General features: G+C 37.9%; 1 protein-coding gene across 1 annotated transcript; it reads left to right on the forward strand.

The window, feature by feature from the left end:
* Positions 1 to 22,982: 22,982 nt before the first annotated feature.
* Positions 22,983 to 45,735, forward strand: PTGES3 (prostaglandin E synthase 3). Its single transcript, XM_036760179.1, has 8 exons — positions 22,983 to 23,960; positions 40,159 to 40,272; positions 40,412 to 40,481; positions 41,057 to 41,155; positions 41,357 to 41,446; positions 42,709 to 42,771; positions 43,959 to 43,983; positions 44,507 to 45,735. Coding segments are annotated over exons 1-8 (483 nt in total). The 5' UTR covers positions 22,983 to 23,958; the 3' UTR covers positions 44,527 to 45,735.
* The last annotated feature ends 14,414 nt before the right edge of the window (positions 45,736 to 60,149 follow it).

Genomic DNA, 60,149 nt, shown 5'->3' on the forward strand with positions numbered 1-60,149 from the left:
CCACCCATTTATGGGCCATGTGACCTGCTTATATCACAGGAAGCCAATGTGGTGAGAGGAGCTTCCTGACAGGAAAAGGAAGTTATGTCATAGGAAATGGAGAGAGAGAGAGAGAGAGAGAAGGGGGGGGGGGGTGAGTTATGGCTGCTAATGGCTGTGTCATGATTGTTAGAACTGAACAGGCTGTGACTTAGCTGTACTGTGAGTTCGTTTTGGAGAAGACTGCAGCAGGGGGTCGGAGAGGTTTTGGGATGGAGAGGCTCCATATTGTGATATTGTGTGTGGAATGTTTTACTGCTCTGATAGACTGGATAAATGGCTTGTGGGATATGGTTCTCTGGTATTGACTCCTTCTACCTCCTATGTGGAGAGTCTTGTATAATTTGCGATACAGAACCACATGGGTTTTTTGACAATTATCATCTACGTTGTTATTGCCTTACTGATACACCTGTATATACCTTGTTTGTATGTATTTGTTTGCAGGTCGTCTCCTCTATTCAGTTTTGAGCTCCTTGAGGGCAGGGAAGGTCTTTTGCCTCTTTTTGTAACCCCAGAACTTAGCACAGCTTGGCAAATAATAATAATTCTCTTTGACCGATTGATTCGTTGACAGCTAGATCCCCTTAGTGTAAGAGGTTGCCCCATTCCTGCTTGGACAACAGGTCTGTGGTTACACTCTTATTTAAAAATACAATGGATTCTCATCCTCTGGAATGGAAATCTACATTTAGGATAAAAGAAAATAGAAAAGAGCCCAGGACTTTGAACCTGGGCTTTGTTCCCTCTCACTGAATCCCTCTCTGAAGGTTAGTTTCCTTATTTGTCCAATCACATGGAGGAGCTCAAGGTTAGAATCCCTTTATCAGCCCTCTACTGCCTGATTAATTATGGTTACTGTGCATAGTTGGGGTCCTCCAGATCTGACTAATGGTACTGTTGTACCAGAAGCAAGCGAGACACACCACAGAGTATAAGTTTTAAGTGGAGAATTTATTAGCCGGCGGCCATTGGGGTACTGCACCACAAATCAATGGCCATGTGTTGGGGTGACAGCTTGGCTTATATAGGATATGTGGGGGTACAGGGTGGGGGCAACAGGAACAAAGGTCCTGGCTGATCAAAAGATTCAGTCAGGTTATCCTACTAGTGGGATAATCTCATTTACATTCCTTGGTGGAGTCACGGAGCCCCAGGGATATCTGCTAGAAAGGGTCTGCCAGGTTATCCTTCAGTGGGATGGTCCTATCTATTGACATTCCTTGGTGGAGTCATGGAGTCCCAGGGGGTTTTTGCTAAATGCCAAAGATATCTGAGTCCATTCTTTCTGGGGGTGCTTGTCAGTAGCTAGGGGTTTCTCAGGGGTTCCTAATTTTCCCTGTATTACATTCCTCACTTTCTTCCATGGGGATTTCAAATCCTTGAAAAACGGAACGACCTGATGGGGCATAGCAATAAAAATTAGAAGGCCAACCAAAACGCTAAACAGGGGTGACAATAAAAGGAACGCTAGGTCGTTGGCCCCAGGGGAAGGCCAGACCTAGTTGGAAGACTCAAGGAGAGTCCAAGGAGCCTCCCCAGGTACTGCATTCCAGAAATTTTTAAAAATGGTATAAAACATTCCACATTTCCCCCTTTTTGGTCAAAGGCAAACTGAAAGTTTCACCTAAAGACCAATTAAAGGTATGGAAAAAACTATCTTCCACAGGGTGAAGTTCTAAAATCCCTATCTAGGTGGAGTCAGGTTTTCCCTTTTCTGTATTTGGACATCCCCAGGGATGGGCAGAAATTGTAAACTAATTGTAAGTAAATAGAGGGAACATAATAAAAAATTCAGGAAAAACAGTCTTGGGAACACAAGGATGCAGAAGGGAAAAAAGCAGGTCTTTGCTCAGGTTCTGGTTCCGGATCCCATGAGAAAGCCATCCGTGTCCGGTGCTGTCCCTCTCAGGCTCTTGGAACCACAGGGCAAGGTCTCCTATAGGCCCAGATGTCCACTCCTCACACGGGGTTCCCAGAACACATGTAATTTGATGATTAAGAAAAGAAACACAACATAGGTCCCAGCCACACAGGGCTAAGTTCAAACAGATACAAGAAGTAGTTCAGTATCCCAGCCACACAGGGCTGAGTCCAAACAATTACAATAAAGTTGTTTTTGTTTTTTTCCATAATTCACAAACTGCACAATTACATTGGGTCAGGTACAGACCAATTATTTAGATGACTTACAATAGGGGGGAGATTTGCATGTCACATGTTTTACATTCATAAATTGGATAACAAGAAAACTTAAACCTGAACCATACAAAGTAATGCAATCATTATTAATAATCATATGTGACATCATAAACTTTTAGCCATGCCATGTCTGTTTGATGGCATTCACAAATAGTCCACAAACCGTTCTTAACAAAGCTAAAAATGTTTCTGATTCAATTCCAGCACATTTTGTATACAGAGTAACTTTAAATTATAGTCACAATGTTCATTTAAAGCAGTATTTTAAAATCCCAGATGCCTGATTGTAGTTATCTGGTCCCTTGATGGTAAAAGAGAGTTCTGCTTCTCTGGTTCAGATCTAGAAATTCTCAGACAATTTTAACTTACTATAACTTACAGATACTTTACAAAGGGGATATATTTTCACTTGTACCACTATCTTATACAATTTTCTTGTGCTAACATCCAAATTTAAGATCTTATTACCAAAACACACTTATCAGCTCGAATTTCCAGAATTGATAAATTTTTAGAGCCAATCATACACATCTGTACATAATTCTTAGGGGAATCAATCTGATCCTATTGCCTTTTTCAAAATTCGCTATCCCTTCCTTTTATTAGACATTGATCACATTACATCTTTGCCTTATTTGCTTTGCCTAATCATTTTCCCCTTTTGGAGGATGTTATCCCTATATTATTTCAATGTTTTATTTGGTCATGAACATAAGTTAAAATTGTAAGCTATTCATACCTGTATCCTATTATAATAACTCAGAGATATTTCAATATTCATCTATCTATTACCTAACAGATTTAACATAGTGCTTACAAAACTTCTTGATAATTTAAATTTGCTATGAAAGAAACGAGGGACTATGTCATATATCTTAACAGAAGGAAAGAACTTCCTTAGCTCTGTTTGATTCCAGGCATGAGTCATATCTGATAGCCAATCTTATAGTCACCAGGTGCTGAAAGCAGGACTTAGGTGTAACCAGGTGGGGACTTTCCTTTTCAGAAAGGAAATAGCAGAATTGGGAAATAAAGTCAGGAAGATCCTACCTAGGTTGTGTCCAAGGTCGTCTTCAAGACTTTTCCCAGGCACAGACCTTTCAAGTTCTCAGCTTGCAATGCCTGCCATGCCATTACTGGCTTCATGTGACCTAGTCCTGTAATCAGAGCTTAAGACAATATTAAATTGTAGTCCCATAAAATCTTAAATAGCAAATAAATATCCTTCAGATAAGACTGCCCAAATTTTATTGAGCTAATAATTATCAAATCAAGCTACATAACTTTTCCATCTTCTAAATACTTCCTCATACTCATCTCCAACTTACTTTGACCTTCTGAAACTATCATTCTTGGGACAGGAGAGGCTTAGCTAACTCCCATTTGTCCCCAAACTTTCTTATCTGCCTTTCCTATTTTCCCTCAACCTTAATTTACCTTTCCAAATCTTTCAAACCCATTACTCAGTCTTCTTTACATTTCAACCATAAGACAAAACAACTCATAAGTTAGTACTTTCATTGTCATAACTGTGTATACTGGAATCCCATTCCAGCTTCTTAAACACACAAAGACACACAAAAAAAGGGGATTTGTTTTTTCATGATAACTCATTCTAAAAGAAGGGAACACTTATTAAAAAGATCTGCCATCTCACCTCCCCCTGAGGGTGGGTTCTTCTCCATCAGATGGCAGACTTCACTAATTAAACTACCAGGCCAAACCCATCTCAATTCTTAGTCTAATCTTATCAGTTTTTTTTAAGAAGCCAGGTTAGAGGCTTCTTGACCCCTACCATCCTCTTATTGCTGCCCCTCCCCTTTCCTTCCCTTCTGACAGGTGGGCTAAGGTGAAATTCTTTTCTTCTTATCTAAACTAAGGGCAGAGAGGAGTAAGGAATTTAGATTGTTTCGGAACTCCTTACTCAAAGAAAACTTTGAATAAGACATTGAATGGGCCTTCAGCCTCCCTCTCAAGGCTTCTATAGATAAGCATTAATTCTAATAAGGTTCTCACCTAGAAACTCCAAAAACTCACAATAGGTTTGAACTGCAACCAATTAGTTTACAGGTGGAAATTCAGCAGGCCTTCTAAAATTATACAAAAAGATTTTACAGAACATTTTTCAAAAGTATTTTCCCTTCTTAAAGCAAAATAACCTTTAAACATTTGGATTCATTCACAAATTAGTCCATAAACCTCCAGATTAACATACATAAATATATCTTTAGATGATACAGGCTTGAAGATCATACCCCTATATTTTTCAAGGTAGTATAACAACTCAATTCTTTGTTATTACAGAATTTCTAGATATTACAAAATCCTTTAGTCACAAAGATGTTGTAATGGACCCAATTAAATTAGCTTTTATTACAATAACAAAGTTTAGGGGACAGCTAGGTGGTGCAGTGAGTAGAGCACTGGCCCTGGGGTCAGGAGGACCTGAGTTCAAATCCAGCCTCAGACACTTGAGACACGTACTAGCTGTGTGACCTTGGGCAAGTCACTTAACCCCAATTGCCCTGTCCAAAAAAAAAAAAAAAATAACAAAGTTTACCAGGACTTTTAAAAGCTTTGTCTATAGGAATCCCTCTACCCTGAAAACTTTCACAAGATTGAATATCTAAACGTCCTTGGTTCAGTTAACAACCTCAATTTCTTAATTAAGTACAATTCTTAATCTAACAACATCCAGATTATAAGAGAAATTATTCTCTAACAGCACAGGTAATGCGATGTTAACCAATTTGTGTATAATAACAAACTTAGAAATAAGTACAGCACAAGTAATTATCATGTATTTAAAACTTGAAAACAGATTCCAATTAATTACCAATCTAGTGATCATAACTGAGTTGGATAAGCAAATCAAATCTGATTCATAACCACTAGTGGTAACATTTTAATTTCTAAGGCCCAATACTCTCTGCATTGAAAAAGAAAAGGTTACTGTTTATAAAACCACATTTTAACAAAATAGTTGATTTATAACAAGAACAATTTCAACTGAACTTCCAGACAAAACTTGGAGGTAATAAATTCTTAGGTTACAGCAATTGTCCAACTTCTTAACCTAATGCAACTCTAACAAAATAATTTTATATTATAGAAATGTAACGATGCCCTAAACATTATTATGTATGTAAAATTTGAACCACTCATTTCAGGCTAGATAGATACATTTCTGAACCAAATATTATAGTTTAAAATTACCAACATTTCATCACATCCTTTAAAAGCATCCAATTCACATATATCAAACTCAAATTAAAATACAGTATAATTTTAGAAATACAGAAACAATAAATTTCAGATGACATCAATTGCATTTCCAGATACAATATAGAAATTGTTGGTCTTATTACTTCTGACATTATATATTAATACATTAACATCCCAAATACACTTTATTTGGCTGTATATTCTTCAGCACCACTACCTCTGGCCCAGGTATTAGAACTTTTGCCTGGCCATGAATGAACTTATGAAGGAAAGAGAAACTTAATTTGCACCCACTTTTTCCAAGCTTCATCTTATACAAAAATGTCTAAAGGATTTTTTTCGGACTCCCAAGGAAGATAAGGTCCTTAAGAGCAGGAAAAAAAATCCCTTTTAGTTTTCTAAGGGCTCCTCCCTAGGTGGGGCCTGGCAGCCCCTTGAGGGCAAGGAGCCTACCCTTCCAAGCACTAACTAACCAGCCCTATTTCTTTACAAGTTTCCTTTTAGCTTCTCTGATAACCTTTCAATGTGGAGGGTGGGGGAAGGGTGAGGCCAGGAGCACATGGCAGCCAAGGGGAGCACATGGACTCCTGACTAGACAGGTAGTCTCAAGTTGCTACTCTACAACACCCCTAAATTCCTTATACAGGTTTTCTATCTCTCTCTTTCACAAATTTTACCTTTAAACTTTACCACAAGGATGGGCTACAAAGGTACTCAGGGGCACAGGACTGACTGTCAGTCTGTGAATTTCTGTCCCTCTCCTCCTTTTGCCCGGTGGGGAGGGTGATTTAAGTTTTTTTTTTTTTTCCTACAGTACTCCTGCATTCTCTTCTAATCCGATCTGGGAGGAGAGGAGTTTGATTTAACTGCTCTAACCTTTACTGCAGCCCTACTGAAAAGATCTCAATGATTGTAATTCAAGTAAACTTCATCCCCTTGCTCACTCCCAAAAACCTCTTTTGTACTTGAATCTAAGGGAATCAGGGACTAAGACAAATGCAAGAGTCCCACTGAAGACTTTAAGGGAGGTTTTAGCCAGAAGGCATTCATTGGGAGGAAGTGTTTTCTGCAAGAGTGAGCTCCTGGAATGGATTTACAATTTCAGGAGTTCTTTCTTCCCAAATTCAACTAACCAGTTTCCAAACTTTTTAACAATTTAAAACCCAGATTCTGCCAAATTTTAACCCATTCCCCGTAGTTCCATGTTGGCCAAACGGGAGCCACAAGGAAGGGAGTCTGTTTCCCTAGTGGCAGCGTGATATCTCTGGCTGCCTATGTTTCAGATTTTTTTTTTTAAAACAAGGTTTCACAATTTTGACATAGACACACGAACAGAGACAAACTCAAAACGTAACAAAATTCACGGTGTGGATCGAATTGAAGGCTAAGCAGGTCCCCTCAGAGGAAAGATGTCCTCCTCAAATATATGACCCCCAACCTCTCTCACACCTCAACACAAAACAGAGAACCATTAGCATGAGTTAACTGGAGGTTAAACAGGTCCCCTCAGAGGAAAGAAGATAAACCAGGTTTCCTCTTCAAGGAAAACACCCCCAATCTTCCCACACCCCAAACAGACCCAGTAGCATGGGTTAACTGAGGCTAGGCAGGTCCCCTCAGAGGAAAGAAAATAAACCAGGTTTCCTCTTCAAGGAAAACACACCAATCTTCCCACACCCAACACAAAACAGATAACCAATGGCAGGAGTTAACTGGGGCTAAGCAGGTCCCCTCAGAGGAAAGAAAAACCAGGTTTCCTCTTCAAGGAAAACACCCCAATCTTCCCACACCCCAATAGGAAGGGTGGTGTCCCAGCCCCCCTAGCTCTGTACCACAGCCTCATCAGGGTTTATCATGATAACAGAGATCCAAATGGCTAGCCCCAAACCAGAAAACAAACCAGAAAAACCTTACCTCTAGAGGTCTGAAGACCAGAATTCTCCGTAGGCCGAAAAGGGACAGGTCAGCAAAGAGCCCATTCTCCGAGACCATCACTCCATATCAGAGTCCTAGGAAAAGAAATCCCCAGGAGCCGGCCCTCTGAAGTGAGAGAAGGTGGATCGGGGGCAGAGACTCCCTGTTGAGGTCCGAAATTCTGTGTGTGTCTCCAGGGCGGTAACATGTAATACCGCCTCATCTTGCTGGGGCCTCCAAAATGTTGTACCAGAAGCGAGCGAGACACACCACAGAGTATAAGTTTTAAGTGGAGAATTTATTAGCTGGTGGCCATTGGGGTACTGCACCACAAATCAATGGCTACATGTTGGGGTGACAGCTTGGCTTATATAGGATATGTGGGGGTACAGGGTGGGGGCAACAGGAACAAAGGTCCTGGCTGATCAAAAGATTCAGTCAGGTTATCCTACTAGTGGGATTGATGAGGGCACAGTCTCTGGGAACCCCTTGAACCCTTGAACTCTCCTTGAATCTTCCCACTCTACCTGGCCTTGGCCTGAGGCTATAACCATTAAGCCCAAATGCCTACCTTGCCCAGTCCTCTATTGTCCAGCTGTTTCCTACCCTTAATCTTGTCTTCCCAACGACCTCCCACCCTTAATCCTGTTTCCCATCCTTAAACCTGATCAAAATATCTATACCCTAGCTCGCTACCCCAGCCCTTTATGGGTTGTCATTTCCATATAGCCTTCAGCTATTTCCCCCACCCTGGAGTCTGACCTCATGCCAGTCCCTTCAGGCTCCTCCTTAGACTCCTCCTTAAGTCCTTCCCTAGACCCCTCCCCTGGCCACCCCAGACCACCCCTCAATCCCTCCCACAACCTTTGTGTATATAATCACCATCTTGCCTCCATGAAGGTGGTCAGATCCAATCTAGCTCAGATTGGTCTGGCCCGCTTTCCTTACAGGCGTCGCAAGGGATGGGATCTCTGGGGGCAGGCCTATGTGGCTAACTCTTAATAAACTTTCTTTTCCCTTGGCTGAGAAGGCTTGAGTCGAATTCTTTCGGCAGGACCCGGTGTTTCTGTACTTTGGGGTGTCGAGCACCTCTCACCCCAAACCCTCATCAGGATAATCTCATTTACATTCCTTGGTGGAGTCATGGAGCCCCAGGGATATCTGCTAGAAAGGGTCTGCCAGGTTATCCTTCAGTGGGATGGTCCTATCTATTGACATTCCTTGGTGGAGTCATAGAGTCCCAGGGGGTTTGCTAAATGCCAAAGATATCTGAGTCCATTCTTTCTGGGGGTGCTTGTCAGTAGCTAGGGGTTTCTCAGGGGTTCCTAATTTTCTCTGTATTACAGTACCAATGTGGAAGCTCTCCTTCCCCCTTGGACTAGGCTTTGCAGTACATGTGTGTACCAACCACCCACTTCTCAGACTCAAGCATCTGGTGTCTGCTCTGCTTGGAGCATGTAGCGATCTGTACTCCATGTATGAGGTTATCTCCATTCACCTTGGGAACCTCTGGGTTCATGTGTATCCTGAAAGGCCTATGGAAAAGCACAGAAACATGGTATCTCTCTTTGGCTTTGACGTCTCCCATCTTTGCCAGGGAAAATTCCCTCTCTTTTTTTCAAATTGTGCATAGAGTAACCACACAGGATGAGTATTAATGACCACTAAGATCCACGTAGGCATTTTAGATAACATGGGCATAAAATGCAAAACAGAAAAAGAAATTCTCAGCTGGCTAGCAGCCAGAGGAGAGCAAATAAAAAGGTAGGAAGAAAGAGCTTGGGGTTGACTAGGAGTGGGAGAATCTGCTTTTCTTTACTGGCAAAAAGGAATGGTTGGCCAGCATGAGGTCCCTTACTATCCAGGTGGCTGCAGATCACTGTCTCTGCCTCTTTCCTTTGCAACTGTCAGAAACATACTTAGTCTAGGAATAAACAATACTCGTTGGAAGGCCAGGAAGGTTTTAATTATGTCTTACATTTATTCCTCCTCAATAAATGGGTACGTCCCCTGAACAGAGTAAGGGGAGTACAAATGACTCAGACAAATGCCAGTCCTTTTATTGGTTCCTAATTCAAATCTCCTACCAGGCTCTTCATTGGCCAGATGTAACCCCCTGACTGCATGCCCTCCTCAAATGGCCCATTTAAATCATGCATACAAGCCTCTAACCTTTCACTGACTAGAAGCAGGTCTCTGCTAGATCACAGCTCTGATTAGAACTGGTTCTAATCAGTCACCGGACTTACATTCTGCTAAAGCTGGGGTGGGGGGAGGGGGGAGGATACTTTCAACTCTGTGGAAATAAAACTGCTTCCACAATTTCTCACATAGCTTTTGTAACTTTTCAGATCCAGTTCCATCCATAGCAGATAAGATGAATACCTTCATCTTCTTTTCATTTATTTATTTATTTATTAATACCTTCATTTTTTCCTGTTCCTGGCCTTTACTTCATTTATGCTGGCACAACCATCCTTCAGATTTTCACAGCCTTTCTTGATTTCACTTGTGCTAACTTCCCTTCCTTCTTTCAAGATATTCATCAGAGGTCAATCAGTGGAACTCGGAGAATGCAGAATAAATCGCCTAATTAGCAAGCAGATGCTTGGATTCCCCAAGGTCAGTCAGTCAATAAGCTTTTATTAAGTAGCTACTATGTGGCAGGCACTGTGTTAAGTCCTAGAGACATAAATATAGAAAGCAAGATGGTCCCTGCCCTCATTGGAGACAATATTGCAAAGAGAGTGGCCAGAAAGAGATGTTCTGGTTTGGGAATTCCCAGGGATGGTATGTAGAGTCACATGATCTTGATTTGATTATTGTTACCAGAGCTAGAGGTGTCAAGAGAAATATAGGGGCAGGGACACACGCACAGATGGTTAGAGAGCAGTGTGCAATCATCTGGGTTCAGCTAGATATGGAGAATTCTCATTCATCCAGATCCCAGAGCCCAAGGGCCAGAACTGGAGTGTCAAGTGTGAAGAGGAGGAGGCATGGCATGAAATGGCCAGAGAGCATCCTGGGAGTCTGGGCCCAGTTAGATGTGGATAACTCTCATGGAAGCACCTCTGTAGGCAGGATCATGTCAAGTTATATTTATATTGTTCAAACAGATTATGGAGGGTTTCCAGTGAAACTACTTGCAGAAACCGCAGCCTAGAAAATAAAGGCTGATGAAAATATAGATCACTCGGATAAGGTTTTTTTCAAGTTTTTTTTAAAGCCTTTTTCACTGATAGACTATGTAATCTTTGAGTTTAAAAGGAACCTTTGAGGTCATCTAGTCTGGTCCCTATCAAATCACGAATTCCATCTACAACATCTCTAAGGAACGATCATCCAACTTGTGATTCTAAAGGTCTCTAGTGACTGATAACTCACTACCTAGAGAGGCCGCTCCTGTCATTTGGATATTCCTAATTATTAGGAAGTTTTTCTTTCTATTGGGCTGACATCTATATTCTTGTAATTTTTTCCTTTGGATTCTAGTTCTATTCTTTGAGCTAAGCAAAACAAGTCTAATTCCTCTGTAATATGTAATATTACAGATACTCAGATTATACAGATATTACAGATAGTCCTCTGTAATATGGTGTTAATAGTAGAATCTTTCTCACAGGATATTAAGAACAAATGAGATACCATATGTAATTCAATACATAAATGTAAGCTAATAGTATCAAATTCCATGGGAGAATAATAATATGGTATACTGGACAGACCACTAGGTTTGACATAAAAGGGACTGGGTTCAAATCGCAGATCAGCTATTTACTACCTGTAGAATCTTGGGTAAGTTATTTCATTTATCTGGGCTTAAATTTCCTTCTTTTCCCTTCAAGATCTAAATCCTTTGATAACCTTTAGAATATTCAAAGATAATTTCTCTGTCCCCAAAAGAAAGCTAGATGCTCTAATAGGGGTAATCGGTTTTATCCCTACTAACTTTTTCTTTCCTTGCCAGTCACTCCAGAATTTCCTAGAACTATGGTAAAATCTGAAAATCATTTGAAATGAAGATTAACTCATTTGCTAATAAATACCTGCTATAAAGGTATGACTATAAGTAGGTAGATGGTATGGATATTTCCAGAGGAGTGGGTTCTCCAGGCACAATTTCATAGGTTCTATGATAACTTGGTGGTGGTATTTCAGGCTATGCTCACACAACCCTATGCCAGGAAGTCACCTTCCTCCCAAGGCAGACTCTCTTTCCTCCTTCCACAAAAACCAGTCTGCCTCTGAGTCATCAAATAAAATAAGGTTTTCCTAGTGCTTAGCACTCTTGTTCTGCAGAAAGGACTGGGAACACTATTGATTAATGATTTGGCTCACAAGCTCTGGTGTTTGAAGGTTGAATCCAGCCTACAACTAAAAATGAAACTAATTTGGGGTGTGTAAAGCAGATTATGCAAGAGTGAGAGTTCCGATAGATTTACAATCCAGAAGACTATAATCTAAAGAATCTGGGTTCTTATCATCTGGTGCATGACATTTCATTAAAAAAAGTTATTACAAACTTAATTTCTGGTATATTCTTATTTAGGATTTCAAAAATCTTCAAATTTATATTTTGAGGAAAAACTCCCCATTTTCCCTGAGAATTAGACATAGAGAATTATTTCCATATTGTAGGAACTGACAAATTTGGAAACAACACCTAGGAAACTTGAAGTCTCTTGAGTTGAAATATAAACTCCTTTATGTGTCTGGAACCTGATGCATTTTTAAATGATAAATTTTTTCTCAAAAGAGAAAGAAGGCACTAGGCCAAATATGATTAAATTTCAGACAGATAAAGAACAAAAGCATCGTATTTATTATTTGTTAGGGTTGCCATGGACAGGGGTTGTACAGGATGGGCAAGCATGAATGGATTATGATTGGTTAAAGCTACCGAGAGTGATAAGATCACAGATGCATTGGAATATTGCAGTGGCCTATTAGTATTCTTATTTTTTATGTTTAATTTTGTTGATGGTCATCAAATTTAGGTTAAACTAATTGTCTCAATGTCTCTCATATATGTATATGCATACATATATATGCATGTAGGTACATATGTGTGTATACTATATACCTTCAAACTTAAAAGTAACAGAAAGCTTACTCAATTCAATTTTTGATTGATTGGCTAATTTAACACTGAGACTTTTGCAGATTTTCACAACTATAAGTGTGCAAACTATTCTTTTACTTGTTATTTTAGTTGCTTTCATGTGGTATTGACTCCTGGACTGTGAAGCTTGAGGCATGGGTGTGACTCTTGCCCAGAAACCTCCAAAGATGTGAGTTTACAAAAACTGATTCTGAGAACCTGACTCCAAAAGGTTATTTTCTTTCTTTGCTTAGTTCCTCCGCTTAAGAGTTTTACTACAAGAGAAATCCCTAAAATTTAAAAAAAAAAACATTAACTATAATTTAGTTTATGTTTCTCCAAATGCAAGAATGTGATATCATCGGTGACGCAGTTCTCAACTCCCGCACAGATATTCAATGTAAATATAATTTGGGTATCAGGTATGGAGCAGCCTCTGGGAAAAACGCATAAGGAACAGGGAGGATTTTTAGGAATCCATGAACAAATAAAGAAACATGAAGTGACCAAATAGCCTATTAAAAGATTTCTTCCCCACACCCATACCTCTCCAAATTAAATAGAGTTTGGGGGCTTCTAAATAAGCATTTTCATTCACTTCAGACCCCTGTCCAAGCTACTTATGGGTTTTGCTATTTTCATCTCTCTCCAGAGCCCCTGCTTTATAGGAAAAAAAAACTTCTTCCCTCTCTTTTCTCCTTTTTCCTTTTCTCTTTTTCTTTCTTTCCTTTTCTCCCTATCTCTCTCTTTTTTAGGGCTTCTTAATCTTTTTTGTGAAATATCCTTTTGGCAATCTGGTGAAGTCTATGAACCTCTTCTCAGGATAAATTTTTTAATTCATACAATAAAATCCAAAGAATTACAAAAGAAACTAATTATGCCAAAATACAGTTATCAAGATCTTTTTTTAAAAGTTCATGTGGTAGCCATGGGGATAGGAACCACATGGTCAGGTATTCCAAAGATGACAGCCTCTCATTTTAAGAGATGGCAGGAGCTAGAGCCAGTGGTTGAATAGCAAGGATGCCTGCCCCAAAACCTGAAGAGACAGAGGCAGAGATATACATGCTCTGAACCATATGGCAGTTATGGAGGGGAGAATCATGTGCTCCAAGCTGTGAATTCTTGAATGCTTCTCCCCTCAAGTTCAATATTTCTAGAATCCAGCCTTCTATTAGAGAAGAGAGCATTCGTGAGACTTCCTGGGCAGTACCCAATCTCAAAATCAAGGCTCCTAGCAAATGAATGAATGAAAAGTATTAAGTATCAAGCACTCTGCTTAGTGCTGGGGATAGAAATACAAAAGTCCAACAGTCTCTTCCTTTAAGAAGCTTATTTTAATAGGGAGAGAAAACATTCACAAGACAGAAGTGGTGCTGTGCTTTGGTTTAGTAAATCATTGGGATGGTGAGTGAAACCACAAGGGAATTGACTGACATGCCCTTTCCAGTAATAATTGATTTGATTACAGTTTCAGGGTTGGAAGGGGCTGAGGCAGGGAGCGTACCTGTACAACAGAAAGGTAAAAGGTAAGACAGTCAATTGGGTGAAATGTAAAGCATGGATGGGTCCAGCTAGATTCAGTGATGCACTTACTCATCACGAAAGCTCAGGACAAAGGATGAGAAAAAGAGAGAGAGAGAGAGAGAGAGAGAGACGCTTATTCAATGAAGCAGTAATTTGAATGGCAAAATCCAGTGGTCTAGAGGGCATAGTGGAAGAGGCTGGATAGGCAGCAAGAAAATGGCTGGGGTTATTTCACGGGGATTAACTGCCTTGGTAATTGTCTCTCTAGTAACCCAAAGATCAAGAGTCCTAGAATCTGCTCTTCTATTGAGGAGAGAAGAATTCCTGGGCAGATCTTCTTGGAGAAAGAAGGGGATCACACAAGTGTCTCCCAAAAGTGTATCTGTGGAAGGAGGACTTGTAGAAGACTAAAGCTACCACATAAAGAAGCAAAGTACCCTCTGCTATGCATTATTTTGATTGTACAGTTCCAATGAAGAAGACGGTGCCTTATAACAGTCTTGGACAGAAAAATAACTGGGGTTGTTATATAGGCACAATCCATAGTGTAATGCTTTGACTCTAGGGGACTACATGTGTCCCTGTTGAAAACAACACTAAGTAGGGAGGAAAGAAAAATATGTTTATTGTTTATGGGCTACTGTCAAACTTCTATATGTTTTCTACATTTTTTGCAGGGGTAGAACGAACACTGTTCTGTACCCAATATATCCTTTGTTACATTAAATATGAAATATGATATTTGGGGAGCTCTTCACATCTGTGGAAACCTAGATATGAGTTATATTCAGAAATGTTTCCCAAAGTAAACTATGGATATGGGTATTACGTGTCAAAGAGAATGTTAATTTGGGAAACAGCTTATATGTGGTTCCTGTGAAAGGGGGTGGGCTTTGGACCCTGTAACAACCATGCTGCTAGCAGCTGCTGTGGGCCTGTAAGACCAATAACACCAGCACACAGGAGAGCTGCCAGCACAGATTCTTTGATCTGCTTTTTTAAGGAAAGCAACTTTAAGGGGTTAACAATCTTACTTTAATTAAACATACATATACCATTCACTTAGTTCAGGGGGAAAAGCCAGCACCCTGAACTTCAGAGCAAATACAAACAGAAATTACAAACAGAGGCAATATAAACAGATCAATATTTCTGTCTAACCAAATCACAATACATAGTTACCAGAGAAGCACCAACATCTGGGTTTTCAAAGGGGAGGGGAGCTCCTTCTACTACCCAGAGTCTCATCACCAACACTCTTCCAATGGGTGTGCCCCCAAAGGCAAAACACTTACCTCAGAGCTCTTATACCCTGTTCAGGGCCTTGAGAGCTCAGAGCCTACTTAGCAAAAAGGTATAGGGCCTGGGGCCTCATACCTAGTTAATGAACGGGTATGAGCCTGCCTCTAATCAGGCCTCCCTTTGTTGGCCCCATCTGAAGCCTATTATTGAGGCAGGAAAGATGTTTCACTTACTGATTGGCCTTACAGACCCCACCCCCTTTGAACTTTCCCATGAATTCCAGGAACCAAGCACCTGAACTCAGATACCTAGCCTTCACCTGAGGCATCACAGAATAATCCTTCTAACTGCCCTTTCATAGTGGCCCTCATTATCTGCACCTGGCCCCACCCTAGACTCCTTGATTCCACCCAGACCTCCCTTCACCACTGTATATAGGTGTCCCTCTTGCCCTCATTAGATCACTCAGATTCCTCAAGAGTCTGGCCAATGGCTCAGATCCCTTAAGAATCTAGCTCACTTGTCAATAGAATCATCACAAATAGTGTGAATTCTTAAAATCTAGCCCACCTCAACTGGTGTTTTAATAAATTCTGTCTCTGAATGAAAGCAGGCTTGAGTCAAATTCTTTCAAGGCAGGACCCACATCTTTTGCCCTTGAATTTCGGGGTTCCAATAATCCCTAGACTGCAATACCTGGAAGTCTAGAAGGTAGGGCACTAGATCACAGATTACAAACATAAGGATGTTTCAGTCTAGCATCATGGTGCTAGGCTTCTCTAATTTTTGCTGTTCAGTCATTTTAGACTCTTTGTGACCCCTTCTGGGGTTTTCTTGGCAGAGATACTAGAGAGGTTTTGCCATTTCCCTCTCTAGCTCATTTTACAAATGAGGAACCAGAGGCAAACAGGGTTAAGTGACTTGCTCAAGGTTACTGTGTGAGGCCAGATTTGTACTCAGGTAGATGAGTCTTTCTGACTTCAAATCTGGCACTCTATCCATTATGCTACCTGGCTGCCCTAATTAGTAAGGGCTTAATTCCCTATGTCTAGAATACATATCCTTCATTTGTTACATTGCATAATTTGTTAAATTGCATAATCGATAACTTTGATGTTTATTTAAGCCTAGGAAGTTACTGATTATGCAATTTGATAATGTAACAAATAATAAAACAAAGATGTAATTATTTACAATGTTGCAGCTATGAGAGATCACAAGCATTTTCCTCTAACACTGCTACTCTTGACTTCTCCTCCCTTCTGGAAAAGAGTCCCACCATTCGGCTCTCTAAGGACAGTAGCCAAGTCCTTCAAGAATTCTCTCTATACATACTATTTTCTCCCTCTTTTTTTTTTGTTTTATCTTTCTTGTGGTTTTTCCCTTTTGGTTCTGATTCCTCTTTCACAACATGATTAATGTGGAAATATGTTTAATATGATTGTACATGTATAGCCTATATCAAATTGCATGCTGTCTTGGGGAGGAGGGAGAGGAGAGAGGGGGGAAAATTTGGAACTCAAAATCTTATAAAAGTGAATTTTGAAAATTAAAAATAAATGTTTTTTTTAAAAAGCAAAAAAAAAAATTCTCTCTGTAATGTTTCTTTGCAAGATAAAAGTTAAAACCGCCCCCTGCCTTCGCCAGAAAGAAGCATCTTTCTCTCTGAATTTGACTCAGTTTCTCTTCATCCATGACTGATAGCAGTCTCTCCAAAATGACAGTTAAATTCTTGCTCTTTCAACCTTACATGCCTCTTAAATACATAGAAACTATATCTATGGTATCAGTGGGACAGACTATTGAAGCTGGTGTTTTAGAATGATAAAACTCCTGAAATTGAGCTGCTCCCCCTATTGTCTTTATGACTGGGATACAAAGAACCTGACATATGTTAATCTGTAAACTCCTCTTTTGCTTACTGATGAGTGAGTGAATAATTATGGTTGCCTTTCAAAAGCAAACCAGGAAAAATTTGTTGGCTTCTAGCACAATTGACTGAATGTTTCTGTGTGTCTTTTAGGAATCTTTCTCATACTTAACCTAGCAATTTCTTTTCTCTTGGGGGATTCTGTCAGAGTTAAATGTAGGAAGAAACATTTAATGTTTGCCAAGTATTTTCCAACTCCTGCCAGTCCAGGTTGGGCAGCTTTCTTTGCCAATTCTCTGTCACCATAGCTGCACACGATGTGTTTGGTCTTAGACTTTGTCCTCTACAAACAACAGAAATTGCTAGCAACAAGAAAGAAGTCTGGAACAATATAATCCACTTCCACATAGACTAACAGCTGATTTAAACATCTAATGGCACAGTTAGACCAGGGCACTTAGTGATATACTTGTGAAACTTTTATAAAGAGAGACAGAAGCCTTTTTCTAAAACTGCACTAAGGGGAAACCCTTAAGTTAAAAAACAGTAATGTAAAAACAGAGGAAAAGGAAATATACTAAGGATTGGGAAGGTGTAGATAGTTCTTATAAAAGTCTTTGTAGTATAAGGACAGCCTCTGCTGCCACTTCTTTTGTATAAAAGAAATCATTAGAAATTTGGGGTTATAGCCTTTTTAACTGGTTAGTCTGCCCCCAACACAATCTATCCTAAACAATACTGTCAAATTAACTTTCCTAAAACAAATCTCTGGTTCCAACCAGGAACTCTCTATTAAAAAACAAAACACCTCATCAGAAACAAAACCATCTGCAATAGCTCCTATCAAATCAACCCACACTAAATTAGGAGCCATTGTGGTGCACTGAAAAGAGGAAAGCATTTGGAGTTAGAAGACTTACACTTGAGTTCTGGTTCTGCTATTTACTACCTATATGACCTTTGGCAAGTCATTTTTATTTCTAGCCTTAGTTCCCTCTTCCATAAAATTAAAGTGTTGAACTAGATGATCTTTATGCTATATTCTAGTTCTAAATCCTAATCTTATGATTTCAATATAACTGCCTTATTTTTTCCAAAAAGTAAATAAAGGTTAGTAAAACTAGCCAACACATCAACCAAGCCCAATACTACAGGTAGTGCTCTGTGGACCCATAGTCGGAAAGAAGAGAAGTGCAAATAATTTTAGTAGAGATTTGGAACAATTTTTATAAGGCTACCGATAGCTCATAATTTTTCTTTTGAGGCCTATTTTTTTCATATCCTTTGACCACTTACCTATTTGAGAATGACATTTGGTATTATATGTGATAAACTAAGGATTGTATTTATGATTTCATTGGTACTGGAAAATCCTACATGAGAAAATTCCTTCAACCAATTATTATCTTCTCTGTAATGCATAGTTTTAGAGAGTTGCCTAAGGAACTGAGAAATTAAGTGATTTTCCCACGGTCAAATAGCCAGTATATGTCAATGACAGGACTTGAACCCAGGTTTTCCTAGTTCTGAATTCATATTATAATATATATGGTATATTACAGTGTTTTACATTTGTGTTAATTCCTCACTCAGCATGAATAGGATGCAAGTTTACCAACTCTGTTCCTTCTGGTGAGATGGAGGACTACCAAGAGGCCTTATCAACTGCTCTGACACCTCCTTTTAACATCTTCCATTTTCGACTGCCATGTCTCTCTATAACCTCTATATTCCCAGCACTGTTATCTGACCTACTGATATAACCTAAGGACCCTTGGACCTTGTTAGAGCTAAACTCGCTCCAGAAAGACAGCTAGGTCTTTCCATTAACAACTCTGAAACCGGACTTTCTTTAATGCATCATTTCCCCCAGTTAGTGTGTGATCTCCTGGAGAGTAGGGAATGTCTTTCTATGTGTATCCCCAGCATAGTGATTGGCATATTAAGTACTTTATAAATGCTTTTTCATTAATTCATTCATTGTGATTATCAAATGCTTTTCAAAGATATTTGATACAAATATTTTCCCAATTTACTATTTTCTTTTCCTAGTTGCATTCATTTTGTTCTTTTTTGGTGAAGTATAACTCTATAAATTGTTTTTCTGGCTCTTCTCATTTTATTCTGCATCCATTCACACATGTCATTTTACAAGACTTTTTTTTTCCTGAGTCCATCCCTTTCATCATTTCTTACAACACAACAATATCCCATTGCATTCACATACCATAATTTATCGAGCCATTTCCTAATTGATATATCCCTTGTTTGGTTAGGAATTCTCTACATAGTCATAAGTTATGAAAAGGCCCTCTACATGTAAGTTTCAATGTCTTACATGATCTAGCCTTAACATCAGTTTCTTCATCTGTAAAATGATGGGGTTGGAGTAGATGATCTCCAAAGCTAATCCTAACTTGAAATCCTCTTGGGCTAATTCCCTTCCAGCCCATTACTTGAATCCCACTATTTAAATCCCACTACTTGAATCAACTGAACAATTTACTGTTCCATAAATATATCCTGCCCTCCATGCATCTGCTCATGCTATTTATACCACGAGGAATTCCTTTCTCATCATGTATATTTATTGAAACTGTACCATAGATATTTGAGAATATATACTATATAGACCAGGGGTGAGGAACCTGCAGCTTTGAGGCCATGTGTGGCCTCTAGGTCCTCAAGTGAATCCAAACTTCACAGAACAAATCCTTTTATTAAGAGGATCTGTTCTGTAAAACTTGGACTCAGACAAAGGCTGCAGGTTCCCCAACCCTGAACTAGACTATTAGCTCCATGAGAGAAGAGACTCTGCCTTAGATGAATTTTGTATCTCATCCAGTAGCTGGCACAATGCTTTATATGTAGTAGTCACTTAATATTTACACCCTGTACATATACCATATTAAACTGTGTGACAGTTATTGGACAACAGGAATATAGATTTAGAGCTAGCAGGGAACATTATTAAGAGATTTTCTAATCCCACATCCTCATTTTACAGATGATGAAAAGTAGGCCCTGCAGGGGTAAAATGACTTGTCCAGTATCACACAGCTATTAAATAGCAAAACCTCTTGTACCAGTCATATCTCTCCTTCTACATTGTAAACTCCTTATTGGCAGGGAAATTGCTTATTATCTTTGTATCTCATCCAAACTAGATGCTACAGACTAAGAGTAGTACAGGTGACATTTGATTTGAGCTCAACAAGCAGGAAATGCAACAAGGAGTAATTTTTAACATTAAAAAGAAAATCATATACCTATTTTTAATGCCAGGAAATTCTGCTCTCCAAGACAAATAGTTATTTAATTTGTGATAAGAAAAATGCTAAAGTAAAGGCTCAATGCATCCAGAAGTCAATAATCCATGGGGGAAAGGGATGAAAGGACACGATTTTTTTTTCCCATGAATTTAATCATCAAAAAATGATTTTATAAAGAACAAACAGCATTGTTAAATTGTGAATTCCTTTACATAGCTGGTGACCGTGGACAAGTCATTTAACCTCTCAGTGCTATAAGCAACACTCTAATAAGAATATTAAGTTGCACAAGTGTCTACCTGCATTGGCAGAAGCAATTTCCTCGTCTGGGAGTTCCCTATCCCAATGAAATAACAGGTCTAATTCCTATCCTTATTCTATATAATGACAGTTAACAAAATTGCTTTGTTTGTATCCCCTGTACCCCCTTCTGTACTTTGTTTTTGTCTATGTGTAAATATATGTATATAATATAAAGATATGCTGGCCCATTTGACATAGAGAGTTCTCTGATATGAGATCTGGTCCACTCTATCTCTGACGGAGAGTGCAATTTCTTCCTTTTAAGGAGCAGGAGGAAGGCTTTGCCTTCACCACCAGTCTAGTAAAAAAAGAGCTGTAGGATACTCATGGCTGGATGATCTCTTTGCCAATCTCACATTTCCAGATATAGGTCTAGAATTAGATGTATACCATGCATCAAATACGAGTACTCCAGAGGTAAGAGGTGAAGGTGTTTGGTATAAAAGACACTTTACTTTCCCTGATTGCTCTCAAGGAAAAGTAACACCTTGACTAACACCAACTTAGCTCCCTTCCATCAAATACTAATTATATAAAAGACCATCATGTCTAACAAGTACTTTATCAAAGCGAAATAGAAACCAGAGAAGTTACACAGATTAGAGTCAGTAGACAAACAATACACCAAATGGGAGCTACTTGGGAGCAAGATAAAAACTTAGGCTCAAGAATCTACTCTGAGCATAAATCTCCAGGATTGCAAGCACTGGAAATCAGGGGCATGATGGGGGCCAGCTTCACCAAGTTTGTGGCTCTCAAGAAATCACCAGTCCACCACTTAAAAGTAGGCTATCCACAAGTCTTTGCCTCTCTCTTGAACTACTCCAACAAGTGGAAGCCATGTCTCCCTCACATATTACATTCAGTGTCTCCAGCTCAGAGGTGTCTCAGCCAATTAGGGGTAATATCTTGTTATGCATGTGCTGTGCAGCTCCAAGAGGGCTGTCCTCATGGAAATCACTCCAGGCTTGGGTGAAAATGGGGTTAAATTCACATTTAAGAACAAAACCAACTTACCTAAAAAAAGTTATTTGTGCTAGGTAGTGGATAGAGTGCCAGGTCTGGAGTCAGATAGACTCATCTTCCTGAGTTCAAACCTGGCCCCAGAGACTTACTTGCTACAACACAAAGTGCAAGTCACTTAACCCTATTTACCCTATCAGTTTCTTCATCTGTAAAATGAGCTGGAGAAGGAAATGGCAAACATCTCCAGTATCTCTGTCAAGAAAAACCCCTAATGGGGTCATGAAGAGCTGGACATAACAACAAAAATACTTTTTTTTTTGCATACCTATTATTACTCACTAATCTACACTGGCCATGTCTGTGATGTTTTACAGTTCCTTCTGCATCTCTAGTTCATTACCTCTCTGCCAAGGTATGATTGGAAGGTATGTTTCATCCTCAGTTTTTTGAAATCATCATTGGTTACTGCTTTTGTCAGAATTTTGTCTTTCAAGGATGTTTTCCTTCAAATTATCGTCATCCTAAATTGTTCTCCTCATTTCTCTCTGTATCAATTAATACATGTCTTCAGAGGCTCCCTGAATTGGTCATATTCCTCACTTCTCAAGGAGAAATCATATTCAGTTACATTCATACACCACAACTTGGTCACGTATTCACTTGTTTTGTTTCCATTTGTTTGCTACAACAAAGAGTGCTGCTAGATATTCTTGAGCACACGAGTTCTTTCCTTTTGTGTTCTGACTTCCTTCGGGTTTAATAATCTGATGGTATTTCTGGGTCAAAGGCCTATACAGTTTCGTAATTTCGGGAAAATAGCTCTAACTTGTTTTCCAGAAACAGTGAAAAAATTCAAAACTCTACTAAAAGCGCGTGAATGTACCTGTTCTCCCGTAACCCTTCCAACAATTGACATTTTCCTCTCTCATCTTCTTTGCCGTGTGATAGGTGCGAGGTGAAATCTCGATTGTTTTAATTTGCCTTTATTAGTGATTTGGACCTTTCCCCCCCCCAAACGATTACTAGTGTCTTCATTTGAGAACTGCCTCCTCGTAGGGGATGAAATTTCAACCACGATGCATAAACCCTTGGCCTGGCTTTAAAGAGGTTCTTAATAAATATTCCCGGAAAGGGTGAATGCATGGAGTGAAGGGAATGGTGGGATATTATAAAAGACTGCCCATCCCTTCCATCCTCAGAAGAATCCCGGGGGTCCATGGGCCTCTAAATTCAATTCAGTAAACATTTACTAAGCGACAGAGCGCTCAAGAGACATACCTGCCCTTAAGGGGCTTACATTCTACAGCGCTCCACGTTCTTGGGCAGGGGGTCGGCCGGGCCGGAAGGGGCAGACGGAAGTAGCCTCGCCTTTCCTCTCAGACAAGGCCCTTCACCTCCCCCTCCTCCCGGCCAGTGGCCTGACCTCCCTTCAGAGGAAGGATAGCGCTGGCTTGGGGGGAGGGGTACGACTCAAACATCTCTCCTCCGGCCTAGTTTTTTCTCTGCCTCTGACTGGGGCGAGAGGGTGTGGGGGAGGATCGGCGCCTAGGACTAGGAGCCAGAAGTCCGGCCTCCTCCCGCAGGCAAAGGACCAGCCACCTCCCAGCCAGGCTTTCCCAGAAGACATCACCCTCCCGTTTCTTGGAGGTTTCCCCGGGAGATCACGCAAAAGCGCGAGCCCAGGCGGTTGGGTCGCCAACGGTTTTCCAACGAGAGGCTGCAGTGGGGGCGGGAGGAGAGGCGGGAAGGGAGAACTACAGGGAGGAAAGGGGAAGGGGGGGAGTGGGCGGGGTCAAGGAGAGTGACGGGGAGACTCCGCCTTTCTCATAGAGATCTCTAGAAAGCCGGGCTCGCGCCCGAAAGCCCAGGAGCGCGCACGCGCGAAGGGGCCCGGGCATTTTGCTGCGTCACTAGCCACCGCCGCCGCCGCCTCTGCCTCTGTCGCCGCCGCTGCCGCCGCCGCTGCTGCCGCCACCTTGCCTCGCCCGGTCTTACCGCCCCTCGTACGCACACGTTCATTCTCCCTCCTCGCGCCTTCTTCTTACTCTTTCCTCCTCCTCTCCCCGAACAGAAGAGCCTCCCTCGTCGCGCGGTGCATTGTGGGATCCAGGCCGAGCCCGCCGCCGTCACCTCCGCCGCCGCCGCCTGAGGGGAGAGAGCGAGGGAGAGGAGAGGCCGCGACCGGAGGAGGAGGAGGCACCCGAGCCGGAGCCGCCCGCCTGAGGGGAGTCGGAGCCGTCATTGCCGCCTGAGAGACCTACCCCACTCGTTCGCCCGCCCCCCCTACCCCATACACAATGTGAGTGTGATACCCCGCCGAGGGGAGGCCAGCCTGAAAGGAGGACGGGAGGCAGAGGCCGCGGTTCGTGGACGGGGCGGGAAACCAGCCCTCCCCACAACCCCCCGGGCCTGCGGGCCCCGCGCCCCCGTGGCAGGGAGGGTCGTATGCTAGCCCCGTGGGTGGAAGGAATCTCCAGTGCCATCCCCAGTGTCCTCGTGGGAAGCTGGAGGGCCCCCTTCACGAAATTATCCGTTCCCTTCCCCCATCCCGCAAGCCACGGAGCGCCCCTCGGGCTTCCTGGCAACAAGGAATAACCGGGCTCTCTCTCCAGGAAGTTCTTGGGTTATCCCCGGTTCCCCGGGGTTCACCCATCTCCGGGGACCCAGTTACTATCCGAAGGTGCCTCGGAGGGTGTACCCTCCTGGGTCTGCATTTCCTCCGCTGGCTTTCCCGGGATGACCCGCCGTGGCACAACGCCATGTGCATTTGGCGTAGGTGGCACTCTCGGAGTGGCGGTGACCACGAGTTGGGGGCACCATGTGGCCTGCAGACCCGAGTAGGTAGTACTGACCACGTGCAGGCCGTCCCACCGTGGGCCCCGTGTCATCTTGACATAGTGGGCTTGCCTGTGTCAGCCTGACATAATGTTGCCCTTTAGGGGGACTTATTTCCTTATTTGAGGTCCCCCCAGGCATCGATATCCCCGAGAGAGTAAGGGGCAGTCCCAACACTGCATTTTCCTGGCAGGGGGGAGGGTTGCTACCTAACAGGTATTATTTTGCACGTGTTGACTCGAAGAACTATTGTGGAGTTTTAGGAGATAATGTGCCACCTAAAATTGTAGGCAAGGTGGGTATTCCTTCCTTAGTTTGCAGTTACTTAAATCTCAGCGAAATTAGTAAATCTTAAAATGTTTTTTAGGGGGCAACCTCACAAAGGTGTGTAGGTGGTGGGTCACACATGCACATTCTGGAAATAGAAGTTTGAGTAAAACAAAGGGAAAATGCCTCACCTCTGGAATCTTATATTTGAGGTGGCACTGTCTGCTTCTCCAGGTGGGAGGATTGTTCACTTTGTGGCATAATTAAGTTTAGTACTAACTCCTGACTAAAATTTAGTGATTGAGTAGTAGTTTTAGATTTCAGATTTAAATTTCTTTAAAAATAAAACTAATGCCTGAAAGACATCAAACACTTAATAAAATGATATACTGATAGGGTGTAGTAGAAAAATGGTCCAGGAGATTAACACATAAATAAGATATAGGATCCAGTTGATTGAAAATATTGTGAAGGAAGCTTGAATTATCAGAAAGGGGTATTTTCAGAATGTAGAAATGTCTTTGGCTAGAAAATTCAACTGCATATATGAAACTTTGCCCTTTTTTGTAATCTCACATTTTAAAATGCCCATCTTAATTCAATTGTAGCTTTTCTTCATAGAATAGTAGGAGTTATGATTATTTCTACAGTTAAAAGCCCAGGTTTTTAGGAAGTAATTTATTAAATTATTTCCATTGCTAATCTCAATCTCTAGGTTCATCTAGCGTAGAGTTGTATCCATTTTGAGAGTGAAGGGTTTAAAAGTGAGTTGAGGACATTTACAAGTAAGGTTGTAGGAATCAGGTGGTCAAGAAACAAATAGTTAATTATCCCTTAACGTAATTGCATGTTCAAAAAGTTTTTGAAACTAGTTTTTAGTGACCTGTACAAGGGAGAGAGGAGAAAGAACATATAAATAAATGAAACGGGTAAAAATCAAGATAGTAATCAATATTCCATAAGGCATACCTTGAAATGAGTGTATTTTACAAGACTAATAACTTCAAGTTTTCTAGTTTTTGGAGAAAAATTTTTTTTGTTTTGTGACTTCTTTAGGGATATGAATTTCTAAAATGAATATTATGTTTCAGTTGAATTGGAAGAGACCTTTTATGGGTCATCTAATAGTAGGAGGAATCTCATTGATAAGGCTTCATCTGCCTTAACATGTAAAGCAAAAAGGAGGAAAAGGGCAATTTGTGGGGGATTTTCCTACTCAAAATAAATGATAGTGATTGCACAGCCAAATATCTTTAACATTTTAATCAAAGTAAGTTTTATTTGCTATTTCTGTAAGATGCTCAGAAGTCACAACACTATCATTTGGGGAATGCAGTTATTAGCATCATCTTTCACCCACAGCAAGAGGACCCAGAGAAATTTTGTGCTTGCCCAAGATCATTAAGTTCTTGATGGGGGCTAACCAGATTCCCAGTCCAGCGGGGAAGGTAGATTGGTGTGGTGGAAATAACACTGCATTCAGGAGACCTTGGTTCAAGTCCCAGTTCTGTCACTTCCTCTCTGTGTTCTCTTAAGCACATCATTTATCCATTTTTCCTTTTTTTTTTTAAATCTGCAAATTGGAGTCAGACTAGATATCTATTAGCTTCTTTCCAGCTCTTTACAGTTTGAGCAGTTCAGACGAAAGAGCACTGAATTTGGAATTAGAAGATATGTATCCTTATCTCTATTCCTCCATCTCTGTCATACATGTGTGATCTTAGGCAAGTTGCTTAATGTCTCTGGATCTCAATTTTCCTCCCTGAAAAATGAAAGGGTTGTACTAGATGGCCTTTAAGGTACCCTCCAGCTCTAAATCTATAATTCTATGGCTTTTTTTCTTGACTCTTGTAGGAATCTGCTAGTCTTTGGTGATTTAGAATTTTTTAAATCAGAACTGATAGCTCCTTTTAATCCTATTATCATTTTCTTGAGGTAGGGTTCTGGGAGTGATTTTTCACTTTGGCTTCTTATATTTAATTTCATTAATTTATGGCTTATTGGAATCAAATTATCAAACATTGAGCAAAATCTTATTTGCCTTAGCAAAAAATTACAAGTTTTATAAGCTTGGGGTCCAATAATAAAACTTCATATATCCCCTCATGTCAAAAAAAAAATAGATCTAGTGCCTGTAATATTTGGCTGGGCAAAGATTTCCATTTGAAAGGAATACTTGATATAATTAGGGAAGCTATTAATGTTTTTCTTTCATTCAGGGTTGACTTCCTAGCCACTGTAACATGGCAACTGATTTTCATCCTGTAAACTAATTTGTACTTTAATCAGAATGCTCCAGAAGTGGTGAATGAATGTGAATAACAACATACCCTTAATTATTTTTCTCATTGGTAGTATTTTCTTTGTTCAGATTACCCAGGCTATGGTCTCAATTTGATCAAATCCCATCTAATACAGTTTCTTGAAGAGTTAGTGATTGTCATTTGGAAGTCTTTTCAACTCTCCATGTATATGTATATTGGTGTTATGGAAAGAGCCCTGGATTTAGATGCTACTAAGCATCTTGGGCAGCGCATTTGACCTCTCAGCTTTAGTCTCCTTGTATGTAGAATGAGAAGAAAAGATGATCTTTTTAAAAGATCCCTTACAGCTCTAAGTCTGTAATCCTGTAACTTCAGTTTTTAAAACTTTTCTACCAAGAGTTTCTGTCATTTCTAATCCTGCAGTTGGTGTGCAAAGGAAATGTTGATTTTAATATTGGCTCAAGAAAAATGTATTTTGGGAACACTATCTACTTACTGCTTCAACAGTTACTGCTTGAATGACCGAAAGTTTTTGTGTTGTTTTGTATTATCCATACTGCTGTTCATTTCTTTAATACAGGTATAGTCCATCTGGAGATTAGCTTTAAAGGATAAATCAGTGCCTTTTTCTAAGGTTCTAGGAATCAATTATTCATATAGAAGGTTTAGAAAAAATAAAACTTTTGAAGATTTTGATAGTATTCATACTGTATAGTACTTGAACTGTAAGTGAATTATTTCTTGATGCTTGACATATTGTATAATCCTAGAATTGAAAGGGATCTTAGAGTCAAGCATCTCTTGAGTCCACCAAACTGTACTGATATCCAGGGATAATCTGGAAGGCTGTGGTCGAAGCAAGGTAACAGTGGAATCACTATATTTGACCTTAGAAAACAACTAAATAACTAGTCCACAATCTCATTTTTCATTCATTCCATATGCATTTATTAAGTACCTCCTATGTGTCAGGCACCACGTTGTGGTGCATTCTAGGAATATAAAAAGTCATTTCAGGGGATGGCACTAGCAGCTGAGTGCCTGAGAATGTCTTGTTTAAGATCATATAGAACCCTGTTAGTCCCTTATTTCCAAGGAGTTAACTGACCATTGTTTCTTTGTTCATACCCTCTTTTTGGTTCTTACTCCATAGTTTCTGTTAAAAGCTGATTGCTTGACCTTTACCCATAATTCACCAGTGCATTCTTAAATTTATTCTATAGCTTACGTCTGTGCCTCATCTGTAAGATGGTGATTAGAATACCTCCGTTTCTCAATTTAGGTAAATTCTCAATATATGCATTCCACCCTTTAAGGGAAGGGGGAAGTCCAGGCAATGGTCCATTTACCTTAATTTAGAAATAACATTACAACTTTGTAGAGGAATAGGAAGAAAGTTAATAGGCATTTGAAGATAATTCTTGTGTGACAAAGGTAGAGACAATGATCGATAACAGTAGTTGGTTTAACTAAATTCTCTGTGGATTAATAACTGAAGCTTACTTAAGTAAGTCTTTATCCGGTGCCTTGTGAAAAATAGTCCTGTACAAAATAAATAAGCTTATAGATGTTCTTGTCTTCATACAGTAGCGTAAGGGAACTTTTTTGAAATCTCATTTTTAAACATTTTGCATCCCCTTGAACTATGAAATCTTGTCACTAAATGTATGTATTCATATGCCTGTGGAAGAGAGTATAGAGTCATTGATAAAATGCTGACCTTGAAATCAGGAAGACCTGATTTGACTGACATACTGGCTTTATGACCTTAGACAAGTCACTTACCTCAATCTGTCAACAAACATTTAGTACTTAACTATGTTCCAGGCACTGTTCCCAATAAGTAGTTGGGATATAAAGGCAAAATTATAGCCCCCGCTCACAAGAAGCTCACATTCTAATGGAAGAGACAAAATGCATATAAAATACAAGTTCATTGTCAATGGAAGGTAATCCTTAGAGGAGATTGGAACTCTCTTAAGACAAAGTTGTGATCAAATTGGTAGTGTAAGTTCCAAATAGGAACCCCTACACTAATAAAATTACAGGTCTGTTATATAGATGGAGGGGAACGATATCTACTACTAACAAACTTTATGGAAACTAGGTTAATACAAATATTAAAGGCTGCTTACTGAAATGAATATAAGCCACTAACATTTGAAGTTCATATTGTAGATTTCTAAAACTGAGATACTTAAGATGACTTCATTTTAGAGTTGTTGAACTAACACCTAGCTAGAGGTAAAGTGATTTGCTTAACTTCGCATGGCTAGTAAATGGCAGACCAGTCATTAGGATATAGTTCTCTACTCCAGTCTCTTTTCATTCATATTGCTGCCACCTTTCTTGTTCAGGCCCTCTAACCTAAACTAATTATTATCTTGGCTTCCTAACTGGTTTCTGTGCTTTCCCTCTCCTTTTTAATGTAGCTTGCACGAAGCTACCAGAAAGAAATCTTATATATACAGGTTTGACCATGTGGCAAAATCTTCATAACTCTGTTGTCTGTAAAACTAAATGAAAACTTATTTAAGGCCCTTCACAGCCTGTCTTCAACTTTTACACCCTTATTTCACACTATGCCCCTTCATTTACTCTAGGTTCCAGCATAACTCTTAACTCTACCTCTGCCTCATATAATCCCTCTCTTCAAGACGCAGCTGAAGCAGGACATTCTACTTGAAAGCCATTCCTGATCCACTCAACTGTTAGTATGCTCCCTCTAAAACTACCTCATATTTACAGAGAGCTCTTGCTTTATGTAAATTTACATTACACAGATTAGACTTTATGTAAAAAATTCTGAAAGAAATCCAAATGAGGATTTGAATGAGGGTCTGATTGAACTGCTAGCTGCAAAGATTGTAGAAGAAAAGGAAGCTTCAAAACTGAGGTCAAATAAAAAAAAAGTTCACAAAAAGTTGGCAGAAGCATTAAATCTTTCGAGTGAACTTTTTTCTTTTATTGAAAAGATGGAGCCATCAATGTACTTCATACATGTTAACTTTACTGTGCAAACTTTATTATTAACTTGACCTTGCATTTCAAAATTGTTTTATCATGGTACAATATTTAATGTGTCTGCATTTTAGTACATTTTATGATTTGTGTAAAGGTGTTTTGTGTATGCCTTCGTTGTTTAGGCTAAGTGAAGTGGGTAGATCAGGGCAAATTCATCTTATGTAATGTAGAGGGCTACAAAAGGTCAATTTAAATCAAGAACTGTCTACTTTGCATTCATACACACCCTCTTCCCTGCCTCTTTTCTTCCTACTCCCTTCTGTGTATTTGTATTCCATTGGTACATAGGTGCTTAGTAAATGCTGATTGTTAACTATATTCTTACCTGTTTCTAGATTATTCTGAATTTTCCCAGTTCTGGGTTCTTTGTAAAATAATTATCTTCCACTTGGTATTTATGATCTTGGGCAGTCACTTAACTTCTCTGGGCCTCATTTTCCTCATCTATATAATGAAGGTGTTGAAATGAATGACCCCTAAACTTCCTTCCAGCTCTAAATCTGAGTCTCTGACTTCGTTTCACGTGAAATCCTCTTCAAGGCCTGATGGCCTACGTGAAGCCATGTCTTTCCCCTCAGAGTGATTTCTTTAAATTTCTCTGGAGCACCTTAATCTCTGCTTTGTCTCACACTATCGTATTTATTACTGATTTATGTACCTGTATTCTCCTTTGCTCTCCTTACAAGGGCAAAGGATGTTTCTTCTTTGTATCGTGAGTATCTTGAACAAAGCAGGTGGTTAATATGAATTGGTTGGAAGGGAAAATATGTATTTTGTCTTGATTAGTGAAAAAAAAACCTCTCTCTTAGTTGTGATATTCAAAGGGACTATAGTTTCAGGGAATTAGTAGGTATAATGCTGCTGATGCTCTGGGCTCATAAAGCAGTATGTCCGTAAGAATGCTAAAGGTATCTCTTGGAATTCCCTGGCCAAGAAATCCTTTTTTGTGTGATGTGTTCTAGTTCTTCTAAATTGATAAAGTTGTATTTTGGTTTTTCTTTGAATGTTGTTGACAGGTTAAGGCAGGACTGTGCATAAGCTCAGCTATATGGTTGGTTTTCCTGTCTGAATTATTTCTTATTCTTCACACCATTCCTGTAGTAGTATTATTTACTACAAACTGAAGTTATTTGGTGATTCCTTTGGGTTGGAGATGAGAGGAAGGCTTTAGGGAAGCTTAAGACCAAGAGTGAGTTATGGCTTAAGGGGAGCCCAAATGTTTTAATTCTTAGAACCAAGTGTATGGCTTAGTCTGTAAAAGAGGGATAAGTGACTTGCCCTAAAAATTTGAGGTCTACGTAGGTTAAAAATATCAGCCCTGCTTGTGTTGCAGTTTTGGAGGATCAAATGAGGCAGTGCATGTTAAAAGTAATGCTAGAGGGGTATGGAGGGTAGTGGATACAGAGCTAGTCAAAATACCAAAATATCCAAAAGCCCCTGGCTTACACTGACTGGGTGACACTAGGGAAGTCATGTGATCTCTCAGTGCCTTTCGGGCAACTTTCTAAGACTTAAGTTGCTAAGCAGGTACTGATCAATATTAGTATAGTAGTTCCTCACCTGGAGCTCCCTGCACTGATAAAATTACAAATTCCTTTTAAAAAATAGACAAATGTAGGTTATTATTTGTTGTCATAAAAGAGGTAATGATAAAAAGGAAGAATTTCAAAGAGTCCTTAGATAACGACATAGTACTGACTCAGCTATTGTGTTTTTATACTCTCTGATGGGTTCATAAGTTTTAATGTTACTTAAATTTTTGGAGTGTCTCAAAACTAGGTTTAGGAATGATTACAATGTATTAGTCATCTTGAAGGAAAATTAACCAGTATTTTTCTTTGTAAGTTTTAATCTTTTCCAACCAAATGAATCTAGATTTGAGTCCTAACCTCCCTGCCCCAAAGAGGGTTAGTTCACATTTACTAATTGATTTCAACATAAATGGAAAATGGAGTTTGACATATTCTGGCTATACAAGCCCTAAAATAAATTTTAACTTGAGATTTACAAAAGGTCAAGCACCATTATGCTTAAGTGCCACAGTGAATCTTTGATCTTAGTCAATTATTTCCCTCGTGAAGTTTATCCATATTCATTCTGCGTGTGTCGTGTTATCCGTGCCTTTCAGGTCACCTACTGAAAGTGTTCCTTGCATCCTGTAAAATATGTTTGGGTTAAGTGCCCATTCCTTTGTATTGTAATTATCTCAAATTCATTCCACAGTTGAATGCCTACTATGTACAACGTACACTATTCAGTATTTTAATATTAAATATTTCTAGCATTCGATGTTACTAGAGATAAAGGTTGTGAAGGTTGTAAATCTTGTTTATACAAAGATTTTTGTTTAAACATCAGTGGGAATCTGTATTAACAACCAAGTTAAAGTTGACAAAAAGTAAAAAGGGAATTTTCACTCCCCTATATTGAAAGGATGAGATTTTGAAATATTAATCATTTACCCATTAAATGGGACCATGGTAGTACTCATTTATCCATTGCATCCAAAATCCAGATACTCATTGCATCCAAAGGAGTTATTCTTCATGACCCCTTGTAGGCATTAATCATGCTATTTCAGCCCAAATCTTAGTGGTGGTTTTTTTCTTTTTAAATGAAGTTTTAATCATGGAACTTTGTAGCTAGGAAAATATTTTTTGCATCAGTTTGAACTTTTGACCATAACTTTAGCTACTTACACTTCTAAAAATGGACATAAATCTGGAACAGGTCAGTGTTGCTCTTTTGCCCCTGTTGAGTCCTACTTGCGACAAGATTGATTCCTGTGTTTCTCATCTGCCTATTAGAAAATACGATTCTCCCTGATGTGGGCCCTTTATCTTCTATCTCCTGGACTTCTATAATTAATATACATTTAGAATGATCTTCAGAATGTTGACCCTGAGCAAGATCTGAGTTACAAAAAGATGGAGTTAATATTGAAGGCAGGAAGGTGGATTAATACATTAAAGGTTCTTGGCTGCCTTGACTGAGAAGCAGGGTTTGAGAACCGCTTTAGCCATGCTTAAAAAAAAAAAGCCTCAATTGCTACAGAATTAGCTTGAGGTAATTGGATTTTTTTTGTTTTGTTTTTAATTCAGTAACTTTAATAAAGTTCTGGAGGTGGTAGCAATAGCAATTCTTTTGAAGAAATCCTTGAAGTATTGAAGTAGAGTTCTTCCCCTCATGAAGACATTGGTCAATCTAATAATCTTCCATAACCCATCAAAGGTGTGGAATCAATTCTTGTGGTATCTGAAGAGTGTACTGTTTATGCTCTTTAGACAATTATATAATTAAAAATTTTGTTTTTAGCTTTCCAAATAAGTGTTTTCTTCCTGTGTTATAAAGAAAAAAGTAGATTTATTCCCTAATTTTTCTAGAATTGATAAAAATGAAATTTTGGTGGATTAAAATTGACTTTACCATGAAGAAAGTCTTTTTGGTATATAATTTCTTTGAGAAAATGATTTTTTCAGCCAGTTCTATAAAGCCCTACTGCTGCTAGAAACTTTCAATTTAAATAGCTGGTTTTATGAAGAAATACATAGTAAATTGGTGTGGCTGGTTCAAATTGTGTCTCTTCAGTTTGTCATTGAGATAACTTTGTTTCTGAATCACAAAATGTTTATATATTGATCTTTTAAGATGCTTAAAAAGTAATGTTTATGATGTATTTCAGGTAGAAATTAAGACCTTTTCTTGGCTCATTACTGCAGCATCTTTTTAATAGACTTTATAATAGTAAACATTACCTCTTTAAATACTTAAAATTCTTATATATCATTTCCTACAGTGCTGCCCCTTCCCCAAAAGCCAGTAAGAGGATAAGAAGGATGAGTTAGCACTAATCTATTCTGGATTTGTGTCCATTTTTTGAAATATAAATAGCCAAAGGTATGGTCAAAAGTTGATGACTAGTACAAAAAGTATTTTCCTTTTAAAAAGTTCCATGATTTAGCACTTCATGTGAAAAGGAAAAAAGAACAGGAAATGTTGGCTCAAATAGTGCGATTAATGCCTACAAAAGACCATGAAATAACTACTTTGTATGCAGTAGGTGTTTAATACTTAGTAAGTGAGCACTACTATGGTCCCGACCTTTAATGGGAAAGCGGTAATGTTTCAGAAACCCATCTTTTCAGTAACTATTTTTTTCTTTTATGACTAAAAGCAATCTAGCCTTAGTAGTTTGGCCTTTATTAGTAAAAATTCTTGTAGGGTAGAAACCTTCATTGTAAACACGCACACACTTCTTAGAGGATAACATTAAAGTCAAAAGCAAATGAGAGGTAATGTGCCCTTGGGCAAGTCTTTGACCTTCTGAGCTTCATTCAATGTATTTGGCTTCAAAACAGGGATAATATAATGCTCATACAACCTACCTAGATAAAACATTTTAAAATGCTACTTAAATGTCCACTTTTTATTGGCCCTAACGTACCTTCTCCAGCTTATTTTATAGATGAAGAAACTGAGGCAAACAGGGTTAAGTGACTCACCCAGGATCACATAGCTAGTAAGATTCTGAGGCCAGATTTGTAGTCAGGAAAATATATCTTCCTTACTCCTGGCTTGGCACTATATCCATTGCTCCACCTTGCTGCCCAAACAGTTTAGAGGCATCATTTTTGAATTCCGATGTGCCTAGTCTGATACCTTGCATACAGTAAATACCAAAAAAAATTGACTGCCTACCTTATATTTTCTTTCTCCCCTACATGCTCTCTCCAGTTTCAGTTCTACTAAAGTAAAAAGAGATCATTTTGTCAGTTGTCACTAGCAGGCTTCTTACATTCTGATCTGTTAGTATAAATCATCCTTAAAGTTCTTGACATGGGGGCAGCTAGGTGGTGCAGTGAGTAGAGCACTGGCCCTGGAGTCAGGAGGACCTGAGTTCAAATGCGGCCTCAGACACTTAACACACTTCCTAGCTGTGTGACTTCGGGCAAGTCACTTAACCCCATTGCCCAGCCTTCCGCCCTTAAAAAAAAATTCTTGACATGGGGAAAGTGTTAAAAAGGGTAGTAAGAACATGTAGGGTAAGGTTATTATAAAGTATAAAGTAGCAATAGTGACTTAGACAAACCTATAGTAATATACTAATAACCAGGGGTTTACTACTAGATGATCTCTGAAATTGAGGATATAGTTTTTAAAAATTTAATCTTAATTATTAACATTTTTTCCACTTAATTCTAAACAATTAATTTGTAGTATTTGCTGATTTCCAAGGTATAAATGCTTACACTCAAAATTTGGCAATCCAGCAGTTTTGAGTTGATTCCAGCACAACTCTTAACTACTAATCAACATTTTTTCTAGAATTTTGAACTGAAAAGTTAATAATAAAAGTCTGCTATACTTAACCTCAACTCAAGCGTAAAGAATTTTTAGTCTGAAATAAGTTGTGATTTGTTAGTATTGATGAGTTATCTTCTCTATTATTTGTATCATGCATTTTCCTTTTGTCTTAAATATTTTCTGGGTTCCTAGAGGAAACTAAATTTAAGAGTAACTCCTAATTATGAGGGTTAAATTAGGACTAGAAAGAAGTAGAGTGGTGATAGCGAAATCAAAGAGTTGGGAAAATGCTTTATAGTTCTTAAAGTTCTACAAAGCCTTTCTGTGCTAGTTGCTGACTCCTGACTGCTATTTAAATTATTTTCCCACAGGGATACCTATGGCTTTTAGATTTTTTTCAATGGGGACACAGGTCCCATTTTTAATTTGCTTTTCGACCAGTTTTGCTAGAACTTCCATGCTCCATAAAATGAGAAGTGCCTGATGTGTTACTGTCTCTTGGAATAGGAAGGTTCCTATTGGTCCCATACTTTTTTTTTTTAAATAGGTCCAATTGGAGGAGGGTAACCTCTAATCAAAACTTACATTACATGAAAACAAAGTTACTTGGGTTAGCTCTGGTATCAGGACAGATAGCTTTTCCATCAAGTACTTTGGATTGCGTAATTTCCAAGTAGTTAGGAAGTTGAGCCTTTAGGTATAGAGGTATAAATCCCCTTAAAATAAATGCCAAGAGATAACAAATAATTTTGAAGTGAAATTTTGTTAGTATAATCTGGAGCTTGATAATAAACCTGGTCATCTTGTTGGGACTTAGCAAATGAGGAAATTACTCTCAGAAAGAGAAATGGGAGGAATTAAAATTTTTCCTCAGATTTCTGGATTTGTGTATTTTTTATACATGTCATTTGAATTGGCATTTTACTTTTGTTATCACTAGAATATATTTAAGTTGCAGGCAGTAGAGTTAAAGGGTAATTGCTTCTTGGTGTTAGATAAAGGACACAGAGTTGTTTCTTCCTATCTGTATATAAACATCATATGATCATGTAGAGTTTGATATACTTAACTAGTATAGAATCTTAATCGGTTTCCTGTAGTTTAAAAGGAAAAATTAACTCCCCAAAGAGGGACTTTAGTTCATATTCAAACCCAAGTTGTCTGACTCTTAAATCTATTGCTGTTTCCATTTTGCTCAGGATTATATTTGTCCATGGCAACACCTCAGCTAAAATCGAATCTGAACTCTTTATTTTGTTTTATTTCTACTAGGGTTCTCTCCTTTCCAGAATAGCCACCTATATCACGCTCTTATGATCCCTTCAGTATCGCTATCAATTCATCTTTTAACCCCTCCATTATTCCCTTTCCTTGATAGTAGTCCAAAACAGCTTGCTATCTAAGCTGAGGGGAAGAGATGATGAAGAAAAAATTGATATTTTTCTACTTAAAAGTTGATTGTTATTGGATGTAACCTTGATGCCTGTTAAATTCAACGAAACATTTACTAAGCATCCATTATATGTCAAACAACATACAAGACGCTGGTGTTTTAAAGGTGTATATGACACATTTCCCAGCTTCAGAGTGCTTATCTAATGGGGTGACAAGAAACACCAGTAGTTGCTATAAACTACTATATCCATTAACACCTGTGTTAATGGCAGACTGTTTGGGAACATTAAGTTGATTATAGCTATGTTAAATGTAAGGTCCTTTATCCAGTGATCAAATACACATTATTGGAGGAATTGAACCATGTTAATTTTGACATTTTTGCTTCAAGTAAAGACAATGGAGTGGCAATAAAGTTGAATTTTTGATCATGCATTAAGACGAAACCAATTTGTGGGGCATGTTCTCTCTTTGCTGGACTTCTGTTAGGTGTTTGCAAAAATACATGAACCTTTCATATGTAAGTTTATTCATTGCAAAAAATAAGGAGTTCCATGAATAACTCAATAAGACCCTTCAAATTAAATCACTATTTTAATAGTTTAGTTACTTTAGTGCAAAAATGAGCCAAAAAGAAAATGGGAAAAGTTTGAGAATGTGTTTCAAAAATAAGAAATGAGAGGTGCCAAAGACAGGTAGACCGTACAGAAGCCTCACACCTGTATTACTATGAGTATTTTTTTTAAAGTGTAGTACTAGATATGGTGAAGACTGTATAACATCATAAAAAATGATGGTTCTTGATACCCTGTTTCCAAGTTCCACTGTGTACAGTCAAGTTGCTAACTTGAGATCAAAATTTAAAACATATTAAAATAAAATGAGAAAATAGGCTATACAATTAATGCAACTTTAACCTATCCAAACTAGCTTTTGATGCCAAAAATAGGAAAGGGCTAAAAGAACAGAAATTAACACAGACTATAAGTGTTTTAGATGATAGTTACCACAGTGAATGGAAAAAGTCTGAAACACTTTAGCCAGGAAACAAATTGATCTTTTTTCTAGCCAGAGAGAATTAGAAGCCAAAGGTAATACTGGTTTGGAATATAAATTTCTTTATAAAATCTTGGGGGAGGATGATGGAAGAGAATGAGCAGTATTATACATAGATCAATAGGAAACAGTGGAAAGAGAAGCAAACTTGGTGAGAACTGACTAGAGCAACATGAAACTGGAACATAAAGGATGAAAAATGGGACAAGCTCTGAAGATTTTTTTATAGTAATTATCAATGACAAATAGAGAACCACATTAGAATTCTCAAGATAGTCCCATTATGTATCACATGAAGAAGAAATGGTACTGAAGAAAACAAAGATATATAATAAGTAGCTTAACTAGATTTGAGGTGACACAATAGTGAGAAATTGGTTCTCAAAGTACTTAACAGAAGGGGGAAAGGTGGAAAGTATGCATAACCTCATGAGCCAAAAAAATGTCTGACCCATATAACTGCTTATTTTTTTCAGAATCATTGAGAATAACCTACACACATACCTTAAAGGGCATCCTTGATAAATGTTATAAAAGGAAACAGACTTTCAAAAACAGACACCTGAAAGATAAAGAGAGTATAAGATCCCACTGTTTGATTTTTTTTTTAAAGCTTGGTTGAACACAATAACACATTTTAAAAGACTCCCAACAATTCTTATGTACATGTGAAAATCATAAGATTCCTTGAAAGATGTAGCTAGAGATAACAAAGAAAGGAAAGTTGCTCTCAGTCATGTTCAGTGTCAAGGGCAGAGCCCAAAATGGAAGGGGAATCTCTTTACCTTACAGATTTTTCTTTTTGTGGATGTGTTTCACTGGCTGCATCAAGTTCCAAAACGTAGCATCTGCTAAATGAAATCCATACTCAAAAATTTCAGGTTAAATATACAACCAGGAAAATCAAGTATATGAAAAACACATTGTTCAGTTTCTGATATACAGCTGACCATATAACCCGTAAGCTCCATCATCTACTATGATAGATGGACTGAACAATGAACTGAGCCCATTAAATAGAGTAAGCTAGATCTACTGTATGAAATTGAGCAGTGCTTGTAATGACCTAAGCTTTTCTTTCCATTTACAAATAATTCTCAAGTCATGCTGGATTACAAATACCTTAGGTATTTGTCAGGGATAATGTCTAGTTATCCATAGGTTGTCTTGATGAAATGATAATAACTCCAACATCCAATCTTATTTTCTGTTTGGGATACATGCCTTTTGTTGCAGGCAACTTTGGTAGATCTAAAGTTGCTTTGTCTTTTTAGGAATAAAGAATTACTTTCTGTATAACTTTGCATAAAAATAGCATCTGTTTAGAGCACTGAAGGCTGGAGCAGGGTAAATTTTTTTTTTAAAATGCATCAAGCTCTTTCTTCAATTACAATAATTTTCCTTCCCCTGCAGTCAGGTATCATATCTTCCAGTTTTTAGCTCCTAGTACTAGCTACAGTCTTTCATAATGTTTTTGTGTCCCAATAATTATTAAATTGTGTATACTCCTTAACAGTGACATTGTTACCACGTCTATACCTCAAAAAAAATAAAAGAGGAAAAGCTACTAAAATATTTATAGCAGTTCTTTTTGTGGTGGCAAAGAGTCAGAAATGAGGAGCTGCCCATCAAATTGGAATAAATTATGGTAGATAAATGTGACAGAATACTGTTGTGCTATAAAAAATGATTCAAAGAAACCTGGAAAGACTTGTATGAAGTGATGAAAAGTGAAGTCAGGAAAACAGTTTTATACAATAACAAGAATATTGTAAAAACTTTGAAAGACTTTTAAAACCCAAGATCAGCACTGACCAGCTACAGTTTGAGAGGAGTCATGCTATGAACCTCCTTATAAATGATTGCCATAGTGCAGTTTTTTTTTTCTTTTGACCTGGCCAGTGCAGGAATTTCTTTGTGTGGCTATACCTATTTTTAATAGATTTGGGGTTTTTTGCTTTTTTAGTGGAGTATAGCGGAAGATAATATGGAAAAAAAGTGCACCTGAAAATAGGATTAAAAAAGTATTTTCGTATTGAATTAGTTCCCTGATTTTATTAAAAGTCTATAAATTTTATGTTGAAGTCCTATGTAATTAAAGTATAATGAATTTTGGGCCCTGTGTGTTTGGAGGGTTAAATATTTCATTCAGTCCTCATCTTGGAAATATTAACTACATTTAGAAATTTGTGACATCACTGTATTGGAAATCTTGTAGTTATGAGAATGATCTAAAATTCAACAGATTTAATGCAGTGGGAGAAGATTTTTCTTAAACAGGGTTTATGTATCTATTTTGTTGCAAAGATGAAGTTTATTGTAGCTTAATTACTCCAAATTCTCTCTTTCTAGGCAGCCTGCTTCCGCAAAGTGGTACGATCGAAGGGACTACGTCTTTATTGAATTTTGTGTTGAAGACAGTAAAGATGTTAATGTAAATTTTGAAAAGTCCAAACTTACTTTCAGGTAAATTGCTATGCCATATGATGTAGCAAAAATTATTCTACTTACTGAATTATTTTGTCTTTAACATTTGTATTTTTGTATCTTAGACCTTTTAAAAACAAATTTCACCTATATAACCTCTTTCATTCTTTCTCTACAGTTGTCTTGGAGGAAGTGATAATTTTAAACATTTAAATGAAATTGACCTTTTTCAGTATATCGATCCAAATGTAAGTATTCTCGTAAATACATCCTCTACTCCCTTTTCAAAACAAAATATACGTCACTAAATAGCTGGTGGTTTTGCTAGTACTTCCTGTCACTCTCCACTCTTGTAATTTTTCCCACACATTAGTTTTTCTCAGTCTCTCTTCTGGACTCTGCGATTATAGAAGCTCTCCAATCGTAGAGCGCATTGTGTATGTCCTCTATTTGAACTTTCCTTGATGCAGGACTCTCAAAGCCCAATCTATCACAGAAACATAATAGTTCATTTTTAATTTGAGATCTTCTCCTGAAAGGAAAGACAGGTACTTTTTGCTGGCATCCTCACTCTGTACATAACTTGTCTGTAGAAGGAAAAATGGAACTGAATTCAACTAGTAACCTAAAAGCATTTTCTGTGATTTGATTTGAGTAAAACTTTTATAACTCTGGAATATGTTCATCTTTCTCTCTGGGGGAACCTAGGAAAAGAAAAACAACAAAGTACTGTCACACCATCTGAAATAGCCTTATGTAATACTTTATTCCTTTTAGACTCATTCCTATAGACATAAAATAGAGGTGGTTCTTTATGTTTTAGGACTCCAAGCATAAAAGAACAGACAGATCGATCTTATGTTGTTTACGGAAAGGAGAATCGGGACAGTCATGGCCAAGGTTAACAAAAGAAAGGGCAAAGGTAGGGTCTTGACTGCTAAGGCATATATATTAAAATCTGCATAACATGCTAGCAATATTAATCTTATACTCATGTAAATTTTTTATGAGCATGTAACATGGCTGTAAATTCACTGTCACATCAAAATGTACGTGCTGTAGGAATTCTAATGATGGTACAAATGAACTTAATCAGAGGGTAAATTGTGTCTTTATTCTACAGCTCAACTGGCTTAGTGTGGACTTCAATAATTGGAAAGATTGGGAAGATGATTCTGATGAAGACATGTCCAATTTTGATCGCTTCTCTGAGGTAGAATTTCCTTTAAAACAGACTTGTTTAAGCCTTTAATGTGTGTCTAGTTTGCTTCAAATAACTTAATGGAAATCCTTGGATTCATATAGAGTTCAAACTGCACATTTTCAGAATCAGTCCATAGTGAACAGCCTTGGAATCCCCATTATAAAAAATGGAAATTTAGTGATTATCATTTAATCTTGTAGAGTATGCCAGTTATAAGCCTTCTCTGAGTTTAAGGAGGTTATATGTCCTGAGGGTTATTCTCATATTATTGGAGTTTAGTAATTTAGAGTTTGGGGATCAGGAACCCTTTTACAACTCATCTCAAAAGAATGAGAGAACTGTGAAAGGAAAGTTGATGATTGCATTTTGATGATTTGTTTTTCTCTTGATATTTATAGCCACAAGAGGAGCTAGATTGATGTTGACCAGTACATCTTTTTTTATTGATGGTCTCTGTGTCAAGCATAGTTCTCTCAATCAAGTTTATTAGTCTCCCTGTTGCTTTTCTTATAAAAAATAATAGATGTCAATAAATTTTAAATGTCACCTACATTTCTCAATATGCCCCCCTCCCAAGTTAAACTTCAGCAAAACTAATCGGATTTAGGGTTCTTTTTTTTTTTTAATGTTGTCTTAGATTAGGAATAAAGGGAGAAAATCAAGTATAAATAAAAATACCTCTGTGTAAAAATTCTTTACTCAGTGAAATTTGAGATTATAAATTCATTCTTCTTTCAAAGACTGGAACAGTAGAAGAAACTGTATTTTACTCTCAGAAAAAATTGTGGGGGTACAGGGTAGTTAGCTTCAAATGTTGGAAAGAGATGGTATGTAGACAAGGAAATAACTTTTTTCATGTTGTTCCAGAAGGCAGTCAGATGTATAAAAGAATGAACTCCTTGAAGTAGTGAATTGTTTGTCACTAGAAATTCTAGCAAAGGTTTCGATGACCTTTTGTTAAAGATGTTGTAGAAGCGATCTCTGTTTTGTCTAAGAGATTAGGTTAGACCTCAAAGATTGCTTTCAGTCCTGAATTCTGTAAAATTTAAGGGAAAAAGTGTAATGAAGCTGCATTTAGGATCACACTGTGTAAAGCATTTATACAAATATACAGTGTTTGATAACTTGGCAGTGTTTTATTAAGGACAAAATGTGACAGATGTAGCTTATGAAAATAGGTATTTTGAAAATTGATAATGAACTTTACTAACGGATTTTCTTTTTTTTATTAGTTAATAAGACTTAAATCTTAATATTTATTCTTTAAACAGATGATGAACAACATGGGAGGTGATGAGGATGTAGATTTACCAGAAGTAGATGGAGCAGATGATGTAAGTGGTTTTTAATTGGTCTTTAATTTGGCCTGGTAATTTTTGCAGCATGTGTTAACAATGGTAAACTTGGAGTCAGAAGATTAATTCTGACTCTACCACTCATTAACTTTGTGACAATAAGCAAATCATTTACTTCTTCCTCAAGTTCATTTTCCTTATCTATAAAATGGAGAATAGTTGTAACCATCTACATTGAGAATAGCATTTTATAAACTAAATCACCACATAAATAAATACAAGTTAATAACAAGATCAAACGAAACCCATGTAAGGAGAATCACAAATCCGTTGGCAAATAACTCCAGCAGTATGCTGTTTCTGCTGTGGGGTTTTTTTAATAATTTTTTTGAGGGGGGAAAGCAGGGTGATTGAGGTTAAGTGACTTGCCCAAGGTCACACAGCTAGTATATGTGTGAAGTGTCTGAGGCCACATTTGAACTCCTGACTCCAGGGCCAGTTCTCTACAAGTTCTAAATTTAATTGAGTTTAACAATTGTGCCAACTCACACATACTGAAGGAGTGTTGAGGAGAAGTGGAGCTAGAAAAGGTCAATCAACCATAATCATTTATGTCAGGCCTGCACAATATCGAGGGCCTCTTTCGGCCTACCAAAGAATTTTGGACACCCCAAGAAAATGTAGAGGATGTAAAACAGGCCTGTGGGCTGGATGTTGGGTGGGCCTGATTTATAGGATGAAAAAAATCCCTTTTCATGGAATACTAGAACTGTATAATTCCTTCATTTTTAAAGATAAACTGAGGGCGACTTTGCCCACAGTGGTCAAGTAATTTGTTAATGGCAAAGTCTTAGGAGTTTTTGACTTCTAACTCAAGTACCCTTTCTCCAATAACAGACTTCCTTTTTGAAAGGCAACAGGTTAAAAATAGGAAGCACCACCAGTTACCAAAGCTAAGCCCAGGAGGCAAAAGTCATAGGAAAGTGCATGTACTCATGCTAGGATGTAGGCAAGGTCATTTGTCCTGCTAGTAATATAAAATATCTGATCAACTTTACAATAAGACTTAAAGCATTTGTGTTTAACTTGCTAAGTGCCGATACTTGTGATATCCGTATTTTTTACAAACTAAGAAAAAAGTACACTGGTTCTACTTTATAAAATTTTTTATTAAGCGAAAGGATGTTCAGATACATTTTATAACTTTGTTTTCTTTCATTTTTTAGGATTCACCAGACAGTGATGATGAAAGTAAGCTTTTTAAAATTTGAAATAAGTTACTTATATAAGTGTTTGAGACACTGAGCTTTAAATTCAGACTCTTTCCACTTAAGCAGACTTTCTGCTATTTACTTCTTTCAGTTGCCCAGATTCCTTATCACCTCTGAGGTAATTCAGGAAATAGTCCATTTAATGTTGTTAAACAGAGGTGGAAAATTTTTGACCTGTTCTTTCTTGTGTCCACTGTGCTTTCCTGAATGTTCATATAATGTCTTGAGGCATTAAGCTATATTAAGTTGTTTAGTGCTTTAGATAAGATAAAGTAAACTATTAACAGTGTAGGAGAAAATCTCCAAAATTCTCAGAAGACAGACAGTAATTTAAATCCGTGTGTAATGCCAAATCTGAGTAGCTAAGGCATAAGTTTGAATGATTCTTGGAGTGATTTGGGGCAACACAGACAAGCTGGCTAAAAGGTGAGCCAGAGTGGATCTCTTCTGTGCTTAAGTAAAGTGAAAGTTTACATTATGCTTTCCACTAACTTTTCTTTCAGAGATGCCAGATCTGGAGTAAAGAAGAAAATGTTGTCTTCAGGGTTTTGGGAAAGAAAGATAACTTCATTGCAAAATTTTCATAATTGAGATAATTCCTGCGTTGGTAGCTCTAAAGGCAGATACTGTATTTGCCTCCTTTAATCCATTTTCAATCTGTTTGTTTTAAAAAGGCTTCAATAAGGGTTGATGTGTACTATTGTATGGGTCAGTTTTAAGTCAGCTGAGGCAATAACCTTATGCATGAACATTTTTTCAGACTTCCAAGAAGCAATTGAGGTATAAGCAATGGACACAGTCATTGCAGTTTAAAAAATAAAAAGGTTCACTGAGTCTCTTTACTGCTTTATGACGCAGATACTGACATGGTAAGAAAACTTAGCTTATTTTAAGTAGTTTAAAATCACTTTCCCCTGATTCAACAGGGTAGACTAAAGAGAATTTTAAAATGTTCAGATTTTAGTACACAGAATCAAACTGCTGAAGCAAGTTTAATTGGCTGATAACTTAAGCTGACAACATTGCTGTACCTCTGGAGTGTCTTCAGGATTGTTCCACTAATGTTTTATTTAAAAAAAATTATTCACTTCACATTGTTGTATTTAAATGATCACTAGTTAGTGTTCCAAATGTATCTTAGCTAAAACTAGTGAAGCCCTAATTTAAATGGTTATGAAGCCTGTACATTTGGTATTGTTTGACCCTTAAGCTTTTACATCTCTTAGTGTGGAGGAGGAAGAACAGCTATACATTGTTGCTTGTCAATCTGTACATTTAGACCAAATTTGTATTTGCACTGTCAGTATGGAAAACGAGTGACAAAATGTTTAATACACTATTGGATATTTTTTTTGCTTTTTTTTTTTTTGACTCGGCTTATAACAAGGCTGAAAAAAACTTCAATTTGTGTTCAGAACAGTGGGGATTTTTTTTTATGTCTGCATTCTTTCTAATAAACAGTTGAAGACTTCTTGGCTGTCCTTTTAAGTGTCTGGTTTACTGTAATTTCATGTATTCTTACTATTTACTGGAATGGAATTTTTATTTTTACTTGAGGAAGAATATAGTAGAACTTTTTCCTCTTAAATGAAGGAGGCTTGTTGTAATGTTCCCAGGAAACCTTTTAAAAAGTGGATCTGTAATAGAACTTGTAGATACACTTTACAACAGTTGAAAAAGAAAGTGTTGTGATTTGACTGAAATAAAACTAAATGTGTTGTCCTCCTCTAAATCTTTGAGCTTCTGCATTTGAGCAGTTATTGTACCCCTTAGCTTCTGCACCTTTGTCATGCCATTGAAATGCATCCTATTTCACCCTTCACTTTGGTGTGTATATTTAGTGTTTTCAAAAGAGCTCTCTACAAAACACTAGAACTAGAAAAGGAAAACTTTGAGGAAAGTCATGGCCTTCCATTATCTTCATTAGTTCAGTATTGCATAAATCTATTTTGACATTGGAGTGAGATTTTTGTTTTAGAAACTATGGTTTCTTGGACTCAGATCTTAATTTTTGAACATCTAGTTTGGGGAGTTGGAGATTGACAAAGGATTGGATTTTTCTTAAGTATTTTTGATTCCTATTTGGAGGTAACAGTAAAGCTTCTTAGATGTTCTCTAGTCACTGTTCCCCCATTTTCCTCATAAAAGTAAGGTATAATGGAAAGGATTTGAAGTCAGACACCAAGGTTTCAATTCTGCCTCTGACACTTAATAGCAGTGCACCTTGGCCGTCAGTGACTTTTACCGTCTCTGAGTCTATTTCCTCACGTGAAAAATGGAGCAAATGATACTCTTGATACTACCTCATATGTTTGTTGTAAGGAAAATGCTTTGCAAACTTTAAGGAACTATAAAATGAGTTATTTCATCAAAATGAGTTATTTCATCATTTACTCCCTATGGATATAGAGCATTCATTGCAAAATTCAACAACTCTTACATTGCTCAGTCTAGTATGATGCTGTCTGTTAGGTGGTGTCTGATACCTGTATCATGAACTCCCTTTGAGAAAGTTTCAGAGCATTCATTGTATGGTATTTAAAGGAAGCTGAAAGTGCCTGGCACATAGTAAATGCTTAATAAACATTTGTTGATTTAATAAATGGCTGTTGACTGAAAGGTAAATTCCCAAGTCAGCTTTCATGAGTCAGAAATGATTTTAGGTTATGCCAAGTGAGTTTTTCCCACCTTAGACAATTACCCTCACCAAATCGACCTTGAAGTTTTGAATTTAACTCATAGAAATCTATGTCTACTTTTGTTGTCAGGCAAAACAGGATAGAGCATCTTCCTTAAGGAATCTTATTCCTTTGGGGCTTCTTGGATGAGTCTTCTTAAGAATACTGTCCCTAACTTTAAGCTTAGCATATGTATGATGGAGAATGAGGCAGCTATACAACTCTAGTAGGATTTTTAACAGGATTGCATGGGTGACTTCAGAAGTATCTCTTGGGCAGCTGGGTGGTGCAGTGAGTAGAGCACTGGCCCTGGAGTCAGACGAGAGTTCAAATCCCACCTCAGACATTTGACACACTAGCTGTGTGACCTTGGGCAAGTCACTTAACCCCAATTGCCCTACCATCCCCCTTCAAAAAACAAACCACCACCAGAAGTATGTCTTGATAAAGACTCAAGTTGTAAAACAGATTCATAGTTTTCATGATCATAGCAGGAATTCCTTAGTTTTCCTTTGTTTACTGTAGAGGCAGCAGGTACAATGAAAAAAAGTACTTTGGATTAGGACCCAAGTATAAATCTTACCTGTCACTACCTGTGTGACCCTCGGCAAGTCATAAAATCTCTGAACCTTTTTTGTTGTAAAATGAGAAGATTCTACTAAATGTTTTCTTCTGGGTCGATTTATATAATCCTATGAACCTTGTCTTATAAGCACACCCTCCATGTTTTTTCAGCCCTAGCCAATTTCTCAGTTAAAAGGGAGCTTCATTGAAAGCCTCACTATCAGTCATATTCCCATTGTGGGGGGAAACCCTAAATATTTCTGTAATAGCAAATAGTCTAAATCAGTGCTAATTCTTTATTTCTATGTGTCTGCCTCAAAATTAGGCTACTTGTTTGATGGGTGAGGTATGTAAAAGGATCCAGCCTCTAAAGAAACTGTTGGGCAAAATATTATAGGCTACTTGGTCTTCTCATTTGGCGAGAGCCAAACAGCAAGAAAATTGTATGAAGCCTTGGCATTCCTTTAAGGTGAGCATGATGGCCAAGCAGTCATGAGTTCTTACTGGGATGGTTGAATATTGGCTTTGGGTAAGAATTCTGGATGTGTATGTGATCCTTTTTGTAGGCTATGTAAACCAAATGATAGGTAATTGTAGCTCAGTGCTGTGAACACCTTGCTTAGATGCATTGGGCTCACCTATTCAGAACACAACTGAACATCATGGAGTAACCAAAGGTTTAAGAAACCAAAGTAGAATATAGTTCCTTTCACCTCCATCATACTTTAACATGTACTCATTATTTATAAGACAAATGATTGATGTTGATGAATCTCTGAACATCCTTACCTCAGTTCCTTGTCACCTACAGTTTGTCTCCTTGCCCAGCTATTGCTATGCACCTTCATGGCTACTCTAGATGCAGAATTCCACATTGAGGAGCAGTGTAGTAGTACTCGTTCTGGACAAAAGGTGAAAGGCACATCCTTACTCTGAACCTCAGTTTTCTGAGGATCAAAATGAGACTTACGTAAAACATTTTGTTAACCTTAAACGACTACGAATGTAAATTGTTACTGCAACTGACCAGTCCAGTCCTTCATGCAAACACCTGGATTTCTTTAGTCTAATTGCTGCCCTTGTACCCAGACTGCTGAGCTCTGCTAGGAAAAGCCTTGAAATGAACTGATGTAAGTCACTGTCAATTTATATTGTATAACCAGTGAGGGTGCTGCCCTCACTGCTGCTCAGCTGGCCTTGTATTTTCTGCTCATTGACAATTTTCTTAACCTCTTCCTACCTCCACTGTTATATCTGCCCAATCCATTCTTTGCTCTAAGACCAGATAAATCATGCTTAGGCAAAGACCTAATCATGTTTTTCCTCTCTTCACAATTCTCTGTTGGTTCTCTCCTGTCTGCTGAATAAAAGTTCAAACTTCCTGGCATTTGGGGTCCTCACCAACTTGTCCTGATTACATTTTCATCCTTACCATTACTAGTCTCCCTCCCATGCAATTGTACTTTCCCACCTCTGCCTTTGCTCTTGCCATTTCTGTGACTGGCCTGCCCTCTTCCACCAGTGCTTTTTGAAACCACATTTAAAGGCCCAGTCCAAATGCTTTTCTTTCCACGAAGCTACCTGATCCTCTTATTTGGAGATGATCTTTCTTGCACTTCTCAAAGGTAGTATTTTTATTGCGTTTTATTTTGCCTTATACTTACTCGTATACATGTGCCATCCCCCTACCAGATCATAAGCACTGAGCAGAGATGTCTCATTTATTTCTGCCCCATGGTAGGCTTTTAATAGTGAATTAAAATGACATCTTGAGGTTACATCATGGGACTTGGGAAAAGAAGGTAGTCCATTTCGTTTTTTTCCTCCTGAACCTAAATAAAACAATCATTTCCAAAACAAAATGGAACAGAAAAAAACAGATTGTACCCGGAACTGGGCATCTATTTTGTACAACTTGCTATTCCTTTTAAATATACAACAAAGTTATGTAACTTTCTGTCAGCTCTTTCTCTGGATACATACAGCATCTTCATAGGACCTTTGCAGTTAATTTGGGTATGGTATTTTATATATCTATATATACATGTGTGTGTATATAAATAAAACAATAATCTTGGCTGATCGAAGTTGTTCTTAAAACAATATTGCTGTTAACCGTATATAATGTTCTCTTAGTTCTGCTCATTTTATCCTGTATTGTTTCATGCAAATCTTTCCATTTCTAAAACCGAGTTCATTTCTTAGAGCGGATTTAGCCATTCCCCAAATGACGGGCATCCCCACAATTTCCAGTTCTTTGCCACCACAAAGAGAGCTGCTATAAATATTTTAGAACAAAGGTTCTTTTCCTTTTTTCCCTAACCTTGGGAATTCTCCCTAATAGCGATATTGCTGAGTCAGAAGGTATAGGCAGTTTAATAATTCCTTGGGCACAATTCTAGATCACTCTCTAAAATGGTTGGATCAGCTCACAGATCCATCAACAATGAATTAAGGTCCCAGGTAGTCACTTTGCTTTTAGTGACTGGGAACGTCCTTCAACCCTGTTTGCCTCAGTTTCTTCATCTGTAAAATGGGGATAGTAACACCTCAAAAGTTTGCAGGTGCTTCCCACCCCAAGGTCCTCTGGTGTACTACAAAGCACACCAACCTTGGAATTGGAAGACATTTTCTTAAGTCTTAGAATTGACAGTCCCTTTGTCATGTTGGTCATTCTGTTAAATCTCTTAAGCTTCTGTACCATGGCCTTGATGTGTATACCAGCAGTAACTGCCTCACAGTATTGTCCTGAGGAAAGCACTTTGCAAACTACAGTGTGTAAATAAATTGCCGTATGTGTGATTATTTTTGCAGATGTAGATGGGTACATTGGGATCCAGGAAAAACCCAAGAAGTTACTGCCTTTCTAGTTATTTATAAAAATGAACCCAAACAAGTATCATAGAGTGGGTCTTTTACCCAGGCTGGAAGAGCAGTGGCCAGTTATGGGGAAGATCCCAATACTCATCAGCACAGAAGCTTTAGCCATCACTTTTTCTGACCTGAGCCCACCCCTTCTTAGGTATCCTGATTGCCTTCTCCTCCAGAGGAATCACCGTATTGGTGCTGGACTTAATGCAGACACCCTACTGAGTTTAGTCTTTCAGTACCTCAGAACTCTGGAACTGGAGGTCACAAGCCTCAGCCTCCCCCAGTAGCCAAGGATTATAGGTCCATCCACCACACCCCTAACCCAGGCCTTTTTTTTTTAAAGGAGTAATCATGAAACTTAACTTTTTCAAATTAATATTTAATTCAAAATATAGGCATTTAACTGACAGTGATTCTGTGAAAAACTGAAATATCAGATTCCACAATCAATTTTTTTTATAATTTATTTTTAGTTTTCAACATTCACCTCCATAAGATTTTGAGTTTTAAATTTTTTCCTTTTCCTCCTCCCTCCACAAGACAGCATGTAACCTGATATAGGCTCTACTTATACATTTATGTTAAACATTTTCGCATTAGTCATGATGTAAGGAAGAATTAGAACCAATGTGAGGAACCATGAGAAAGGAGAAACAAAACAACAAAAGAAAAAGAACCAATAGTATACTTCGATCTGCCTTCAGACTCCAAAGTTCTTTGGATGTGGATAGCATTTTCCATCATGAGTCTTTTGGAATTGTCTTAGATCCTTGCATTGCTGAGAAGAGAGAAGTCTATTAAAGTCAATCATCGGACAGTGTGGCTGTTACTGTGTGCACTGTTCTCCTGGTTCTACTCATTTCCCTCAGCGTCAGTTCACATGAGTCTTTCCAGGTTTTTCTGAAGTCTGCCTGCTCATCATTTCTTATAGCACAATAGTATTCCATTATATTCATGTACCACAGCTTGTTCAGCCACTCCCCAATTGATGGGCATCCCCTCAATTTCCAATTATTTCCTCCCACAAAAATTGCTGCTATAAATTATTTTTGTACTTATGGGTCTTTTTCCCATTTTTATGATCTCTTTGGGATACAGACCTAAAAGTGGTATTGCTGGATCTTGTACTCATAATACTTAGGACCAACTGAAGTGCCTAATGGCATCTTGCATATGTATTGTAAGCACTCAGGAAATACTTGTCAAATATTTTTTCTTTTCCACAGTAAAGGGGTTAGACCAGACGATCTCCAAGGTTCTGTATTTTGAAAATTCCAACATCTCTTGGCTGCCTACGAAGTATTAGACCCTAGGAATTTGAGGGAAAGAAGTGAGGGGAACTCTGGGTGATTAAACTTTCAGTGCAAGTTAGCTATTGTGCAGTTTGACATCTCAGCAATTTGAGAGACTTTAAGATCTTGGGTTCAAGTCTCCCCTCTGACATAGCAGCTCTGTGGACCTGAGCAAAGCACTTCTGAAACTGGCTCATAAAGGCATGAAAAATGATACGATCCCTGCCTCTAAGAAGTTTATAGTTTACTAGTGGGAGTACAATTGGTACAGAGATAAATATAATGTAAGGTAGAACTCAGTAGGGATAAAGGAGAGATCTGGGGAAAGCACTGGGAAAATAGGAGGAGGGAAAGGACCCTGTTGGAAAGATTAAAAGAAGGCTCCCCAGAGGAAGCAGGACCTATGTTGAGCCTAAGGAGAGGATTTTTTTAGCTAGTGGTCTTAAGAGGAATTCTTGCATTTCAGCCATGGGGTATATGGAGGCAGGTTGAGTTTGGGGTACAGCTAATAGTCAAATTTGGCAGAAGCATGGTGTGCTAGAAAGGGGAACTAAGATGAAGTAAGTCTGGAAAAAGATTGAGGAAGACAATATGTACATAGATATGAAAAAACAAAACTAAAGCAGATAAAAGGTGACTAGCACTGTACCTAGCTAGACAGGGAAGGTCTTGTGCTGGTATTTAAACTGTCTTAAGGGAAACCAATGGCTTTACAAGAGGCAGAGAAGAAAGAGCTAGGCACAGCTCTGTTGCAAAATCACAGAAACCAGGGACAGATGGGGTGTTATAACAAGTGGAGTGGACCCTAGATGGTGTGGAGGGGGGTAATGTATAATAAAGCTGGAAAGAGCCAAGTTGCAAGGAACTTTAAATGCCAAAGAGGGGAGTTTATATTTGATCCTATAGGCAATGGGAGCTACTGGTGTTTATTGAGAAAGGGAGTGCAAGATCAGACCAGCATTTAAGGAAAATCACTTCAGCAGAGGCATGTAAGACAGCTTGGAGTGGGAGATGAGGTGGGGAGATCAATTAAGAGACTATTAGTGTATATACCAAGTGAGAGGTGATGAGGGCCTGAACTGGTACTGTGTGAGTGGATAGAATGGGGTGAGAGATGTGGAGACAGAAATGACATTTCTATTGATTTGTGAGAAGAGAGTGAAGAGTTGGTAACACCTAGATTGTAAACCAGGAAGAATAGTGGCCCCCTTTTTAAAATAACGGAGCACTGAGAGTTTGGTCAGACATCAAAGATGCTAAGGTCATCCACTGCATCAGTTGTCCTGACTTTTGTCTTGATACTGGACTTTAATGACTTTGGAAGAGAGTGTGAGGCTGATGACTTTATGCAACTCTGCCTCACTTCAATATTACCCTATGATGTCATTGGTCCTCTTCAAAAACAAAGGACAAACGATCAATAGAGAAGTTCAGAACACCCATGGGTTTGGAGGAAAATATGTGTTCTTTTTTGGACATGTTGAGTTTGAAATGGCTCTAGAACATTTAAGTAAAAATGTCTAATGGGCAGCTTAGAAGAGAGCATACATCTGAGAGTTGTCTGCACAGAGATAATAACAACCCATGGAAGCTGATGAAATCACCAGATAAAAGAATAGGTAGTCCAGGATAGAGCCTTGTACACCCAGATAGGTGGTACAACATGAATGATGATCCGGAAAAGGTCAGTCAATCAATAAACATTAATTGCTAGCTAAGTGCTGGGAATGCAAGGAAAGACGAAAAAAAGAACAGTCTTTGCTCCTAGGGAGCTCATAGTCTAATGAAAAAAGATTTAAAAGAATTGGTCAGACAGGTAGGAGAAACTCAGATCAATTTCACAACAACTCCCCACCCCGGAGAAAAGAGAGTATCCAACTTCAACATTTAACTGAAATTCTTCTCTCCAAAGTTACCAGTGATCTCCTAATTCCCAAATCCTTTTCTCAAATTTCATTTTTCTAGACTTCTCGGTAGCCTTTGACACTGTTGATTACCCTCTTCTCCTGGATATTCTTTCCTCTTGAAGTTTTTGGGATGCCTCCTACCTATCTGACCACCTCTCAAGTTTCCTTTGCTGATCCTTATCTAGGTCATATAATCCTGGGTGTGTTACAAGGCTTAGTCGGGTACCTCTCTTTCCTCTATTCTACTTCACTTGATTATCTCATAATCCCAGGAGTCAATTATCATCAATTGTATGCCTACAATTCAAATCTCCTTGTTCAGTACAGTCTGACTCTCCATGGTCCCACTGAGGGTTTTCTAGGCTAAAGTATTGAAATTATTTGTCATTTCCTTTTCAGGTTCATTTTACAGATGAGGAACTGAGGCAAACAGGATTAAGTGACTAGTTATCTACTTATCTATCCCTAAACTCTCTTCTGACCTCTAGTCTCACATCTTGAATTGCCTTTCAGACATCTCAAACTTGATGTCCAATAGACATCTTAATCTTAACTTGTTCAAAACTAAACTCATTATTCCTTCCCCCTAAACCCTACCCCTTTCTAAGCTTCCCCTATTACTGTCAAGGGCAGCACCCACCATCCTCTCATTCCCCCAGGATCAAAACTTGGGTGTCACCCTCAATTCCTATTTTTCTCTTCCCGCATCCAATCTATTGCCAAAGTCTGCCCCTTTGCAACATCTCTCCAATACATCCCCTTCTCTCCTCTGATCCTGCCACCATCTTGGTGAAGTCTCATACTTGGACTATTGCAATAGCCTGCTGGTGGGTCTGCCTGCCTCAAGTATCTCCCCACTACAAACCATTCCCCCCTAAGTCAGCAAAGTGGACCAAAAGCAAAGGTTCCACCATGTTGTCCCCATACTCAATAAACTCCAGTGGCTCCCTATCACATCCAGGATCAAATACAAAATCCCGTTTGGCTTCAAAGCCCTTTATAACCTAGTCTCCCCGTCACCTTTCCAGTCTTCTTATATATTACACCCCCACCATACTCTTTGATCGAGTGACACTGACCACTTCTTTGATATTCCAAAAACCAGACCCTCCATCTCCCAGCTCTGGGCATTTTCTCTGTCTCCCATACCTGAAGTGCTCTCTCTCCTCATGGCTTCCCTGGCTTCCATTAAGTCCCAGTTAAAATCTCACCTTCTACAGGAAGCCTTTACCAATCTCTTTTAATTTTAATGCCTTCTCTCTCATTTCTTATTTATCCTGTATATAGCTTATTTATACTTACATGTTTGCTTGTTTTCTCCCTCATTAGATTGTTAGCTCAAGGGCAGGGGCTATCTTTGGCCTTTCTTTGTATCTCCGATACTTGGCACATAGTAGGTGCTTAATAAGTGGTTATTGACTGATTGACAAGAGGAGAGGGTCTCAAATTGCCACAGAGAGGTGGAGGAGGATGAGCACTTAGAAAGAACATGAATTTGGCTAGCCATAGATCACTGGTAATTTTGGACAGTTTCAATTGAATGATAAACTGGTCAGAAGCTAGATTCCAAAAGATATTAGAGGAAGTGAGAAGAGGAAGTTTAGGAAGTAAGTGGAAGCTTTAAATTCTATGCAAAAGAGAGTGTGTTTTATTCTATATGCAATGGGGAGCCAACTAAAGATTTTTAAACACTCAAGTGTTTGAGATTCAATGTTTTAGTAACATTATTTTTTGGCAGTTTTGAGAAGGTTGTAAGACATTGCAGGCAAGATCAATTAGGAGGCTATTACAATAACCTAGGCAGAATGTGATGATGGCTTATACTAGGATATGGGGGGGGGGGAGAGGGGAGGGCTGGGGCAGGGGAAGGAAGTCAGGAGCAATTTGGAGGAAAGATATCAGTGCGGGGTTTTTTTGGTAATTTTTTTTATTTTACACATATACAAAATGAAAAAAAAAACATTGCCATGTACAGCAGACCATTAAGAGAGGATTCAATATAAAGCAATGAATTGCCATTTCAAGAAAACCTATATAATAAATACTATGCATTGTTTTCAAAGATGCCCAGCTTTTCTTTGCTTCATTGTTTGTTTTGTTTTGTTCTCTACTGTGCCCTTTTTACTTAATTTTTTCCCATCCCTCCTCCTTCCCCACCCTAAAGAAGGCTACAATTAAGCATGGATATATATACATATACATAGATATCTATAAACATGCACATAATACACATATATACTCATACACGTATATGTAAGACCATATGATGCTCATTTCCTCCTATCATCTGTTTCTCTGAAGGTGGATAGCATCTTTTTTCATAGGATCTTTGAGGTTAATTTTGATATTTACACTAGTCAGAATGACTTGGTTGCTCAAAGTTGTTCTTAAAACAATAGTGCTGTTACTGTACACAATGTTCTCTTGGTTCTGCTCATTTCACTCTTCAGTATTTTATGGGGGTCTCTCCCTGCTTTTCTGAAATCATTGAACTCATCATTTCTTATAGCAGAATAATATTCTATCATGAACATATACCACAATTTGTTTAGCCATTCCCCAATTGACAGGCATCCCCACAGCTTCCAGTTTTTTGCCACCACAAAGAGAGTTGCTATAAATATTTTAGAAAATGTGGGTTTCTATTTTCTCTAATTGTCTTGGGAAATAGATCTAATAGTGGCATTGCTAGGTCAAAGAGTATAGACAGTTTATTAATTCTTTGGGCATAATTACAAATCTCTCTCCAAAATGGTTAGATCAGCTCACAGATCTACCAACAATGAATTAAGGTCCCAATTTAACCACAACCTCTCCAGCATTTGTCACTTTCCCCTTCTATCTTTTTAGCCAATCTGAGAGGTATAAAACAATATTTCAAGGTTGTTTTAATTTGCATTTCTCTAATCAGTAATGATTTAGAGCATTTTTTCATATGACTATAAATTGTTTTGATTTCTTCATCAGAAACCTGCCTGTTCAAATCTTTTGACCATTTATCAATTGAGGAAGGAATGACTTACATTCTTATAGATTTGATAAAGTTCTTTATGTATTTGAGATATGAGACTTTTATCTGAGGAACTGTAAATTTTTTTACCCAGTTTTCTGCTTTCCTTCTGATTTTGGCTACATTTATTTTATTTGTCATTTAATGTAGTCAAAATTATCAATTTTACATCTTGCAATACTTTCTATACCTTACTTTTTCATAAATTGTTCACCTATCCATAAATCTAGTAGGTAATATGTTTCACAGTCTTCAAATTTTCTTACAAGACCTTCCTTTATATCTAGGTCAGAGGTGGGGAACCTGCAGCCTTGAGGCCCCATGTGGTCAAAGGGCTACACTTGAGGACCTAGAGGGCCACATGTGGCCTCAAGGCTGCAGGTTCCCCACCCCTGATCTAGGTCATATATCCATTTTGACCTTATCTTGGTAAATGATGTAAGATATTGGTCTATGCCCAATTTCTGCCAGACTGCTTTCCAGCTTTCCCAACAATTTTTACCAAATAATGAGTTCTTATCCCAAGACTTAAGTCTTTACACTTGCCAAACGTTGGGTAACTATGTTTGTTTGCTGCTGTAGATTTCTATTTCTTAGCCTTTAGGAGTTTCCAAATATATCATCATATCTGCAGAAAGAGATAGCTTTATTGCCTTGTTCCATATTCTGATTCCTTGTATTTCTTCTCTTATTGCTAAGATTTCCAATACAATATTGAATGATATTGGTGACAGTGGGCATCTTTGTTTTACACCTGATCTTACTGGTAAGACTTCTAGCTTATCTCCATTACAAATAATGCTTACTAATGGTTTTAGATAAATGCTTCTTATCAATTTAAGGAAAAATCCATTTATGCTTATACTTTCAAGTGTTTTTAATAGAACTGAGTGTTGTACTTTGTCAAATGTTTTTTCTGCATCAATTGATATTGTGATTTTTATTACTTCTATTATCGATATAATCAATTATGTTAATAGCTTTCCTTATGTTAAACCATCCCTGCATACCTGGTATGAATTCTACTTGATCATAATGTCTAATCTTTGTAACATATTGTTATAATCTTTAACTAGTATTTTATTTAGGATTTTTGCATTCATTAATGAAATTGGTTTATAATTTTCTTTCTCTGTTTTTACTTTTCCTGGTTTAGGTATCAATATCATATTTGGTAGTAACCCTTCCTATTGTTCCAAATAATTTATTTAATATTGGATTTGTTGTTCTTTAAGTATTTGATAAAATTCACTTGAAAATCCATCTGATACTGGTGCTTTTTCCTTAGGAAGCTCATTTATGGCCTGTTCAATTTCTTTTTCTAAAATAGGTCTATTTAGATATTTTATTTCTTCTTCAGCTAATCTGGGCAGTTTGTATTTTTGTAAACATTCTTCCATTTCATTTAAGTTGTTAAATTTATTGACATATAATTGGACAAAATAACTCCTTATAATTGCTTTGATTTCATCTTCTTTAGTGGTGTAACCCTTTTCATTTTTGATACTAATAATTTGGCTTTCTTCTCCCTTTTTAAAAATCATATTAACCAATGGTTTATCTATCTTAGTGATTTTTTTGTAATACCAACTCCTAGCTTTATTTATGAATTCAATGATTTTCTTAGGTTTAGTTTCATTAATTTCACCTTTAATTTTCAGGATTTCCAATTTAGTGTTTAATTGGGGCTTTTGAATTTGTTCTTTCTCCGGTTTTTTTAATTGCATGCCCAGTTCGTTGGTCTGCCCTTTCTCTTTCTTACTGATATAGGCACTTAGAGATATAAATTTTCCTCTGATTGCTGCTTTTGCTGTATCCCATAGGTTTTGATATATTGTTTCATTATTGTCATTTTCTTTAATGAAATTACTGATTAGTTCTATTATTTGTTCTTTAATCCATACACTCTTTAAGATTATGTTGTTTAGTCTCCAATTAGTTTTTTCTATGTTTCCATGGTCCCTTATTAAATATAATTTTTATTGCATTGTGGTCTGTAAAGGAAGGGTTTAATATTTCTGCTTTTCTACTTTTAGCTATAAAATTTTTATGCCCTAGTATACCATCAGTTGTTATAAAGGTGCCATGTGCCATTGAGAAAAAAAGTATATTCCTTTCTATTTCCATTCAGTTCTCTCCAGATATCTATCATATCTAGCTTATCTAAAATTTTATTCACTTCCTTTACTCCTTTCTTAATCATTTTTTGGTTAGATTTGCCTTGTTATGAGAGCAGAAGGTTAAAGTCCCCCTCTATTATAGTACTATTATCTATTTCCATCTGTAATTCATTTTTTTAAAAATTTAGATGCTACAGTATTCATTGCATTTAAGTTTAGTATTGATATTGCTTCACTATTTATCTTATTCATCTTATCATAATGTAGTTTTCTTGTTTACTTCTTTTAATTAAATCTATTTTAGCTTTGACTTTGATATCATGATTGCTACCCCTGCTTTTTTTGCATTGGCTGAAGCATAATACATTCTACTCTAGCTCTTTATTTTAACTCTATGTGTATCTCTCACTTTAAAATGTATTTCTTGTAAACAATCTATTTTGGATTCTGATTTTTAATCCATTCTTCTGTCTGTTTCTGTATTATGGGTAAATTCATCTCATTCACATTCAAAGTTATAATTACTATTTGTGTATTTCTCTCCATCCTACTTTTCCTCACTATTTTCCTCCTCAGCTTATCCCTCCTCTAGTTTACTTCTAACCATTACCTCCCTATTCCACACCCTTTTAAAGAATCTCTCCCTTATTCCCTCCCTTTACCCCCCTTTTCCTTGTTCTACCCACTCCTCTAAGGGTCCCTCCTTTTTCTTCTTTCCCCACTCTCCTAAATCTTAATCTACATACCCTTGTATACCTCCTCCCTCTTTATCCTGTTCCCTCACCTCCTCATTTCTTTATAAATTTAGAAGACTTTTATGCACTTTTAGATGTATATATTATTCCCTCTTTAACTCAGATCTGATGACAGTAGGGTTCCAGGACTACCAGTTCTCCACTCCTATCTGTATCAGTTCTTCCTCTCATGCCTCATTTGTATGACATAATTGCTGTTCTTAACCTTTTCCTACACAATTTTCCTTTTTAGCATTGTCTTCCCCAATCTTTTTTTTGAACTACCCAATTATTTCTGACAATCTGAAGCATATGGTTTACATTTACACATATAAAAAGTAAACAGTTTGCTCTCACTGAATCCCTTATAATTTGCCTTTGATGTTTACCTTATATTTCTCCTGGATCTTCTATGTCAAATGTTCTATTAAGTTCTGGTCTTTTTACAATGAAATCCTGAAAGTCTATCAATTCATTGAATATGCATTTTTTTTTTTGTTCAGTATTATACTTGACTTTGCTGGGTAAGTTATCTTTGGCCACAACCCCAGTTCTTTTGCTCTCCTATATTTGGTGTTCCAAGACTTGATGTTCCAAGACCTGCAGTCTTTTAGCATAGCAGCTGCTAGGTCTTTTGTAATTGTAATTGTGACTCTACAGTATCTGTGTTGTTTTTGTTGTTGTAGCTCATAAAATTTTCTCCTTAACCTGGTGTTTTTGGAATTTGGCTATGATATTCTTTTAGCCTTTCCTCCTGGGATATCTTTCAGGTGGTGATAAGTAGATTTTTTTTTTCTATTTCTACTTTCCTTTCTTCTAACACTTCAGGACGATTTTCTTTCTCTTTTTAATTCAGTATTTTATTTTTTCCCAGTTACACGTCAAAACAATTTTTAACATTCATTTTTAAAACTCTGAGTTCCAAAGGCAATTTTCTTTAATTATTTCTTGTATTATTGTATCAAAATTC

Source organism: Trichosurus vulpecula, chromosome 5 (assembly GCF_011100635.1).
Source record: "Trichosurus vulpecula isolate mTriVul1 chromosome 5, mTriVul1.pri, whole genome shotgun sequence".
Classification (NCBI taxonomy): domain Eukaryota; kingdom Metazoa; phylum Chordata; class Mammalia; order Diprotodontia; family Phalangeridae; genus Trichosurus; species Trichosurus vulpecula.

Excerpts from the sequence above, each read along its gene's own strand:
- PTGES3 (XM_036760179.1), top strand. Across the intron at positions 40,482-41,056 it reads TTCAGTATATCGATCCAAAT|GACTCCAAGCATAAAAGAAC; the intron begins GTAAGTATTCTC and ends TTTATGTTTTAG. Across the intron at positions 41,447-42,708 it reads ATTTTGATCGCTTCTCTGAG|ATGATGAACAACATGGGAGG; the intron begins GTAGAATTTCCT and ends TTCTTTAAACAG.